Here is a 72,089-nt window from a genome sequence, read left to right as displayed (position 1 = left end):
TAAGCATCGCACAAGCGCCGTATATAAAAGCCTCAGCGTTGAATGGTCGGAGAAATCGGAGCTATGACACCTAACAAAAGCAAGCATGGCGTAAGATTTGGCAATAATTAAATTTATATGACTAGTAAAAGTAAGCTTCGAATCAAATATTACATCCAAGTCTTTAATTTCACTTATACAGGGTGGACCATATAGCGTTTGCTTTTTGAACCATCTATTTTTTTGAGAATGGTAACACAAATGACATGTCAAATGTGTTCATAATTTACTTAAAGGTTTGACATTTACGAAATGGGACGCTATACGCTTGAACAAAATTGGGAAATATTGAAAACCTATTTCCAAAGTGGTGAGTCTTCTTCTTCTACCGTGGTTACAGTAAATGGCGAGCGTTACCGTGACATGCTCAACGAGTTTTTGTTTCCAAAAATTGAAGAGGATGACACGGACGACATTTGGTCTCAACAGGACGGTGCAACTTGTCACACAGCCAAAGTTACACTCGAACTTTTGGCTAACGTTTTTGAGTTCGGACATCGATTGGCCGCCCCGGAGCTGTAATTTAAGCCCGTTGGACTATTTTTTGTGGGGAGCCGTTTAGGACAAATGCCATGCGAACCATCCAGAGACGATTGATGCTTTAAAACACGAAATCGAAGTTGGCATTCATGAAAGTGGAGCCCAAACAATCGAAAATGTGCTTAAAAATTGGGTTGATCGATTGGCCTACTGTAAAGGCAGTCGTGACAGTCATTTGAACGATATTATTTTTCATTCATAAATGACAATGTTCAATCTTCAAAATAAAAAAAAAAAAGTTTGAAAAAATATTGATTAGTTTTTTTTTATAGCCGATTCAAAAAGCAAATTTTACATGGCCCACCCTATACGTGAAAGGCGTGTTTTTGATATGTGGTAAGAGGAGTCAATAACAGTGGCACGCTTGGGAAAGGCAATTTGGAAGTACCTATTTATGTTGAGATGCTTTCCATTTCAATTCAACCGGGCTATTCGGGTCATGTTTTTCGATTTCGATGTAACTCAAATATGTTGCTCTCTGCTCAAAATAATGAGACACGTATTTTTTTGTTCGCACAAAAAAATTTTTTTCAAGAGTTATCGGCAATTTTGTTTTTCGGCTCAAAATCGATTTTTTTTTAATTATATAAGAACATTTTTTTTAAATGCCCATAACTAAGTCAAAAATGAACCGATTTTAATAATTCTGGGTTCAAAATGATCGTCATTACTTACAGAAGCGACTTAATGTAGAAACAATTGCAAAAAAGTAGTTGAAATTTTTTTATTTAGCAAAAAAGAAAAAAAATTGAGATTTTTTCGAAATTCAATATTTCAAAAAGTTTATTTTTTTTTATAACTTTTTCCAAATCAAAAGGACACCTCAAACTTCAATTGAGCTGAATGCCTAGTAGCTAAAATGAGTTATTTTTGAGTAAAAAACTTGTTTCGCACTTTTTGTTTTTTGGAAAATAAAAAATGTTCAACTACTTTTTTGCAATTGTTTCTACATTAAGTCGCTTCTGTAAGTAATGACGATCATTTTGAACCCAGAATTATTAAAATCGGTTCATTTTTGTCTAAGTTATGGGCATTTAAAAAAAAATGTTCTTATATAATTAAAAAAAATCGATTTTGAGCCGAAAAACAAAATTGCCGATAAGTCTTGAAAAAAATTTTTTTCGGGCGAACAAAAAAATACGTGTCTCATTATTTTGACCAGAGAGCAACATATTTGAGTTACAACGAAATCAAAGAACATGACCGGCTATTCGGGTTGAATTGAAATGGAAAGCATCTTGAGCGATAGACTATTATTGATACACCAGTTGCTGAAATTATCTAAATCAATTTGCATCAATTCAGAGTCGAGGGAGCTAGTAATTATCGAATAAGAGTGAATATCATTGATAAACAGAAAAAAAAGAAGCGGCCAAGAGTACTACCCTATGGAGCCCCAGAGCAAGCAACGAAACGAAGAGACATAACATTATCGACGACGACCAAATAATGGCGATTCTGCAAGTAATATGAGATCCAACTTAAGAAGGCTGAGTGGAAGCCAATGCAGACTAATTTTTTATTAGTATTATATGGGAAGCCCGATCAAAGGCCTTAGAGAAGTCGGTATAAACGGTGTCAACCTGGTGCCCTGATTGGAAAGCAGCGATATAATCATCCAAATTAGAGGCTGTTGAGCGGCTCGGAAAGAAGCCAAGCTGCTCCGGACGCACCATTTTCTTAACAGCAGAAAGCAATTTGCCCTGGATAATGCGTTCAGAGAGCTTTGCAGTGGCGGAAAGCGTTGAAATAGGCATGTAGTTAGTTATATCGTTTTTATTACCGGTCTTGAAAATGGGTGAAATGAAAGTCAATTTCCAGGCATCAATAAAAGTACCCGAAGTTAGTGATTTATTAAAAATTAACAACAGAGGGTATAGTAAAGAATCATACTGCTTGAATGACACCGCAGACAGACCATTAACATCGGTGTTTGAAGAAGATTTAAGGGGTTACACGGGTTTCGTTGGTTCAAAAAATCGATTTATTTTTTTTGGCTTATTAATTTCTACAACATCTCAGGAATATTATCCTAAATTTTCAAATCGATCCGAATAATAAATTCGGAATGTGCGCGCTCCAAGCCACTTTTATTGTTACTCAAAACTTTAAACGCGTTTTTCTCGGAATCTGGTTTTCAAAGTCGGTTGTCAAGTGTTCTCGAAAACTTCGAAATACAATTTACTCGTGCTTGAACGAAGGATTTTGTTTTTTATTTACAATTACAACTATTTAGAACAAAAACAAAATGTCAAGCAAATTTGACCGATATTTTCATTTTTTTGGAAAAATGTTTGCCAAAATTCAAATTTTTACTTTTTTTCTCTCCTTCGTTCAAGCACGAGTTTATGGTCTTAATTAAAACACTTATTTTTGTTTTTTCATTTTTGATGAGCCTGTCAGGAGTTATGCTGACAACGCGGACGCACCTTTTTTTCGAGGGGTCACCGGAAATGACGTCACAATGGAGGAGTTTCAATTTTTTTTTTTAATTTCAGAAATTATTCTTTAAATATGTATCTATAAAGGAGAAAAAAGTTTGAATTAAATAAATAATTTTTAACATAGAAAAAAAAAATATTGAAAATAGGTATTTTTTTACCCGACGAAACCCATGTAACCCCTTAAGTCGAGTAATGCCTCTAAAGACATCTTTGGTGGACAATACTAGCTTGCCAAAGTCAATACTCGTAGATGGTTGTATATCGAAGAAGACATTTTCCTCACTGTCGGAGGCCGATGCAAAATTGGACAGATATTCTATATTCCCTATTTTGTATTCTGTATTCTATATTCTATATTTTATATTCCATATTCTCTCTTCGGTGCTCTATATTCTTTATTCTATGTTCTATTTATTCCATATTTTATACATCTACCCTTCTTCCATTTTCTCTCAAAATTTACGCAAAAATTGCAACATCACTCGGCAAATAATTCCGGTTGTCCTACTTCGCTCAACCCTGCCCTCTTTTATTGCTTCGAATGGAACAGTTATTTTTAGGGTGAATAATAAAATGTCTCTATGCCTTCCAACGTTTATCGTTGCCATTGTCATTTCCGATCATTTTTATGTGGTGGAAAATAGAAAAATTGCAAATGTAAAACAGCAAAATAACACAAATACGACGAGAGTAAAATTTTTGGCATACACTAAGGCGCTAGCGTGAAAATTTGTTGTGCATTTAAAGCGATGCTGCCAAGAGGCGAACAAAAAAAGCGATAAATAGCGTAGCGGAGTAAAATTGGGGGAAAGTTTTCATTCTTCCGTAGTTGTGAAAATATTGAATAGATTTAAATTAAAATCACTATCGACCCGAAATACATTTACCTACATACATACATACAACGACACATTCTTTGCACACATTTTTTATTATCACATTTTTTAGAGAAATTTGCGAGGCATTCCATGGTTAGAATGGCATAGGTCGTACGATTTTAAATTTAAATTTTAGCATTTATTTAAATTAAAGAATAACATATAAGGTCTGTTCATGTAAAAATTATCCACTAACTTAATTTCCGAGAACTCGCTCTCAGAGAGAAAAATATCAAAAAACAGTACATGAACGCAAAACCAGTAACAATTTGCAAGTTTGGCGGAATTTTATTTAACATATATTTACTTAGATTCTCCATTTTAATCACCGTTTTTATTTAAATTTACAACTTTGACCCAATTCGCAAATTTTAATTATTGTGTATGTGTACTTTGCGATCAGCTTTTTTCTCACTTAAAAATTCGTACAAGTAAACATTTATCCAGTAAAAACTTATTAGCAACTTCTCAAAATTAAATGTCATTTTGCTCTCTCACTTTCCCCTACTTTGCCAGTTTTTTGGGTACATGAATACCGAAACGTGATAATTTATAAAAAATTGTTACAAACTATTTGCTGAACCAAGAATGATAGAAAGAAGATTGCGCCCATCAGAGAGTACGTGACGTCACGTTTGCCGAGTTATGCAGTGTTGCCAACCATTTGCTCTTCGCTATAAATTTAGTGCTTTTTCATACCGAAAATGCGAAAATTTTGAACTTTCGTGCTTGTTTCTTTTTTTTAATTTAAAGCTACCGAAACTTTAAGTTAAAAAAAACTGTATTATTATACAAAAGAAGGTTAAAAAAGGTCACTCTGAGAAGACTTTAGTGCTAATGAAAATTAGTTGGTACTTATTAAATTAGATATTTTGAAAGTGTGAATTTAATTGTTTGCTCCTTTTAAGGTTATGCAAGAATATTAAATGTCCCTCTCTCAACTCTTCTTAAAATTGAAAACCTTTCTACACATTTAAAAAGGCGTTTGAATTTACTAAATGCGAATTAAAACCATAGAGGTGTAATCATTTCTTCCGGTCCTTAATTCTTAATGGGACATAGAGCATCATGAGGGGTATTCATAGTAAAAATAAACAAAAAAATACTATAGAAACCATAATGACATTTTTGCAAAAAGAGTACCTTATATTGTTACATAACCTCAAATATATCAAAAAAGTCGTTCTCTTAACAAAAAACTCATAAATTAAATTGTACATAACTATAAACCATTTATTTAAAAAAACGCACAATTTAAACACAATTTGTCACGCATTCAAATTTATTGAAGTAATGTAACAAAAAATTAATATTTTATTTTCTTTAAATGGGCATTTTATTGAGTTTTTATATCCAAAGCTAGGCAACTCTGCAGTAGCGAGCGGGAGATTTGACTGCCGAAAGCAGAAGAACACCAACAACACCGGCAATCGCGGGCAATTCCACCAGATGTTAAAAAAAAGTAAAGCTAAATAAAACTGAGTGAATTATTTAACTAATTCTTAAAAAATGTATATTTTACAAAATTATAAACATTACATTTTAATAAGAACAGGCTAGAAAAATGTCATGAAGAAAGAACTAAAACTCCGAGACTAAATAACAAAAAAAAATGCTAAATCAAGTTACGAAAATGGTAATCTGGCCATACTGGAGCTAAAATCACGTAACTCGTTGTCAAATTCGCTGAGAGCAAAGTAACGGAACCACGATAGGCGCCATCTCATTATTCTCTCCATCGTGATAATTTATAAAAAATTGTTACAACAGCTGAACAGCCTATACATACACTGCTTTAAATAGGTAATGCTTAATAACTCACCTTTTTGTGCTTTATATTCCGTCAAATAAAACTCAAAAATTCTTTCATTAAATTCATTAGTTGCTTTCCGTTTATTACGCTATCGCCTTATGTCGCATCCACACTTCAACCAACTACTCGCTAATTGGCACGTCAACGTCTTTCTCTCAATGTTCTCAAATGCAGCTCCCTACAAAAGTACCGGGAGTTTCTGCAATTTATTTGTTTTTTATTTAATTTTACTATTTTTTCAATAAATTTTCCTCTACAAAATCAGTACGTGCATACACAATGTTTTTTAAATCTGATTAAAAGTCTTAAAATTTCAATGATAATTTCAGAATTTTTTATTTATCTTGTACAAAGCTAAAAAATTGGATTAATATGGCATTTGAACGAACAATATTTATAGGGGAAACAATTTAATAAAAACATAAGTAATTAATAGTCGAAACTTGCCATAATCTTGAGGTGCTATGGCTCTCTCGCGGACCGTATATTGCTCACAAATTACAGTCACGTTCAAGTGTAAGTGTAATTCTCTTCCCTCACAACCAGGAAAGCTAGTGCCGCGTAAGTTTGCTCTCATTTTTAAAATTCTCATTGAGCGAATGAAACGGTTAATGACTTGGTGTGCACTAACAAGTCACCTGAGGTATTAAGCAGAAATAAATAATATCGCAACAAACTGGTAAGCTACTCACATACACGCTCTCTGCCACCTCCATATCTGCGCCTCCTTGTTTTCCTTAAGCTAAGGACAGGCAGAATTACCGAAATTCCAAGCACTTGCCCTCAAGTTTGTAGATTTTTTCAACGCTTCTTATTTTGTAGAGCGCATAAAATTGATCGATATGCGTTCCACTTTGCGTGGAGTTCTCCTTATTTGCTATTTTCTTCTTATATTTTTCTACAAGTCTTATAATTTCCACAACATTTGCCGCAGCAATAAATGAAAAGGACATTCACAAATGCCTGCATTGTGGAGTGAGTAGTAAAAATGAATACATAGTTGCACACACACACACACACCAACATGCATGCACATACACATATTCACAGTTTTGTTGATTACACAAGGAAGCCATAAAAATAGTTATGGCCAAGTTGGTAAAATGGCATAATGGCTAAATATAAATAGTATAGCATAATAATAAATGGAAATGGTGTGAAAATCTAAATAACATTTGTGTGACACTTGGGTTGGCGATTCGTAGTAAATGCAAGGCTTCTATTGAAAGCCACAAGAAAATAGATGTAAATATTTACTAAAATATCATAGATATGATGGCCTGAATGCACTTAAACGAGTTTATTGACTTTTTAGATTTTCTGTTTCCTTTATTTTTTTAAGCTTCTACTTATGTACATTTTGTACGTATGCCTGTATGGGTGCTAGGGCGGGTCGAATTTTTGACTATCCTGGTCCTTGGCGCAGTTAGGTTATGTTCTGCGTTTCTGGTGAAGGATGCAATCAAACAAAAATTCTCCATAGACATCAACAGCATAGATATCGGTATGAAGAAATGCGAGCTTGGACGCTGAAAAGTGGATACTTGGCAGGTGCTTGACTACCATTCAGAAGTGCACAGGTTCAAATCTCCATGCATGAAATATCAAATGATAGAAAAAGTGTGTAGGCGCCCTTTGTTTTTTTCAACTGAGCCTAGTGTGGAATACCAAAGTAAACAACTTTAAATAAACTGAACAAATGTCACTTTGCTAGGTATACAAATATATTAAGGAAGTTAATATCAGAATTCCGGGATCTCGGTAATTTTTAAACCCCGAAGTTTCTGGGATTTTTGACAAATAATTTCGGGATTTTCGGGATTCTTACGGACTTCGTACGAATTCTTAAAAATGTCATCTAAAATATATATTACACCGCGTTACACACATTCTGTCCTATGAACCAAATATACTTTTTCGGAAAGTGGATACAAAATAAAAATACACGTGTATCGGCGATTTTCATGTATACGTCACAATTTTTTTTTTTTTTTGTATTTTGTAACTTAAAACGAGCAATTCTTGTATGGATATTTGTATAACCACATCGATTAGCTTAACGGATTTGAATGAAATTGGGCACACATATAGTGTACCACATTTCTAGACTTTTCACCTAGGTGTTGCCCCTGACAATGTTTCACAGGGTTGCCACCTGTTCGAAATTAAAAAAAAAATTGAATGAGATATGTCGATGTGGGTATCAAAAGAAAGGTATTTCACTCCGCATTACAATAGAGATATAAAACCCCGAATTTTTTTATTAATTTTAGTATATTAAAATTAAAAAATTGTTACATTATAAATTTTAATGCTTTTAAAGAAACTTGGGCCTTTTATTTTTGTGTTTGTAAGCATTTGTGTCAGTATCGCGACAAATAGACTAACAGTATTCGCCAAGCATATGCGTAATGTCTTGTCTTTAAAGCGCTTTTCAATAGCCGCAATGCCCTGATGGAACCTTTCGCCATGTTCATCGCTACAAGCTCCTAAATCACCAGGGAAATCTTTAGCGACATTAATATGCCCATTTCGCCACATGCCGAAATCATTTCTGCAACAATATTTTTATAATTGTCAGCTCATTTGTTGCCAAGAAACTGCTCAATAACGGCAACTGTGTCTTTCCATGCACGTTGTTCGATAGCATTCAATTTTGATGAAAATTCATAACTTGCAACTATTTTTTTTATCTGCGGACCACTGAAAACACCTTAAATTATACACATCATTAAAAAAATAAAGTTACTAAAAGCCTTCGTAAAAAAATACCTGCATGAATCTTTATGCCGCTCAGTTTCGGAAAAATATTGCGCAAACTTGCAATCGCCTCGCCCTCACGATACAGTTTTTTAACAAAATTTGATACGACACCGAGCTTAATGTGTAGTGATGGCAAAATGATGTGAGAAGGCTGCACTAATGCTTGATTGTCTATACTTTCTACGACTACTTTGTAGCATGTTCGCGGCTTCCACTTAAATTCAGTGTAATGCTGATCTCTTTTGCGACCTTCCCATGTACGCAAAAAGCACTGGTGGGTTGGAAATCCACGCTTAACACCCATGAGTAATCCGACCACTTTTAGATCGCAGCATATTTTCCAATTATGCTATTGGTAGTTTATCAGCTGTAATATTAATTCCATGCCTTCGTATGTTTCTTTGAGGTTGGTGGGATATGCGATCGGGACAGCTGGATGTTTGTTACCGATATGAAGCAGCACTTATTTAAGGCTGTTGACCGATGCATCGATGAAAAGTCGCCACTCCTCTGAAATATGAGGGTAACCAATTTTTTCAAACATCGAATCAATATCACAACAATAAGCCAGGTTTTTTCCCCAATCTTCGTGTAATTTAAAAAATTCGTCATATGGAATACTGCTTCGTCGATCACGAGCTGCTGTTATTTTAAAATCAGCCGCCACTATATTCCACTGCTTAACCCATCTTCGGCCGCTACAAGAATTCGACATAATTTTTCCATTTCCTTTTTAGTCAGTGCTTATAGGACCATAATCAAGAAAAATTAAAAAAAAAAAAAAAATTCTGACCATCGGTGTTTTAGATATGGGCTGGTCGAAAAATCGACCGCTGGCCAAAAACCGTCAAATATATTAAAAAAAAAATACAACATTTACGAAAAAAATTTAGCACACGAAGTCAATTTATTTCATTTTATTTCAAATACAAATATTTTTTTGTTGTTTTATTGATAGAAAAGTCAGCTTACAAATTTTTATGATAATCGTCAAAACATTTAGTATGTAAAGGAATATTGCAGTTTTTGCAAGTAAAAATAGTATGTTTCTTGCAAAATTTACACCGCCAAAATTTGTTTTCAAAGTCTTCTCATGACGGCGTGTACCCTTTCATTGATCCGAGGAAGGTTCGATGGACCTTCATCTCCATGTTCGTTTTCATACTCGTCCTCGTCCTTGTCGTAATTCAATAATTCTGTTGTGACTTTGGAACGAAAATCAATTGTGACAGTGGTTTTATCTTTTCAATTTTTGCCATCATACAATGAAGTTTCCATGCATTGACCATTGCGTTACCAAGAGCATTTGTCCATATTGGCCACCACCATTTTTTTCATCTCATACATATTCTATAATTTGCCACCGCATTATCATGGAGATCCACACCACCCATGCCATGATTATACTCTTGAATAACTTTTGGCTGCGTGATAGTGATAGTTTGTTTTTTCTTCCGACAATATCTTTTAGTGCTAATAATTGGATTGACTGTGGAGTTATTAGTTATAACATTGACTACAGCATTATCATTCCTCCGAACAATAAATTTTTCTTGCTGATGATCAAGTAGTCACTCAAATGTTCCTCGTATTTCTTTTTTTAAATTTCTCAAAGGAGAATCGCCCATTCTATTTTCGCGTATAGTACCAGTTGCAAAAAATCGACGTTCGTTCAGAAGGCACATTAGATGGTATGAAGAGAAAAAAATTATCAAAGAAAATGATGTGGCACTCAGGGTCAGATACGTTGGCAAGCAAGTCTAAGACTGTTTGTGCGCCTAGACCAATAGTTTTATCGTGAGGGGTTGCTGCTCCCCCGTACAATGAACTAGAAAATAAGTACCCACTTTCAGAGCACAAACACCATGTTTTAAACCCAAACCGGATTGGATTTCCCTTGATAAACATTTTGCAGGAGTGGCGTCCAAAGTATGGAATCATCTGTTCGTCTATAGAGAAATTATGGCTAAAGACTCCAAATTACAAAAACTTTTTGTTGAGAGCGTCAGTAATAGGACGGACCTTCGCAAAACGGTCTGATGCGTTTAAATTCGTATTGTCAGCGAGATGGAAAAACTGCTTAATTTTTTTAAACCAATTACGACTCATAACCTGCTTCACAATTGGAACTCCCATGTCCGGTCGAACAGACCAGTAGTGGTCAATGTGTGGCAAAGTATGGTGCCCCGATAGGTACAATATTCCAATAAACCTACGTATTTCGATTGGCGTGATGTTAATTGGAGCATTGTGTTGGTTTACATACTCATTTGTGAAAGTGGTAATATTTGTGATAATATTATTATCAAAAAACAATGTAAAGAGATCATAGGGGGATTTTGAGCCTACAAAATAGTGCAATTATATATACGTATACAAAAAGGATTGATTGTTTACCAATTTCAGAAAACATTTCTTCCAATTTGATTGCTTCCACATTTATTGCGGTCCTTGTGTATTGAAAATCTCTTGGTTTTCGCCATATGGGACGGGCAAAATCCGTTTTACTCAAGCGAAAAACTCTAGAACTAAAAATCTTAACGGAATGCCAACATTCCACCGCTGCATCCCTTTTAGGATAGTTCCGCCCTAGTTCGATTTGTAGGTATTTTCTAATAGTCCCGTACCATCCAATATAGGACAGGTTCGACTTTGGAGGTAAAGTACTAGTGCTGAGCTAGAATTTTGGTTCACCAGTATTGATTTTCCCTGCAGGGGTAGTACCTTTCCTATACCACAAAGATATTCACTTCCATCTCTTTCAATAAGAAAAAAATATTGCTAGATTTTGTTCTATCCTACATGACAGTTCCTGGCCAGCGGTCGATTTCTCGACCACTAAAGTTTACATTCGGGAACACCATCCGCTGGAATAACCGATTGTACATTAGCGAAAGTATTGGTACCCTTCAGTTTGAGTAAAAGTTACGCAAAAGTAGCACAGTTCACTGCCAGAGTACTGACTGACTGACAGAATACTTTGTTGTTGACCTTCCATCAGTAAACTTGCATAAATTTCTATAGCAATAGTCGCACACGACTTCCGGAGTATACCACAAGTAAGGAACATAAGCAGTCTTGAATATTTTCTGAAACGAATTAACCAATATTAATATTTTTAAAATTTTTACTTGGTGCGAATAAGTCACAAACGTAACAAAAGTTATTTCGAGTCGGGCACTGCATTTTTCGTAAGATGAAATATACAGAAAGACGTTTTCGCGCAACAGAACTTAAAACAATTGTCAAAGTATGCGTCTCCTAGTAGCGCAACTGTCAGATGATCGGAACTTCCGGAACTGTAACAAACACACAAACGGCACAGAGTGTGTTGTATGGAACAATAAATTAAAGGTTAATAAGTTATTTAAAAATTTGGCGTCCCTATGCCGAAAATTTAGAAAATTTTTTTTTTTTAGAAAATCTGAGAATTTATAAATTTTTTTTTTTAATTTTACATAATAAAAACATTTCCACGAGTCTGTCTGCAGAAATTCAGCGCAATTGGATCACGGAAAAAGGGTTAAAAATTGATCCAAAGTTTTTCACACAGGCGGACTACGAGCTCTATATTTTATACATAAAAAAAAAATTCTGACGTATGCATGAAAATCGCCGATACACGTCATTTTTATTTTTTCTCCCCTTTCCGAAAAAGTATATTTGGTTCATAGGACAGAAAAAAAGTTCGTTTTTGTAACGCAATGTTATATTAACAAAGAATAAAATAAAATTTACGCATTGTAGTAACTATATCTCAGTGGTCTCACGACAGGATATCGTTTGAAAGAATCACAAAAATTGAAAATATTTACTTAATCGTCTGCACGTCCAAAATAAAGGGTGGCTAAGTTTCAAATGCTGGTATTGATTTTGAATAAAATACAATTTTTTTAAGAAATTATTGTCATTTCTCTTTATCATGATAATATTGGCATGACTCAATTACGTATGGAACAAAATATCGGCCAAATGGCTGCCACGGCCTTGGCGGTACACCTCCAAAGACCACCAAATGCAAATAATTCCTTATCTAAAGGGTGTTTAAGTTTTAAGGACCGGTGTTGATTTTGAATTAAATACAATTTTTTTAGGAAATTATTGTCATTTCTCTTTATTATGATAATACTGGGATGACTCAATTACGTATGGAAAAAAATATCGGCCATATGGCCGCCGTGGCCTTGGCCGCACACCTCCATCCGATGGTCCAAATTTTCGATGACGCTGAGGCATAATTGAGGTTCTATGTCGTTAATGTGCCGAATTATCTCATCCTTTAGCTCTTGAATTGTTGCTGGCTTATCGACGTACACGTTTTCTTTAAAATAACCCCAAAGAAAGAAGTCCAACGGTGTCGTTGACGTTTAGGTGTGGTTCATATTCAACATCGGCCCTTGAAATTTAACCACCCTTTACTTACATATGTGAACCAATGCATTTATATAAACCCGTGCTCATGAGCACACAGGCCGCACAAATACTTAACATTAGAATTTCATAGTAAGGAGAAGGTGAAGCATAGCTGCAGGTTGTTTGAAAAATATTCATAGCCACTCCTATTGAACAGTAGAGAAATAAGCATTTAACCATTTTAAAACTTCATATTTCATTTCGATCCGCCATTCTGTTTTTTGCAAAATGACCCACCCTAACAATTATATGTTGATATTGACGGTGCATTGTATTGAAGTTATGAAAGTAGAAAGCAAAAAAGTATGCTGATAATTGCAATTATATTCGATTTCTTCTACAAACTGTTGTAATTAAAAAATAATACGCAGCACGAACTCAATTACTTCGAATTTATATGCCAAAGGAATTAGCAGGAAAAGGAATATTTCTATTTAATTTATTTTTAATTTTAATTTATTAATTAATATTAATCGCTTTGGTGGAAATATAATTAATCAGTATTGAAATTCACTAACACATTTTAACGATATTCGCATTGTTATCTCTCCTTGACCACAGTTTTAACGATTTTGCTATTCGGTAACCTATTTCATAATGAAAATCGATAAGACAAAATCAGCTGCTTTGTTTAACAATTCGATTATCGTATACTAAACAACAACAATTATGATGTGGTTAAATTAAACCATAGAATAAGAACTAGTGGTTTTAATTGAAACAATGAAATTAATAGATTTATTTATACGAAAAATTATTTAAAAATTTATCCAAAAAAATTGCAAATATGTGGAATATGAAAATTGCAAATACTGGAATATGAAACATCTGAATATATAAACCAGAGGAACTTTATTTTTCTACCTATTCCTACTTTATGAGACATTAACTTTAAAAAAATCGGCTCTGCTGAATTGATTGATTGTACCTAAATAACCTAACCTCTGTGAGACTTTTTTCATCAATGCTGCCCGTATCTGGAACTTAGTGCCAGCTTCAATTCCCAGCAACTTAAGTTAGAGCAACTATGGTTGTTGCTCTGTATTCATACTTTCTTTAACTCGCAGATTACATTGCACTGAGTTTTGCTATCTACCTACACCACCGGGAAAAAATTTAAGACTAACTAAATTCTTTATATTTTTGTTATCAGTTCACGGCTAACAATTTATGTTTTTAATATTCATATATTTAATGATAAATATTTAAAAAATATCCAAAAATAAGCACATATTTCACGACCCATAAATTAATTTGTAAGAAAAATGAAATCAATGAAACGAAAAAAGTATAAGACCAACGCGAAACGTCATGAAGGTTGTCATTAAAAGACCGCAACGTCACGTGAAATGTGTCAAAAATTGCAGAAGTGACTTGAGCGAAATCCCCGACGTAGTACCAATTAAATGGCGAAAGAACTGAAAATATCTGACTATAGCATCCGCCGCATACTGTGATCTCAAAGTCAAGCCTTACAAGATCCAAAGGGCGCATGATCCCACACCAAAGCAGCAACAAGTCCGACTTGAGAGAGCGAAGGAGTTGCTTCGCCTTGCCGAAAGCGGCAAATTTCTGAACATTGTGTTTTCTGACGAGAAAATATTTGAAATTGAGCAATTCGCAAACTCCCAAAACGATAGGATTTATTTGACCGACCGTTTATACCAGAATTGGAGTCATCAATTGGCCACCAGGAGGCAGCACCCACCACAGGTAATGGTTTGGGTACCTATAACCGTAGATGGAGGCTTTCCAATGTTTTTCATCGAGCCTGGCGTCAAGGTAAATGCGAAATTTTATCGGGAAAGTATTCTAGAGGTTGCTTTGAAGCCGCGGGTAGACAGTCGTTTTGGTGGCAGACTATAGACGTTTCAACAGGACTCGGCATCGTCTCACAAAGCTCGAGTGAAACAAGAATGGCTAAAAAACAACGTTCCGAACTTCATAACGCCCACACAATGGCTCACGAATTCAACAGACGCGATTCCTATGGATTATTCTCTTTGGGCCATTTTGGAGAGCAAAGACCGAACTAAAAGATTCACCAGTCTCGAGGCGCTGAAAAAAACCTTTGTCCGCGAGTGCGCCAAAATACCTGCAAGTCAAATTTGGGCAGCTTGCGACTCCTTTCTGGACCGTCTCAAGGCCATAGTCAAGGCAAAAAGTGGTCATATCGAGCAAAAGTAAATTGATTCTTAATTTTGCATAATTTTCACACATTTTTTACTTTGCATTGAATAAAAGTAATTTTCCAAACTAAATTTATGACCTTTTTAATTGGTAACAATTCGAGTGCCGAACCCTGAATATAATATTTAAGATAAACAAATATAATTCCTGGTGTAAGTTTATAATTTGGAGCTTAGTAATTTGTATTGAATCCTCCTTTGATTATAACTTGTTCAAGTCATTGAGGCATCGATTCGATTAAGTTTTTTATAATAATTTTATCAATTTTTGACCATTCGACAATCATCGCACTTCTCAGGCTTTTAGCGCTATCAAAATATCATGCATTAAAATGTATTTCTAAAAACCGATTTAGAAAGTATTGCACATACATTTCCGATTGCGTTGCAGGACATTTAAAATTTTTTTTTTGTTACCAAAAACTCTTTTCTTACTTTGGAAGCAAGAACGGACATAGATATCTTTTGCTAATGGCTTCCCAAACTATGACAGAAGCCCCTCCGAATTTACGTGCCATTCTCTCCTCCTTTTTTCCGTTTATCATGCCAATGCATTTGGGAACTATCTGGCCCGTCCAGATTGACTTGAATTTCATCGGAAAAAAATTACTCTTTTCCATTCATTATCCCAAAATTGCAAATGTCTATATGTCCTGTTTGTCTCGTGTGGTTAGTATGGGCTTGGGTGTTCGGAAAAAAAATTAAACAAAATAAAATATATTAAAAAAAATTAGTCTAAAAAATTTTATGTTTTCTTAAATATTTTTTATTTTTATTTTTTTAAATCAATTTTTTCTTAATATTAATGTACAATACAAATTTTTAAATATTAAAACTTAGAAAAAAATAAAATTTAGTCTAAAAGATTTTAATTTCTTCTTTAATAGTTTTTATTTTTAATTTATTTACATTATTTTTTTTTTTTTTTTTATTTTTAAAATTTAACCCTCTAGCCGTTTTTTTTAAATAACGATTTAAAATGCATACGAATTTCATTTTCCGGTGAATTTAGCAGTCTGAATAATGTTGTAATACTGCAGATCAATAAAATTCCCGAAATGAGGAAATTAGAGAGGAAAAAAGTTTGACCGTCTGTAGACGGTCAAAACGGTTTGAGACAAAACAAATCAAATATGAAATCTGGTAAGCAATGTATTTAAATAATTCAATTAAAGTTAAAATATACTACATTGCAATGGTTTAAAATACAAATCATATTAAAAGATTATTAATGAAATTTATTTCGAGTGGAATTCCTTGAAGCAATTTTTGTTAGGCGTCAAACACAAGTTTATCTCACATTTCGAGCAATATATTTGAGTATCGGACTGTTTGCAATATTTGCCTCCTGATTTATCAAACATAGCGGGAATGTGTCCAGTGTTATCAAATCTGATGTCATAGGTCTGACACACCTTTTTCCCTGGCTTGTAGTTGGCTGACAGGAGGTTGTTGATGGTCTCCCTACTTTCTTTGGAAGCGAAAAAGAAAAAAAGCCACAAGCGATTTTCTCGCGGAAGTCTGGAAGATTAATTTTATCGCTTGGATTGACGCGATGGTAGAGTATAGGTATATGCATTTGTTACGGCCATATCGAGGAAATGGTAAAATATTCGGTTCATTGGGTTGCGTGTCTTAAGTCGGATGTGGTATCGTCCCATCAGTCCATCCATCAAATCCACCCCTCCGATGTGGGTATTGTACTCTTTTATTATTTCGATTGTATTGTACTCTTTTATTGTATTGTATTCTTTTACTACTTCGATATACGATTTTTTTTACGATCAGACTACACAGTCCCCGACCTCAACTTCAAGAAAGGCTTTACGGTACGTTTTCCACCGAGAACCGATTGGAGCAAAGGAGAGGTGATTGGAAGACACCATATCGAAATTTATACCGATGGTTCTAAGATGAACTGTGGTGTGGGAGTTGGCTTCCATTCGGAGCCACTCAACCTATCTCAATCAATTCGTCTTCCTGATTATGCCACCGTATTCCAGGCAGAACTTTTAACGATCAGAGAAGCATGCAAATCCCTAGAGCTGTACAAGGAATTTGGAGCAAGAGTAGCTATCTTCTCGGACAGTCAAGCAGCTATTAAGGCCTTAGACTCCAACCACATTTCATACAAACTGGTCCTACAGTGTAGAGGGGAGCTGGAACTGCTCAGCCATTGGCTTGAAATTACTCTAATATGGGTTCCCGGTCATAGGAACATACGGGGCAATGAGATAGCGGATGAGCTAGCAAGAAAAGGTTCGACACTAGACATAGCAGAGGCGGTGGCAGTCTCCACCCCACTGAAGCAAATACCTACATGCATTACAACAAAAAACACATGGTCGTCATATAAAATCCAAAGGACGAATGACCTGCTAGGATGTTCTCGGCCAAACATTTCACGTATCACTGCAACCCTTACAGGTCATTGGAAAGTAAGGGATCATGCAGCTAGACTCAATCTACCCTTCAATTATATCTGTAGAAGCTGTCAAGCGGAAGGGGCGAAGGAAAGTCTTTTCCACTATTTATGTGAATGTCCGGGACTAGCCAGGGCACGACTCCGATCCTTCGGTAAGCCTTTCCTACAGCAAATTAAGGAGATCTCAGACATCGAGATAAAGGAATAAAGGATTTGCTGCTATACTTGGACCTCACTAAATGGATCTGACTTGAAACAAAAAAAAAAAAAAAAAAAAATACACAATACAAAAACTCATCATCACACGAGATAGTGGTAGTAAAACGGTGCTGGTCACTAATTAGGAGCACTTCAGTGGAAATGGAAATGTTCAACCACCTCAACTACAGTAACAACGCAAATAAAAACCAGTAATAAGATCAATTTGCTATTTATATCAAGTTTACATTTATGCACTTCTATTTGTTTTCAATTGTTATTTTTCTTTTATTCTGCTCCCAACTTTTCCAAAATAATATCATTTAGGCGACGCCACACTGTTCCTTCTAGTTCAGCTTCTATTTCCCCTTCATCCCCGGAAATTTGAAAAGTTTCTGTTACAGTGTCTGCTGCAGCTGCGGTCGACTGTTCTGTAGATAATCCATCGGCGCTTGCAAATTCGCAGATGAGGCCGATTACTGTTAAAGAAAAATATTTTATTAATACTTGTAGTTTGTGCTTCCGATTTGATTTTTTAAGAAATCGGTAGAAGTCGAGACTGTACCACTAATCAGCAGAAAAAAACAACGACATTTCTTTAACATTTTGCGAACACAATTTCTAATCAGCGATTTTGAACTGTCTGAACTTTCACAGTGCAGGGTTTATATATGCAGTTAACTCGTCGAAAACCAGTGAAGTAAATATTTTTATTACAAAATCGTGGGCCAGTTAAAAATAAAGGTGCCGTTGAAGTGAGCACATAAAGTCAGTTTTTTTTATATACTCGTGGATAGATATTAGTCAATTACCACAAATGTTTTTGTTATTATGATTGAAAATTATTAAGCGCTCGAAAATAAGCAAAAGTGTCACGACATAAAAATTGTGACGCAAATAAAACATGCAAACTTAAAATGTATACTTGCATACGAGGTGTGTTCAAAAAATAAGGTGATTTTTCATTTTTCTCAAAAAATATTTATTTATTCATCAATTTCTGTTTATCTCCTACAAAGTAGTGCCCCTCTGATATACAGTCTGTGTCAGAAAAAAGGACCGGTTTTTTCTTGTTACTTCAAAATATATTTCGTTCTGCGTTTTGCTGCCTAATAGTCCCACTCAAGGCCTTCGACGTCAGTGCTAACTCAGGTTAGTGTCGTTCGAAACTTTCCCGTAAACGCAACCAAACAAGAATGAGTGAGAAGTACGCGAAGCGTTTTGAGGCGGTATTTTTATGCACGCATTCGAAAGGGCCGAAATTATCTTACGCCGCGGCTGCAAAAGTGATTGAAAAAAAAAGTTTGTTGTGAAGTGGGATCAGCGATATAAAGTGTACCAAAATGTTGATTACTTTTCCGAGCGCGCCTTGAAGCGAGTGACGACAAAAAAGCAGGATTAAGTGATTGTTTAACTTTTTAAGCGAGACCCTTCTTTGTGACTACGCCAAGCTCGCCCAATACTTGCTAAAAATGGAATAGATATGAGTATCAACACAATCGAACGTCGACTGAAGGAGGCGAACATATCCTACCGTCGCACATCATCAAAAGCACTGCTCTCAGGAAAACACATTGAGAAACAGTAAATCAAGAAAATGGCGTCACAGTAATGGACTGTCCATTGAAAATGTGTGGGGAACTATGAAACGCAACATATCCTACCGTCGCACATCATCAAAAGCACTGCTCTCAGAAAAACACATTGAGAAACAGTAAATCAAGAAAATGGCGTCACAGTAATGGACTGTCCATTGAAAATGTGTGGGGAACTATGAAAACGCAACTTGCCGGAATGCCAGTCCATGATTTAATCAACTCGTGCGTCAAGTTCGCAAAATCTAGTCCTGTTTGTCGCCGAGCTACGCAGAAAAGCTAGTTCAAAGCATGCCGAGAAGATGCCAGGCAACGATAAAGACTATACGGCTTATTGAGTAATTGTGACTCGTAGCTTTGTACATACTTTCATGTAAAAAAATTTTAAATATATATCTTTTATACTTCATGAATAATCGCGGTTCCTTTTTTCTGACACAGACTGTAATACACTTGTGCCAGTGTTTTTTCCAATCCTCGAAGTAGTTCTCATATTCACTTTTTGGTATGTCCTTGAGTTCTCTCAGCGATTCGGTTTGTAACTCCTCAATCGTCGCAAAAGGCCATCCTGTCAAGGGTTTCTTCAATCTTCGGAACAGGAAAAAGTAGCAGGGGGCCAAATCTGCTGAATATGGTGGCTGAGGCATGATAACGGTTGTTTTTGTCCAAATAATCTCTCGCAAGCAAAGATGAGTGAGCAGGTGCATTATCATAATGCAAAAGCTATGAATTTTTTTTCCACAATTACGGGCATTTTTTTCGTATTCGCATAACTTCAAGGTTACACTCCTTATTTATTGGTTGAGAGTATGAATATACGTCTTCTCCTTTATGCCGATGATATTGTCCTCCTGGCGGATAACCCTAAGGTCATACAATCTATGATTAATAACCTGCAGAAATACTGCACTGAATGTAATATGGAAGTAAACCCAAATAAATCGGAGATGGTGGTCTTTAGAAGAGGTGGATGACTTTTCCACTTTTCCACAGAAAAATGGTGGTACCAAGGTGAAGAAATTAAATTGGTGGCCGAATATATACATTAGCCTTGTTATTGATAAAACGGATTTCGGGCAAAGCATTAAAAGCAGAAAATTTAACAGAATTTTATTTAATTTTAACAAAATTTTATGGATACATTGGAAACATGTTCGGTATTTGTGTGAGTAATTCGGAAGACTTTGCCGCAAAAATAATTATGCATCTTATATCAACGCTTTAGAGGGCAAACATCCGGTCTCCATTTTGTTGCCAACTATTTAACTATTTAACATAACACTGTGCGACAGTGAAATTATACTTTTATGGAGACCTCGTGCAACTTGTAGGTATAGTAAAACTAAGAAAAATGGTATAGAAGAAATTTCCAATACACCCCCAAAATCTCATTTTATGGCCATAAAACCGTTTTTCAGTAGGTTGATGTGAAGAATAACTCCTAACTTCGCCAATTTCCATCCGATTTCGAATTTGCTTTTTTAGTTCGAAAGAACAAAAACAAACCTTTTTGACAGTGTGTTGACATTTTTTCTGAAATGACAACTGACGAGACTGTAGACGGAAGTATTTGGAATTTTTTTATTTTTTCTCTATTTTTTCAACTTTGACATAATTTTTACGATATTATCCGATATTGAGGATTTTTTTTAGTGCACTACTGTTATAGTAAATTTAATTTTGCGTCGAATGAGCTATATTTGACTGTAATTGAATTAAAATTAATAGAGTTGTGTGAGTTTTAAGATTTTATCTTTTTTTTTACTAATTTGGTATGTAGGTGGGTAAGACTCCGTCAGAAAATATGAGATTTGCAAGTGGTCTTTCGATTTCTTTGAAACTTTGGGAAATATTAGTTCTAGGTAAGATACATTCGAGCCTAAAAGGATTTTGAAAAATTTTCAAAATTGAGTCATCTACGCCATGTTGAAAATCGGGACCGTGTTTTTTTCAAAAATCAATATTTCTTGAACCGTTGGATGGATTTCAATGCAATTTACAGACAATATAGAAACAAATAAGTAGTTTAAATTAGTATTATGTTAAAAAAAAAATTTCGAAATTTTGACCAAAAAAAAGTCAAAAAAATTTTTTGAATCAATTTTTAGTTGATTTGGCCAGTTTTTTAGATTTTCTGTTATACACGTAACGATTCCTTATGATTTAACCTTTATTTTGAAAAAAAAAAAATTTTTATGGTGTCTATAATAGTTCTCGAGATATTGCGATTTTAGTGGAAGCGCGCACCGTGAAGTTCGCGGTTACGCAGCGCGGGAGTAGAAAAACGCGCACAGACCTGCAGCAGTCTGCTCCAGTCACTTCATACAGGAACACATAACGCAGCGCTAACCGTGCGTGCGTACGCGAACCGTGCGTGCGCGCTTCCACTAAAATCGCAATATCTCGAGAACTATTATAGAGACCATACAATTTTTTTTTTCAAAATAAAGATTAAATCATAAGGAATCGTTACGTGTATAACAGAAAATCTAACAAACTGGCCAAATCAACTAAAAATTGATTCAAAAAATTTTTTTGACTTTTTTTTGGTCAAAATTTCGAAATTTTTTTTTTAACATAATACTAATTTAAACTACTTATTTGTTTCTATATTGTCTGTAAATTGCATTGAAATCCATCCAACGGTTCAAGAAATATTGATTTTTGAAAAAAACACGGTCCCGATTTTCAACATGGCGTAGATGACTCAATTTTGAAATTTTTTCAAAATCCTTTTAGGCTCGAATGTATCTTACCTAGAACTAATATTTCCCAAAGTTTCAAAGAAATCGAAAGACCACTTGCAAATCTCATATTTTCTGACGGAGTCTTACCCAGGTATAACTTACGCTAAATGGGAATAAGGACGTGTTTTGATGCGTTATTATAGATACTTAATATTTATTGGAGTGTATATGTATACATAAGAGTACACTGTACTTCATACAACAGAACTGGTTAGAACTTACGAAAATATCTGACATATTATAGCACATTTTTTTTTCAATAGAAATATGAAAAAGCTCCCAAGTGTACCAAAGTTCACACTGTACATTGATTAACAAAAGAAGTTTGTTATTATAATTTAACCTTATTAAAACGTCAAAGTTTTATTGTTTGTTTCATTGAAATTCAAGAGATATAAATCAAAACGTTGCCAGAAAAGTCGAATTTCTCAATATTCTCTGATGATGTGGCATCATCAGCCTTATCATAAACCAGATGATTGTTATTTTTGTAAAACGGACGTAAACGGTCATCATTATAAAACTCGAAAGCACATAAAGTATGCTGATGTTGCAACTGTTAAGAACCCCGTAGTCTTGGACGATATGATTGACTCAACTGCAGGAACTGAAGGAAGTTCAACTCATTGCTGATGATGATCAAACTGATAACAATAAACCTGATGATGAAGAGTACTTTCCGTCTGGTTCTAAGTCTTCAGAACGACACATTGTATCAAATTCAGATTTTCAGGATCTTTCTCGTGTTTTACTTCTATCGGGAAGACAATCTGAAATACTCGCTTCTCGATTTAAACAATGGAATTTAGTTGATGACGACTTCAGATGAAGGATGATGATCGAATTTCTTACAGAGAAGTATTTAAAACTGATGAAGAGAATGACAAATGTACCGTACCATACTAAACTCCAAAGGGCCGTTTCCAATGCATTTTTAAGTTTGGAACCAGTTCCGTTGTGCACTGCACCGTACCGCATCGTACCATACCGTACAGTGCTGCATTGCACAATTCTCCAATAAATATTATGTGTTTATAATGACACTTGTTATCATTTTCATGCTTCGATGCCTACATACCAAATTAGTAAAAAAAAAAATAAAATCTTAAAACTCACACAACTCTATTAATTTTAATTCAATTACAGTCAAATATAGCTCATTCGACGCAGAATTAAATTTACTATAGCAGTAGTGTACTAAAAAACATCCTCAATATCGGATAATATCGTAAAAATTATGAAAAAAAGTCGAAAAAATAGAGAAAAAATAAAAAAAATTCCAAATACTTCCGTCTACAGTCTCGTCAGTTGTCATTTCAGAAAAATTGTCAACACACTGTCAAAAAGGTTTGTTTTTGTTCTTTCGAACTAAAAAAGCAAATTCGAAATCGGATAGAAATTGGCGAAGTTAGGAGTTATTCTTCACATCAACCTACTGAAAAACGGTTTTATGGCCATAAAATGAGATTTTGGGGGTGTATTGGAAATTTCTCTTATACCATTTTTTCAGTTTTTCTATAGCCACAAGTTGTGCTAGGTCTCATAAGTTCATAAAAGTACATTTAATTTTTTTTTTTTTTGTCACACAGTGTAATTGACACGCGGAGAATGCTGATAACTTACGCAAATTGTCTGCAAAATCCACTGAATTCAAGATTAACCTGGCATCACAAAACATTCAAATCGACAAAGTTAAGGGTATTTTGGAAAACTGCGTACTAAGCACATCACAGGTTCGAGTGTTTATATGAGCAATACAAAAGCATAAAACTTTTCACAACTCAAGTCCAGCCGGTCAAAATTACACCATAACTCAAAGGAAAAATTGGTTGAACGTAAAGTGAAAACTGCTGGGCTGATGACAGAGAATCTTGGAGACGGTTTCGTCGCAGAATGAGAGGATTGGGGTTTCGTTGAGAACTTGTGTTCTGCACCTGCTCTCGTCTGGCAAATGGTTTTTATCAGGAACAGATTTTTTATGGAAAAAATACACTCGGAAGTTTGCCATTGCCTGCCGAGGGGCGACCGCTATGTGAGAAAAACCTTTTCTATTACTTCAGGTTCAGGCACGGAGATTCCAACCTTCGCACTACCGAATGGTAGTCACGTACCAACCCATTGGGCTACGGCGGCTACCGTAACTCAGCAAATTCCACGCGGCCAGCGTGTGAAGCATTAAAAATCTCAATGGTTAAGAAATATTAAGTTAGTTCCTTGAATCAACGAATGGATTTAAAGAGGAGTAATGATTTTAGGTTCACGTGGTACCAAAATGGGTCCAACACTAAACCCAAAAATGTGTGCAAGTAAATCTGTTAGTTTAGCCTAACTTGTGTGAGTCCCAGCAATACCGCATCCAGTTACAATGCTGGAGTACGCAAGCATCCTAAAAATTTCACTACCAGAGAACGAATCCTGCCGCGCCAGTAGTAGAAATAAATATAGAAATTTTGAAAAATTCGTTTCATTTCCATCAAATTATAACGATTTCTGTGTCTTTGGTCGTAAAAAACTAATTTTAATGGTTTACTTGCTCGTTATTGTTGTTCTCTTATAAGTACATAAAGTTCAAAAAATTATTTCAGGGAATTTAGTTTTTGTAACCAAAACAGCTCCCACCTAATTTAGCTACTGAGTTCGTTACTCGATGAACGCAAATAAAAAACAGTAATAAAATTATGCGCGTATCTATATTTTATATTTTAAGTTAATACTTTCATTTACATTTTTTTACCCATGTATAAAAAGCATTAGTGGAGCATAATCTAATGAATCTCCATCTAATAAATGTGCATCAGCGTCTAATGAATCTCCATCAGCGTCTAATGAATCTGCTACAGTAGTTGACGTTACTCCATCAGCGCCTAATGAATCTGCATCAGCGTCTGGAGAATCTGCATCTGCAGCAGCTGCCGAAGGTTCTTTTGCAGCAACTCCTTTTTCAGTGGTAGTGATAATGCAATCGGCACTTGGCAATTCGCTGATGAAGGCGATTACTGTAAATGGAAATTATTTATAATTATAGTCAATATATCAATCGATTGCATAAAATCGAGACTTTACAACTAATCAGCACAAACAAGCAAAGGAATTTCCTCAACATTTTGTAATGCACGACTGCTAATACAATTTAGGAATGTCTGAAGAAGCTTCCACAGTAAAGGGCTTATATAGTAAACCTGGTAGCCGACTACTAAAGTACTGAAGTTTTTTATCATAAAATCCTGCGGCACGTACTTGAATCGTGTAGAGGAATACACGCTCCCATAAAATTGGGTAGAAATAAAATGAGCACATGAAGTATAATTTTTATAAATGAACTCATATATGTACATATGTACTACTGTGGGCAAAAAGTAAGGTGAATTTGGTTGTAAAATGAAAAATCTTTATTTATTCTTGTAAATCAATTTCATCCCCTTCAAAATAATCCCCTCTCGAATTCGGGATTTCCAATCCCCGAAACATGCCAAATAGTCCATTTCCGGTATAGCCATCAGCACCTTCTTCGATTCAGCTTTTATCACCTCAATCGACTCGAAACGCGTTCCCCGGAGTGGTCTCTTGAGTTTTGGGAATATCCAGAAGTCACAGGAATCCAAATCAGGCGAATACGGTGGTTGCGGAACGATATGCGTGGAATTTTTGGCGAAATGGTCACGAAGAACGAGTGCAGTGTGAGACGGTGCATTATCGTGATGCAAGAACCAAGAGTTGTTGGCCCATAATTCTGGTCTTTTTAGACGAATTGCTTCATGTAAACGACGCATAACGCTCAAATAATATTCCTTATTAACAGTTTGGCCAGGTGGAAGGAATTCATAGTGCACCACACCACGAAAATCGAAAAAAACTGTCATCATGACCTTTATTTTTGAACGACTTTGACGTGCTCTCTTCGGTCTGGCCTCTCTTTTAGCACGATATTCGATTGATTGGTCGGTTGTTTCAGGGTCGTAAGCATAAATCCAAGTCTCATCTCCCGTAATGATGCATTTGAGCTTGTCTTGATAGTCTGAAAGCATTGTTTCACACACATCAACGCGACGACTTTTTTCCAAGAAATTGAGAGTTTTCGGTACCAAACGAGATTTGACTTTTCGTAGGCCCAAATGGTCTTTCAAAATGGTTTTCACAGATCCTTCTGATATTCCGATCATACGAGTATCAGTAAGGTCTTTAACAGTCAACCGACGATTTTTGAGCACCAACTCCTTCACTTTATTGACGTGTTGGTCATCTGTTGACGTCGATGGTCGCCCGGAGCGCTCCAAGTCATATAAACGTTCTCGACCCTCTTTGAAGTCTTTGCACCACTTATAACCATTTTTCTGCGACATGGTCGAATCACCAAATGCCTTCTGCAACATGCTAAACGTTTTCGCAGCCGAAATTTCATTCCGCAAACAAAATTTGATGGCACTTCTCTGCTCAATCAAATCAGACATTGTAAAAATCGAAAAATCCACTCTTGGTCGTTTGGTAAACACAAGCGGAAATATATTACTGATAATGACATTTACATGAAAGTTGGCTCAGATGTTATTAATAGTGCTACCAACTCATGAAAAAAATAACTAGAGCGAAATTTTAATCCCGCGAAGTTTGACAAACAAATTCACCTTACTTTTTGCCCACAGTAGTATATGCATATGTATATATTATTATAGTAAAGTATTACACGTGTTTTCGTAATTATCGCTTTTTATTGCAAGATAATTTTAAGCACCAGAATATTAAAAAAAATCTACTTCTAAGAATTTATTTCGAATTTATTGCTCTAACGTCGTTTTCTTTCGCTTATTACAAAGTAATACTTTCTTACTATTTCTTTTTATATTCAAGAAATTTTTTCTAATATTTGAAATATTATCCGTGACATATTTCAGACTCGCCACAAAGCAATTAAGCTGGAGCAAGTTTAGATATGGAGATTAAAAATCCTAGATGTAATTCTGGGAAAATTGGGACTCTTAGAGCGGGCTGCCGGTTATGATTAGTTTCCATTTCGATAAGAAACTTTCCACAGGAATACTATAATATATAGAGAGGAATGAATGGAAAGGCGTGACGGCCCTTCAGCTAATTTTACAGATGACTCCAATCTAAACGAAAGTGTAGGTAGTGGGTTTAACTCCGACGATCTCCCACTAAACTTGTGTCTCATTTTGGTGGTCAGAAGTATTACCTAGCGGGTTAATGTGTGGCAAATAGGAACACAAATACGATTTTTCAAAAATAATGCGACCTTACCGCAAATATAGTGGAATTATTGCTTTGGGAAATAAGTTCATAGCATTGTTATATTTTGTTTTCTTTTGCAACGATTTGTCTGATGTTTGACAGGGGGATAAGCATTGAGTCGATAGAAATCTTTTTGCTCTACAAAACTATGTTAATTGTATTTTTGGGTTATTTGATTTTTTATTAGTTTTGAACCTTAGAAATTGAGGTTTGCCTAGGGGACAAAAATCAACATTCTCGACATCTGCTTTTCTTTGCTTTTCATCGAGATCAAAAAGCTGCCGAATAAGCGATGTGTATGGAGAAGATGTCAAAGACGAATCTACAGCACAAAAACGGTTTGCAAAGTTCAAAAATGGCGACTTTGACGTCGATGGCACGTCCCGTAGCGGGACATCGAAAGGCCTTTTGAATTCGATGAAGAACGTCTCAAATCACTCACGGTCGCTAAACCAGTCGCGAATTGGCGGAAAAAATGAACTGCGATCTTAAAACGATTCTCAATCACCTTCATTCATGGGATTTACCGAAAAATTGAGAGCCTGGGTGCCTCACGAGCTCAACGAAAAAAAAACAAAGAAAGTCGCCTTCAAATTGCTTCTCAGCATCTCGCTCCCTACCGAGCAAGATGCGGTCATAAACTGCACTTTTTGTACCGAATCGTCACGGGAGATGAGAAATGGTGAATATACATCAATGTGAAGCAAAGAAAGGAGTGGGTGTAAACAGCAACGGCGAGTATATAGTTGATTAACTTATTGATATAATTATTGTTTTTTGTTTAAATAAATGTCGTCGGTAAAAACGTACGAACTTATTTCCCAACCCGATAGTTATGTATTACTATATTACAGTTGCCGCTATTTATATAGCGTTTTTCAATAACAGGTGTTTTTATGGCCGGAATTGCATGGTGTTGATTTGGACAACGTTTATTTTCAACAAAACGGCGCTACGTGCCACACAATTGATCTTTTACGGGAAAAGTTTCCGGATCGTGTTATCTCTCGAAGAGGTGATCACAATTGGCCATCGAGATCTTGTGATTTAACACCTTGTGACTTTTTTCTTTGGAGTCACATGAAAGAGAAGGTCTACGCCAACAACCGAGGGTCAATTCAGGACCTCAAAGATGGAATTGGTGAGGCTATCGAGGACATAGGGCAGCCACTTTGCAATTCGGTTATGGAAAATTTCATGAAAAGAATATTGTCTTGTAAGCGTGGTCGTGGTGGTCATTTGCCTGATGTTATTTTCCACCAATAAGAAGAGAAGGTCGGAGACAGTACAAGAAGGCAATCAGGGCCGTCAAAAAAGAAAGCTGGAGGGAATTTTGTTCATCAATCGAATCCACCAGGGATTCTGCTAGGCTCAGCCGTGTTCTTTCCAATTGCTTCTTGGGTTAAAAAACCTGATAGTATTTGGACTGCTACGGCAGAAGAATCGCTAGAACAATAAGTCTTTCGTCTTTCCTGTCAAAAACTTTTGAAAGACTTTTGGATATACACCTTAGAAGCTCTTTGCACGTATACCTTAAAGGCAAATCTACGGAGACAGCGCTTCACGAGAAGGCGCCTTTAACAATGTTAGTGCAGATGCCATCTAGCAGGCGTTGATAGACCTAGAGGTGGATAGTTGCATTAGTAACTGGGTCATCTCTATGGGTAATACGCGAGTAGTCTTTTATATGTCGGGATTAGGGAACAAAAACAAATTTTAATCATCGAATATCACTTTATTGTTTTACAAAATATTCTCCATGAAGATCTATACACTTTTGCATGCGTTTGAACCAATTGTCGAAGCTCTTTTGCCACTCTGAATGAGGTACCTCCAAAACATGCATTCTGAATGCCGCAACCGCTTCTTCAGGTGTCGAAAAACGTTGACCTCTCAGTTTGTTTTTACGTACGGGAATAAAAAGAAGTCATTCGGTGCCAAGTCAGGACTATACGGCGGATGACCCATTAATTCGATGTTTTGGGTGCTCAAAAATGCAGTTGTTTGAGCCGATGTGTGAGAGCTTGCATTGTCCTGGTGAAGAGTGATCCGTCTCTGGAGAATCTCCATCAGCGTCTAATGAATCTGCATCAACGTTTAACGAATCTCCATCAGCTCTTAATGAATCTGCATCAGCGTTTAATGAATCTGCTTCAGTACTTGACGTTACTCCATCAGCGCCTAATGAGTCTGCATCAGCATCTGGAGAATCTCCATCAGCGTTTAACGAATCTCCATCAGCCCTTAATGAATCTGCATCAGCGTTTAACGAATCTGCTTCAGTACTTGACGTTACTCCATCAGCGCCTAATGAATCTGCATCAGCATCTGGAGAGTCTCCATCAGCGTCTAATGAATCTCCATCAGCGTCTAAGGAATCTGCGTCAGCATCTAATGAATCTGCATCAGTGTCTGGAGAATCTGCATCTGCAGCAGCTGCCGAAGGTTCTTTTGCAGCAACTCCTTTTGGAGTGCTAGGGGCGGAATCGGCGCTTGGCAACTCGCTGATGAAGGCGATTACTGTAATTTAAATTATTTATAAGTATAGTCTATATACAATATTTAAAAAGATTTCTTAATAATTATATAAAATTGACAATGTACCACTAATCAGCGCAAACAAGCAAAGAAATTTCTTCAACATTTCAGTTTTTAACTTTCAACACGACCGGGGTTTATATATGAAACCCAGTGACCAAAAGCTCGCGACGCAATTATTTTTATGATAAAATCATGCGGCATGTTTTTAAAACGTGCATAGTTAAAAATAAAAACGTAGACACAGTTAAAAATAAGGGTACCGTTAAAATGGGTGCATCAAATGAAAGGTAATGAAATTTGCTATGTGAAGTTTTCATTAAAATAAATTATTTCCAAGAAATATACAAGGTTAGAAAAAATGTTTTAAAAAAAATGTTTTACTGCTTTCGTAAACCTAAGATATCCAGAAAAAATTTAAGAAAAAAGTCTTCCAATACTATAAATATTAAAAAATTCTCCGCATCAAAATAAAAAGACAGACATTTGCATTAGCAATACTTAAGGAAAGTTTAGTGATGAACATAGAATCGGTTTTCGGGATTATAATAGTTCATTTCCCTGGGCTCGAAACACCAAATGATTGGTTGGCTTAAATGGTGCTTCGTCTAAAATCCAACTAGCGCTTCCGCACCATTTCATTGCCACACCTGCGTAACCAACTTGTTTAACAGTTACATATTTGCAGCATGGCTATATCCAGTCTGTGCGGTTCAGGAACCTTATCAGGTTGTTGCCATCTAAGCCAGACAGTTGTTCGAGACTCTCGAACAGCGGTTTGCCCAGGGTTAACATTCTGCCCCCTAGGGTAGGGCATTCATAGAGGAAATAGAAGATTGTTTCCTTTTTCTCCGGTTGTTTGCAATTGTGACAGTATGTGTTGTGACGGAGGCTCATTTTGGTTATGACTGCCGTTAGTCTCCAGGCGTCCCGTCGTTTCATGTTTATCAATGTTGACGATTGCTTAAGGTTGTAGGTGGGCCATAACGCTCTGCTAATTTTGCATTTCGTCTGGTCTCTCCATCTACAATCCGCGATTCGGAGGTAGTTTAGGAAATTGTATTCTTGACTACACCTAATGGTGTAAATATAGATTCTACCAGACCGTTATTCATGGCAGATCCCCTTCTTGCCAGTTCATCTGCTATTTCATTACCTTCAATGCTCCGATGTCCAGGGACCCAGATTAAGGTAACTTTATGGTTTTCACTCAAAGTGGTAAGGCTATTCCTGCCATGTTCCACCAGTTTAGAGGTTGTTGTCGTCCAATCCGGTGCCTGGACTGCAGCTTGGCTTTCCCAAAGAAAAGCGATATTGCCCTTAAAAGAGGGATCTGCGATTAGTAGCCTACAAGCTTCCCCAATTGCCAGTACTTCCTCCTGAAACACACTGCAAGCATTAGGGGGACGCATAGATTTTTCAATTTTAAGTCAATGAGAATATATACCAGCTCCAACAACATAATCCATTTTACTGCCATCTGTATAGACTGTAGTGTCGAAGTTGTTTAGCGAGAATCTCCTTCCTAGATGGAAAGAGAGTGGCAAAATTTCTATTGAATGTTATCGTCGGAACGATGTAGTCAGTCCTCTTCGAAGTACGGTGTACTGGGTTTGTCGCAGTAATAGACTGGCTTGGCCATGAGTTTTTCCTTCCAGCAACCCGTTTCATTTAACCTAAATGTACTCATGGGTGCTATATTTTTGATATGTAGATCTACCGGAATAACGTGTGTCAGTGCGTTCAGAGCCTCCCTAGGACATGGTCTGATTCCATTGATTGTTATTGCACAGACTGATCTTTGTAGGAGGATGGTTCCATGCGTAGAAGTCCACGCGAGTGGGGAAAGCTACTGATCGCCATTCACTTGGGAGTGGCCAGGACGATTCTTCTGCATATGATCCAGGCAGCTCACAACGTCCGAGATGAACCAAGTACCCTCTGGGTAGTTTTCGAACACCCGTTTGGGAGCGAGCTAACCCGACAAGGCAAATCATTCCAGGATAGCTGGTTGTGCGCTGGGTTTGGGACCCGCCACTTAAAAATCCCCCCGCAATGAAAATATATACAAAGCCTCGGATGAGAATTTCCTTTACTGAGGACGACCCCTGCAAACGAAATAAGGAATACGATTTAAAGGTGTATACCTCGAATGTGTCGGATTTGTTGTGAGAGAGAGACTTCGTCGCCAAGTACTGTCGTTCTCTCCGGTGGACAAGCGTCTCGCAATAATCCGAGTCAAAGCTCGTTTTTTAACATCTCGCTAATTTGCGCCCACGCCCCGACGGAAGAGAAGGTCGATGCGACTAAAGATGCCTTCTATGAGCGCTTGGAACGTTCCTATGAGCGCTGCCCCCGCCACATCCGATAACGCACAGAGGCTGATCGACTTCGCCGGGGTCCGAAACATGATAGTCTGCAGCACCAGATTCCAACATAAAAAGATACACCAAGCTACCTGGCTGTCTCCTGATCGAAAACCACGAAACCAAATCGATCATGTTCTGATAGATTCAAGACACGCTTCTAGTGTATTAGATGTACGTACGATCGGAGGACCCAACATCGACTCGGATCATTACCTTGTTGCAGCCAAACTGCGCACACGCCTCTGTGCAGCAAAAAACTTACATCTACCTACGCAAAGAATGTTCGACATCGAAAAGCTGCAATTACAACAGACAGCCAGAGGATTCGCCATACAACTCTCATTCCTGCTCTCAGAGAGTACTGCCGGGAAAACTTTAGTATAATGTATATCGCTTTGAAAAAAACGGATAAAAGGGGGTGATAGAGGGGTGTATCCCCATCTTAAAACTGAAAACAGAACCTGCCGGAGGCTTATAGTTTTTAAGTAATTTAATGTTAAATTTCTCTAATTTAGCGAAAAATTGGTGTTGCCATACACCTGAAATGAAAACGAAGTTCGCACGCAGGGATGTTCAGTGGAAGGTTCATTGTAAAACTGCAGTATTTTTTGCTGTAATTTAAAATTGAGAAATATTTTTGAAAATAAAAACATACAACTCATTTAAACTTAAAAACAATGATATTAATAAAGTAATTAAAAGCCAAAATTACGGTTTATAACTGTATTTTATTGCTTCGATCAGTTTAACAAATGGGTCTTCGTGATTTTTATTCACAGATTTTCTCCACAAATATTCAACTATAACATCTGCAAAACAAACAGGGTGGTTATAGTTTTCTTTATTGAAATATCTCTTGACAACGTGCCATTGGGACTCAATTCTTTGCGTGTGAGTACCATCCTCCGCCACAAAGGGGTTGTCGGGGTCGCTGTGGTTTACTTTTTTGTGCTCATACCCATAATTAGCCAAGCAGTCATAGGCTCTCCAGAAGTCCGTATGTAATAGAGCCTTCTTTGACGTGCTTTCTAACGGGTGATCAATCATGAGGTGCTTTTTTCAATAGTTAAAAAAAAAAAAAATGTAAATTATGTTCAAAACCTTTATTTATCATTTGAAAGGACATTCTTTGACATTTACTTTTTGAATATGACTTCATTCAAATGTTGGCCGCAACTACGCTTAAGGTGGTCCATTCTGAAGGTCCAATTTTCAATCACTCGTTCGAGCATTTCGACTGGTATGTCGTGAATAACACGCGTAATGTTGGCTTCCAGAGCTTCAATCGTAGCTGGTTTATCAGCATAGACCTTGGACTTCACGAATCCCCAAAGAAAAAAGTCCAAAGGTGTGATATCACAAGATCTTGGTGGCCAACTCACAGGTCCTAAACGTGAAATCAGCTGCTCTCCGATATGACTTCTCAATAAAGTCATTGTTTCACGAGCTGTATGGCAAGTGGCTCCGTCTTGTTGAAACCAAATGTCGTAGAGATCATTAGATTCAATTTCAGGTAGCAAAAAGTCCGATATCATGGTACTGTAGCGAGCACCATTCACAGTTACGTTGCGGCCATCATCATTTTTGAAAAAATATGGACCGATGATTCCACCAGCCCATAAACCACACCAGACCGTTGTTTTCTCTGGGTGTAAAGGTAGCTCTTGAACCTGTTCTGGTTGCTCTTCATCCCAAATACGGCAATTTTGCTTATTGACGTAACCATTTAGCCAGAAATGCGCCTCATCGCTGAACAAAATTTTGCTCGAAAACAGCGGATCTTCTTCAATCTTTTCAAGAGCCCAATCAGCAAAACGTTGACGTGCAGGAAGGTCATTTGGCTTTAGTTCTTGTACGAGCTGTATTTTGTATGCTTTTAAATGAAGATCCTTCCGTAAAATTGACCAAGTTGTTCCATACGACAGTCCAAGTTGCTGAGAACGGTGCCGAATCGATTCATCGCGGTTTTCACGTACACTCTCTGCTACTGCCGCTATATTCTCAATGCTTCTTGCTGGACGTGGTCTATTCGGTCCATTCGGAATTATCCACCAATGAATATTCGGATTCAAATTTGTTGATGGTATGTCGAATAGTGTTTAAGGCAGGCCGATTATGTTGACCATAATGCGGTCTAAGCTCACGAAAAACATTTGTCACAGAACGCTGATTTTCATAATACAGTTGAACAATTTGTAGACGTTGTTGCGGTGTGAGTCTTTCCATGATGAAATGCCAAACGCTGTTCAACAAATCCACGATGACAGTTTGCCACAACTCGCGCGCGATCTGTAAAAAAAACGCAAATGAAAAAAACTCCTCTTAATTGATCACCCGTTAATTAAAGGTATGAGCACATCCGCGGAACATATGTTGTCTCGACATACTTCTAGGCGGAGATCCTCACTACCGTCCTCAATAATGCCAAGAACCCAGTGGCCTTCCACTCTTCTTCCTAAATTTAAACATACTGGTTAAAAAAGTGCATACTTTATTACAAATATGACTTATTACCTTTATTATACTTCCGCTTGCCAAATTTACTTTCGTCAATTTGTACGACTTTTCCAGGACCCCCAATCCTATCCACCGACTCCTGCCTGTCAATCTGGTATAAACTTATCGCCTCACGGCAGTAATTATACCAGTCGCAAATGGTGGCTGTCGAAAGACAGGATCCCTCCAAATAGTTTTCGAAGCGTACATTTTCGTGCGACCACCGGTGCGCAAATGCATACATAAGGTAAAAAATGTGTGGCAGCGATATTTTGCATTGCTCGAACCACGTTCCAGTAGCTCTGGACACTCCTGACTTCCTCTTCCACTGTCCCTTACTGCACCTAAAGGTACCCAAAGAATCGTTTCCTCTAGCTTGTAGTTTCATGTGGGTCCTGTGGGTGCGACAGAGTCTGGAACGCAACACAAGGCCATTTTCCTCCGCAAATGCCACACACTTTTCCGCTGTGTTCAGGTTTTGCATTACTTTCGAAAAGTTCCACATAGACTTTATTTCCAACGCCGTCAGACTATGTGGCAAAGAAGTATTGCCTGGCGTTGGAATCGCTTTGCTCGTTGTGGGAAGTTCACAATCTGTAAATAAATTTATTACTATGAGATATATTTACAATTGCTGGCGTATGCCGATTATATCGACTTCATCGGCCTTAACAACCGTGCTGTTAGTTCTGCCTTCTCCAAACTGAATAAGGAGGCAAAGCGAATGGGTCTGGTGCTGAACGAGGACAAAACGAAGTATCTCCTGTCTTCAAACAAACAGTTGGTGTACTCGTCTATCGGAGCCTACGTTACTGTTGACAGTTATAAATTCGAGGTTGTAAAAGACTTCGTTTATTTAGGAACCAGTATTAACACCGATAACAATGTCAGCCTTGAAATCCAACGAAGAATCTCTCTTACCAACAAGTGCTACTTTGGACTAAGTAGGCAATTGAGTAGTAAAGTCCTTTCTCGACTAACAAAACTAGCACTCTACAAGGATCTCATCATGCCCGTCCTAACGTATGGCGCAGAAGCTTGTACGATGACAACATCCGATGAAGCGACGCTTGGAGTGGTTGAGAGAAAGATTCTACGTAAGATTTTTGAACCTTTGCACGTTGCCAACGGCGAATATCGCAGACGATGGAACGATGAGCTGTATGAGCTTTACGACGACATATACATAGCGCAGCGAATAAATATCCAGTCGTCCGAATGGATGCAAACGCTCCGGCTCTAAAAGTATTCGATGCGCTACCAGCTGGTGGTAGCAGAGGAAGGGGAAGGCCTCCTTTGCGTAGGAAAGATCAGGTGGAGAAGGACTTGACTTCACTTGGTGTGTCTAACTGGCGCCGGTTAGCACAAGAAAGAAACGATTGGCGCGCTTTGTTAAACTTGGCCAAAATTGCGTAAGCGGTTATATATATATAATTGGCGCGTACACCCTTTTTAGGTGTTTGGCCGATCTCCTCCTCCTATTTGTGGTGTGGGTCTTGATGTTGTTCCACAAATGGAGGCGTAAGCGGTTATCGCGCTAATTAAGAAGAGAGAAGATCTTTGTATTCTGCCAATTAATTTGATGTTGTATTCTCTCTCGACAGCTTTCCACCAAACCATCGAGCCATACGTTAAAATTGGTCATAGAACCGCCTTATACAACCATAATGTATACTTGGGTTGAAGGCCTCATCTTATTCCTAGCATACGTTTAGAGGCATATAAAGAGGTTTCTGCTTTTTTTACCCGTTCTTCAATGTTTAATTTCCAGCTAAGTTTGGAGGCCAGAATTACCCCTAAGTACTTTAAACTGGTTGAAAGTGAGAGGGTTTGTCCGTTAATATTTGGTAGGGTAAAAATTGGTACCTTCTTCTGGTCGTGAATAGCATGAGTTCTGTTTTGCGCGCGTTTAGGTCACAGCCTTTGGTCCAAGAGTTAAGCTCACCTAGCGCCCTTTGAATGATCCCACTGATCGTATTGGGACACATACTCCACCTCCATTAAGTTTTATTAAGATTTAATAGCTCTAATGATCGTAGTTTCTAGCACAGAGATGATGTAATTGCTGATACAAGTCTACTAACGCCCGTTGGATAGAATCAGCGCTAACGTTATTAAATTCGATTTCTATGTCTAGAAAGGTATAGGATGTAAGGGCAGTGCTGTTGTTGTTGAAAACTGATTCTCTACTCGTAAAGTCAATTATAATTAAAATATAGTACACGGCATCCTCCCACAGTACCGCTCTTTGTTGCTGCTGAGTGAATTCCACATAGAAAATAAACAAAGCTTTCTGCGCCAATTACCTGATTGTGAGTCAATCAGTAAATATTTAGAATTTTTAAATAAAAACATTAAAACTGAAGTGCCACTTTATAAATTGTGCGAGCACCGAATGATAACAAAGTCTCAAAATGCAGATTTTCCTTTAGCTTGTTCTTCCTGTTGTTTACGTTTGTTTGGTTTCTGTGTCGACCACACGTCGCTCTTGAATTCTCTCATTTCTGAATGGAGTCATTATCACACTATGACAAAGACCAATCAGAAACGGCGAGACACTTAACATATTGCATAACTGTCCTTCATTGTGTATTTAGGAGAGGACACAAAATTGAGAGCGCAATGTTTTTTGGTAAAGTGAATGCAACGGCAAAGCTCGGCTGATACGTAAGCTGTTTTTGTTAATTCAAAGATTTTCACTCATATATGTGTATATGTATTTATTTTGTTCTTGGAAGTAAAATCTATGTACGGATTAAGTACATAAATCTGTACATACATACTTGCATACATTCAAATATGCGCTTCAGAAATATGTTCATATAATTTAAAATTTCTTTAACAAAGAATACGTCAAACGGTGCTCGCGAATAAGAAACAGCAATGCAATTATGCTGACATGAATATTATATATTTGAAGAAAATAGTTGCATTTACAATTTGCTTTTGAAATTTGAATTATAAGTTTTTCATAAGACTTTCCAGGAAAATAAGCAATAGTGTTGACTATTGTGTATATATATAATCCAATCCAACTCGTATAATATCAACTGGTGGAGGATTGGCATTGGCGCTTGGCAATTCGCTGATGAGGCCAATTACTGCAATAGAAAATTATTTATAATTATAGTCTATATACAATATTTAAAAGGATTTCTTAATAATTATATAAAATTGACACTGTACCACTAATCAGCGCAAACAAGTAAAGAATTTTCTTCAACATTTTAGTTTTTACTTTCAACACGACTGCTTACGCTACTGCTGCAGAAATTTTCGCAGTAAGGGGTTTATATATGAAACCCAGTGACCAAAAGCTCGCGACGCAATTATTTTTATGATAAAATCATGCGGCATGTTTTTAAAACGTGCATAGTTAAAATTAAAAACGTAGACACAGTTAAAAATAAGGGTACCGTTAAAATGAAAAGTAATGAAATTTGCTATGTGAAGTTTTCATGAAAATAAATTATTTCCAAGAAATATACAAAGTTAGAAAAAAATTGTTTGAAAAAAATGTTTAATGTTTTTGCAAAAATATGAAAAATGTCTCTTTATGTTTACTGAAATAAATTTTCGAATATATTGTTTTTACTGCTTTTGTAAACTTAAGATATCCAGAAAAAATTTAAGAAAAAAGTCTTCCAATAAATATTAAAAATTCTTCGCATCAACATAAAAAGACAGACATTTGCATTAGTAATACTTAAGGAAAGTTTTGTGATGAACATATAATCGGTTTTCGGGATTATAACAATTCGTTTGCCTGGGATCGAAACACCAAATGATTGGTTGGCCTAAGTGGTGCTTCGTCTAGAATCCAACTAGCGCTTCCGCACCATTTCATTGCCACACCTGCGTTACCAACTTGTTTAACAGTTACATATTTGCAGCATGGCTATATCCAGTCTGTGCGGTTTAGGAACCTTATGCGGTTGTTGACATCTAAGCCAGACAGTTGTTCGAGACTCTCGAACAGCGATTTGCCCAGGGTTAACATTCTGCCCCATAGGGCAGGACATTCATAGAGGAAATAGAAGATTGTTTCCTTTTTCTCCGGTTGTTTGCAATTGCGACAGTATGTGTTGTGACGGATGCTCATTTTGGTTATGACTGCCGTTAGTCTCCAGGCGTCCCGTCGTTTCATGTTTATCAATGTAGGCGATTGCTTAAGGTTGTGGGCCATAACGCTCTGCTAATTTTGCATTTCGTCTGGTCTCTCCATGTATAATCCGCGATTCGGAGGTAGTTTAGGAAATTGTATTCGTGACTACACCTAATGGTGTAAATATCGATTCTACCAGACCGTTATTCATGGCAGATCCCTTCTTGCCAGTTCATCTGCTTTTTCATTACCTTCAATGCTCCGATGTCCCGGGACCCAGATTAAGGTAACTTTATGGTTTTCACTCAAAGTGGTAAGGCTATTCCTGCCTTGTTCCACCAGTTTGGAGGTTGTTCTCGTCCAATCCGGTGCCTGGACTGCAGCTTGGCTTTCCCAAAGAATAGCGGTATTGCCCTTAAAAGAGGGATCTGCGATTAGTAGCCTACAAGCTTCCCCAATTGCCAGTACTTCCTCCTGAAAGACACTGCAAGCATTAGGGGGACGCATAGATTTTTCAATTTTAAGTCAATGAGAATATAAACCAGCTCCAACAACACAATCCATTTTACATCACATCTGTATAGACTGTAGTCTCGAAGTTGTTTAGCGAGAATCTCCTTCCTAGATGGAAAGAGAGTGGCAAAATTTCTATTGAATGTTATCGTCGGAACGATGTAGTCAGTCCTCTTCGAAGTATGGTGTACTGGGTTTGTCGCAGTAATAGACTGGCTTGGAAATGAGTTTTTCCTTCCAGCAACCCGCTTCATTTAATCTAAATGTACTCATGGGTGCTATATTTTTGATATGTAGATCTACCGGAATAACGTGTGTCAGTGCGTTCAGAGCCTCCCTAGGACATGGTCTGAATCCATTGATTGTTATTGCACAGACTGATCTTTGTAGCAAGATGGTTCCATGTGTAGAAGTCCACGGGAGTGGGGAAAGTTACTTATCGCCATTCACTTGGGAGTGGCCAGGACGATTCTTCTGCACATGGTCCAAGCAGCTCACAACGTCCGGGATTAGCCCAAGTACCCTCTGGGTAGTTTCCGAACACCCATTTGGGAGTGAGCTAACCTGACAAGGCAAGTAGTCCAGGATAGCTGGTTGTGCGTTGGGTTTGGGACCCGCCACTTAAAAATAGCCCCCAATGAAAATATATACAAAGCTTTGGATGTGAATTTCCTTTACTGATGACGACCCCTGTAAACGAAATAAGGAATACGATTTAAGGGTGTACACCTGGAATGTCCGGCCTCTTAATGGGGAAGGTGCCTCTGCCCAGCTGGTTGATGTCCTCGTGAGAGTAAAGGCTGACATTACTGCCATTCAAGAAATGCGATGGACGGGTCACGGCAAGAAAAACATAGGACCTTGCGACGTCTACTACAGCTGCCACGTAAAGAAGCGCAAATTCGGTGTCGGATTTGTTGTGAGAGAGAGACTTCGTCGCCAAATACTGTCGTTCTCTCCGGTGGACAAGCGTCTCGCAATAATCCGCATCAAAGCATCTCGCTAATTTGCGTCCACGCCCCGACGGGAGAGAAGGTCGATGCGACTAAAGATTCCTTCTATGAGCGCTTGGAACGTTCCTATGAGCGCTGCCCCCGCCACGACATAAAATCGTGCTTGGCGACTTCAATGCCAGGGTGAGCAAGGAGAGAATTTTTGGTCCCAACAGTCGGAAAATTCAACCTGTACAACGAAACATCCAATAACGGACAGAGGCTGATCGACTTCGCCGGGGCCCGTAACCAAATCGATCATGTTCTAACAGATTCAAGACACGCTTCTAGTGTATTAGATGTACGTACGATCGGAGAAACATCGACTCGGATCATTACCAAATACATAAGAAGGGCGATCCTGCAATCTGTGCCAGTTACCGCAGGATTAGTCTTCTAAATATCGCCTAAAAGGCGTATTGTGTGAAAGGCTGAAGCCCACCGTCAACCAACTGATTGGACCCTATCAGTGTGGCTTTAGACCTGGAAAGTCTACCATTAGCCAAATATTCACAATAGGCCAAATCTTGGAAAAACCCCATGAAAGGAGAATCGACAAACACCATCTTTTCCTCGATTTCAAAGCTGCATTCGACAGTACGAACAGGAGTTATCTGTATGCCGCGATGTCTGAATTTGGTATCCCCACAAAACTAGTACGGCTTTGAAAGATGATATCGACATCATCGGCCTTAACAACCGCGATGATAGTTCTGCCTTCTTCAAACTGGATAAAGAGGCAAAGCGAATGGGTCTGATGGTGAAGGAAGACAAAACGAAGTACCTCCTGTCTTCAAACAAACAGTCGGTGCACTAGCCTATCGGTACCAACGTCACTGTTGACAGTTATAAATTCGAGGTTGTAAAAGACTTCGTTTATTGAGGAACCAGTATTAACACCGATAACAATGTCAGCCTTGAAATCCAACGTAGAATCTCTCTTGCCAACAAGTGCTACTTTGGACTAGGTAGGCACTTTAACCTAATTGTACTCAAGTTAGAATATAGTAAATGTTATAATTTTTCCACAAATTAATTTGAATTACCAAGCAGTAAAATTATTACTTTAAAATATTTTAAATAAAGGTTATTAAGAACTTTGAAAGTTCGTTTTATAAATAAATTGCAATTTCCACCAAATACTCTATATTTTTTTTTTGGAATTTCGCATACTCGTATATATCAATTCTTCAGATCAATTTCGGCATGTGTAGGTTTCAGCTCTTCAGAAATATAATACAACTTTTGTTGATTTTTGAGTGTTCAGACTTCATTTTCCACTACTGTACTTACACATCCATTCCCATAAATTGTAATGGAATGAAATGCAAATTACTACACACAATTTTTTAAATTATTTATTTAACTATTGCAATATAATTCTAGGCACAAGATAATAAAATAAATGGAGTTTTAAGCAAACGTGTTTTTTTTTTATTTATTCTTCTAAAGTCGTTTGGTTGCATTTATTACAAAGTCGTGTAAATCATGCCCTCTTAATGCTTTTTTTCATATTCACGATGTTTTTTCCATATTTCAGAGATTACACGTGGCAAACTGCAGACTAGTTGCAAAGCAATTCAGCTAATGGATACTCAAAAAACCTTGATGCAGTTTGCAAAAACTTGCGACTGTTAGAGCAGATTACACCACTATTTTCTATTTCGACAACAAATTTACCACAAGAATACCAGAGAGGAATGAATGGAAAGGCGTCACGTCTCCTCCAGCTAATGTCATAGATGGCTCCAGTCTAAGTGAACGTGCAGGTAGTGGGTTTCAGCCCGATGATCTCTCACAAAACCTTTGCCTCATCTTAGTCGTCAGCAGTGCTAACTAACGGGTTAATATATGTCCAGATCTGTTGCAAATCGGAACATAAATTATATTTTTCAAAACAATTCAGCTTTACTACCAATACAACGGATTTATCAAGAACACGAATTACAAATTGAAGTCCAAAATAAACAAAACTGAGCCAAAGTAGAAACGACAGGAGCTTTGTTCTGATAACTTCAAGTTTAATTAATCAAAATTAATTAATCAATTGGGTGCTGGATGCAGTTACAATGTTGTAAAGGAAGTTCTCGTCTTTTCTCGCCTCTCAGACCTAAAGTCTTTCCAATGTTGAATTCTGAGGAATTTTTGGTTCTTAGTTAACTTGTGCGGAATGAAACGTGCACAGACTTTTCGTAAGCCCAAATGATGAGTTAAAATGCGATAAATCGATGTTTTCGAGACATTCAACTCCGATTCCATAAATTTCAACGGTGATTTCGGTTCTTCTTCTTAATTGGCGCGATAACCGCTTACGCGATTTTGGCCGAGTTTAACAAAGCGCGCCAGTCGTTTCTTTCTCGTGCTAACCGGCGCCAATTGGACACACCAAGGCCTTCCTCTTCCTCTGCTACCACCAGCTGGTACCGCATCGAATACTTTCAGAGCCGGAGCGTTTGTATACATTCGGACGACATGACCCAGCCAACGTAGCCGCTGGATCTTTATTCGCTGCGCTATGTCTATGTCGTCGTAAAGCTCATACAGCTCATCGTTGCATCGTCTGCGATATTCGCCATTGGCAACGTGAAAAGGTCCAAAAATCTTACGTAGAATCTTTCTCTCGAACACTCCAAACGTCGCTTCATCGGATGTTGTCATCGCCCACGCTTCTGCGCCATAGGACGGGCATGATGAGAGTCTTGTAGAGTGTTAGTTTTGTTCGTCGAGAGAGGACTTTACTGCTCAGTTGCCTACTTAGTCCAAAGTAGCACTTGTTGCCAAGAGAGATTCTACGTTGGATTTCAAGGCTGACATTGTTATCGGTGTTAATGCTGGTTCCTAAATAAACGAAGTCCTTTACAACCTCGGAATCATAGCTGTCAACAGTGACGTGGGTGCCGATACGCGAGTGCGCCGACTGTTTGTTTGATGACAGGAGGTACTTCGTTTTGTCCTCCTTCACCACCAGACCCATTCGCTTTGTCTCTTTATCCAGTTTGGAAAAGGCAGAACTAACAGCGCGGTTGTTAAGGCCGATGCTGTCAATATCATCGGCATGCGCCAGCAATTATACGCTCTTATAAAAAATTGCGCCTGAGCGATTAAGTTCTGCGGCTCGTACGATGCTCTCCAACATCAGCTTAAAGAAGTTACACGACAGCGAGTCACCCTGTCTGAAACCTCGTTTGATATCAAACGGCTCGGAGAGGTCCTTCCCCATTCTGACGGCGCTGCTGGTGTTGAGCAACGTCATCTTGCATAGCCATATTAGCAGGTGATTTCGGTTCGTTTTTGATAGGTTAGGTTAGGTTATAATGGTTGCCCAGAGAGTAGGGCCCACTTGGACGAAATAGTTTGGTTCGTCCTTTGTGATACCATTTAAGGACAGAGAAGGGGGAGGAAGGGAAGGGATGGGGGAGTGGTGAGTGATTGTGGACTACGAACGGTGACTAGTCCGCGGTTGTGTTAACCTCATTATGCTGATGATGTAGTTCATCAGATTCGTTTTTGATAAATTTACGAACAATTTCGATGGAGTGTTCGGTGATTACTGATTTTGAACGATCTGTTCGATGTTATTTATGTCTTCACAACCATCTCTGAAACGTGTAAACCACTCATGAACTCTGGCACGAGATAGACAATCATCGCCATAAGCTTTTTCCATAAATTCAAATGTTTCGGTACACGTTTTACCGATTTTAAAACCAAATTTGATATTAGCTCTTTCTTAGAAACTCATTTTTGTACCGATGACACAAACATACCGACACTTTAGACGCAATAACTTCGCTTCCACTGTCGGAAGGATCCTCGATATTTAAGAATACATACTATCAGTGAATCTTCCTTGTGGGCTTCTGATCTATTTATCTATATTTTTTTACTTTTTATCATATTATGTTATTTTGCAAGACTCAGTATTTTTGGATTAGATTCGATTAGATTAGATTTGTGAGGGGTTGGCCAAGTCCAAGCCCTCAGTCAGGAAGACCATTGTACTACACCCGGTTAGATTACACTAGAAAGAAGAGAGAGACAGGGTAGATACAAACACAGAACAGTTACAATATGGATGCAAAAATTGGTTCTTGGTCACTCTTCCGCAAACCTTTTGGGTTCATTCATGAATCTTAAGAGATCCGGAAGAGGAAGAGTATGATTTTATCCATACTCAGTACATCGTAGCCTAACAGCCTAAGACTGAATCTAGAAAACGGCGGACAGCTACAGAGAAAATTTTTTGCGATGCCCTCATTTTCACGACATAATAGGCATATTGGGTAGCCGATGATTCCCATGGTAGCCATATGCTTGCCACAGGCGTTGTGCCCTGCGATTACAGCCACCAGCGTTTCCTAAGTTTTAGGAGAAAGATCGCTAATTTCCTGTTTTGTTCTTTCACGAAATACTTGGCTACTCCACAGGAGTCCAAATCAAACCAACGCCTTCTATGGCCAGACCTCTTGAAGTCGTCGAATCGATGCAGAATCGACACCTAGAAAGAACCAGTCTTGACACTAGTTTTGAGACCAGCACACCAAGACGCACCAAATTACACAATTAAAAATCAAATTCTTAACTCTAACGAAAACAAAGATTTGCAATAAATTTAATATGGATACATAAAATCTCGCTGACCAATCCGGGATAGCATCCATCCATCGTCCATGTTTGCAGTCGGTAGTATTTTAGCGTTGCACCTCACAGATTTCTGCCCGCCTCAGTGAGTAACTGTGGGTTTACTGGGCTGTTGGAGACTATGATACAACGGAGCTTATTTCCTCCTCCCGCTTGGGATTCCATTAACGACCAAACAAGTATATGCAGTGTACTCTCTTTAAAGCGGACACTTAAGCGACTGATACATTTGTCCACTTATAGGGGGAGTCCGCTTATGAGAAAAGTGTAAAAAAGTTAATATTAGAGGGTTGCTCGCCCAAGAGCAAAAAATTAAAAAAAATTCTTTAGGATTTGTATTATGTACTGAAAAAAGTGTTCGCTTATGGGAAGTGTCCGCTTAAGAAAGGTGTCCGTTAGCAGAGAGTACACTGTATGCATATAATTGACACTTATACCTCTTTTGGATGTTTGGCCAAGCTAATCCTCGTATTTGCGTCTTGATATTCTCCACAAATGAACGGACCTACAGTATTACGCCGCCTACGAATGGCAGATGTTTTTTGTTTTACAGGGTGGCTGATGAAAGCCGCTACCAAAAAAAAATTGAATAACTTTTTTTCTTTTTAAGTTATCTGTTCCATTTTTGTTTTAATTTGCAGATTGATCTTTAAAATTTATTAAAATGGATAACTGGGACACGCAAACAAGAATTTGGATAGTCCGCCGCTATCACGCACTGGAGTCCGTAGTTTTGGTACAGAGAGAGTACAGGCGGATGTTTGGCGGCGATCCCCCGAGCAGATGGACCATAATGAGACTGGTGAATAATTTTGCTGAGCAAGGAACAGTCGCAAGAAGGCCTTATCATCGAAACCCACCAGTTCGGACGGAGGAAACGATCGGTGCTGTAGCTGCAGCTATACAAATCAATCCAAGGGTTTCAACAAGAAGCTTATCTGCTCAACTTGGTGTCAGCCGACAGTCTTTGCAAACAATAATGCACAAAGATTTAGACTTATTTCCCTACAAAATTCAAATGGTTAACAAATTGAATGCAGCAGACTTGCCGATTCGCTTGGAATTTTGCCAGAAGATCCTGCAAATGGTGGAAGAAGACCAAAACATGTTAAACTGCCTTTTCATGTCTGATGAGGCTCATTTCGATTTAAACGGCAATGTGAACAAACAAAATTGTCGAATATGGAGTACTTCTAACCCACAGATACTCCACGAGACGGAATTGCATCCTCTTCGCGTGACAGTGTGGTGTGCGGTTTCTTCACGCTGTATTGTCGGGCCTTATTTTTTTGAAGAAAATGGTCACACCGTTACGGTTACTGGAGACCGTTATTTGAAAATGCTGAAAGAATTTTTCTATCCAGAACTACGCCGAAAGAGAATTCCTTTCAACTCTGTGTGGTTTCAACAAGATGGGGCAACGTCTCACATAGCCCAGACTGTTATGACAGAGTTGCGACGAAAATTTCCCAATAAACTGATTTCAAGAAACTCCGAATTTCGTTGGCCCCCCAGGTCGCCTGACCTTACTGCACCTGACTTTTTCTTGTGGGGCTTATGTAAACAAGAAGTTTATAAAACAAAGCCAACAAATTTGGATGAACTAAAACAATCCATTCGGGCAACAATTGCGGCTATTCCTGTCGCAACTCTCAAAGCAGCAATGAACAACTTTTTACTAAGATGCCGCACTTGTGTCAAGGAGCATGGGGGGCATTTAAATTCAATTATTTTTAAAACTAGTTAAGCTACATTTAATATATTTAATGACCTTCAACTTGAAAAAAAAATAAATGAAAATAATAAAAAAAAGTTATTTGAGTTTCTTAATGTAGCAAAATTCATCAGCCACCTTGTATAAGGAGCTTATTTCATGGCAGAAATACACTAGGAGGTTTGCCATTGCATGCAGCGAGAAATATCCTCCATCATTTGATTTTTCATCTCCGAGATTTGAACCCGAGCACTTCCGAATGGTAGTCCCATACCAACCCATTTGGCTACAAGGGGCACAGCCACATCTAGAGCATAAAATATCGGGTCGTAGTCGGAGATTAACTTGTTTCGTTAAATTTAAGGTATGTTCAGTGCTTTTGGTTATACTGTGTACGTTATCTGTGTTCGTACCAGTATTCTTGATTCTACTAAAATACTGATTTTCATACCATAGTGCTGCATATTGTGTGATTGAAGAAAATTCTTCCATTAGTTTCAGCTGAAACAACATTTTCTTTATTTAGATGTTGGGGGCGTCTCATAGCCACAGGTGTTGTCAGGCGACGCCTCGACCAATCGAGATTGGCTCGTAATTCCAATCGCTGACTAAGGTTTCCAAAGTCACCGAAGCTTAATCAGATGGGGCGTCGCTTTTGTAAAATGAAGACGGACCGCTTAGTTGAGTTTCATTCCAAACTTAGCCGATTGGAGGTTGAAGATTCACATACATACCTATATAAGTATTATGTAATGGCGCACATCCCCATCATCTTTCAAGCATATTTCCCTGAGGTACTCTACTCACTACAAATATGAGAAAAATATCTATAACCAATAGGTTAGATACAGTCCACATTCTTATCAGCAGACACTGAACTTCGCACAGATCTCTCTATCCATAAATTGGAGTTTGAGGGTCGTGCCAGGGCAATCTTTTCAAGTAGGCAGGATTGGAACGAAAGGGAAATCTGCACCGAGGGTGTTACCTCTGTCTTCACTAATGCCTAAAAAATTGAATCGGGAGTTGAAACAGGAGTTTTCTCTAAATCAGCCAATTTATCTACCCCTTAAAATTGCCAAATACTGCTAGTGCTTTTCAGGCAGAAGACTTTGCGAGTCTACAAGCATGCAGAATGATTGTTGTTAAAGAGAAATTGCACAACTTATTTCTCAGGAAAGCACAGATTAGATGGAACTTCATTTTTTCGTGTGATATTTCGAAACTCCTATAGCCTCAGTACAATAGACGCAGGATGCATATAGTCATGGGACTCCAGGCCATTAAATTTCCAAAATTGTAGCAGGAAGCATCTCGGTCCATAAACATCTTGGCTTAAGACGCAGCTTAATTATCCAATAAGTGCCCTGAGCTGTGCGGCAGGAAGCCAAAGAAGTATCCGAGAAAGACAAAAAAAAAAAAAACAAAAAAAAAAAAAGAAACCCTCGAACGATCGTTGGTTCCAGCGAAGCGTATCTGATTTAACGATTTAGACTAAGAGGAGAATTTTCACTTCTCGCGATTTTTGAGCGAATATGGATGTTTTAAATCGTACTTCTACAAATTCAAGCATCACAGGAAAACACTTTGATACTACATTCCAAATGTTTATCATCGCGTTTCTTGAGTGCTAACGCTTTATCATGAAGAGGAGCCCAGAGGCTCTCATGCAGAACTCGAAAACGAAGAGTAATGGAAGGCTGCGGAAGCCAATTTATGAAACACTGATGATTGCGCAGTCTGTAATGGCCGGTAAGAATGCCAGAATGCCATTGTCAGTTTGTCCTTAGGGAGGCTTAAGAGATGTTTAAATCTCTTCTGATTATACCCTCCCGCTGAGAACTTTGCTTACTGTACCCCACACAGTTTGGTGCCAACTTGAATTCCATAGCTTTAGCTCTTCGTCTCTGAGTTCCTTCTTATTGATATGTCATCTCATACCCACGAAAGTCTCAAGTCCTGTTGGTTTCCCGATTGCAGCACCTCTACATTTTTTTAGAAAATTTACAATTTGTTCAACCCAGATAATATCTTCCTAAGTTAAAACAGTAATAAAATTAGTCTGGTAAGAATATTATATATTATATTTGAAGTAAGTACGATGTATAAAAAGCATTAGTGGAGCATAATCTAATGAATCTCCATCTAATAAATCTGCATCAGCGTCTAATGAATCTGCATCTGCAGCACCTGCAGGCTCTGTTGTAGTATCTGTGGGGGGAGTAATAGAGTTGCAATCGGCGCTTGGCAATTCGCTGATGAAGGCGATTACTGTAATTAGAAATTATTCATAATTATAGTCGATATATTTCTTATTGATTGTATAAAGTCGAGATTGTACCACTAATCAGCACAAACAAGCAAAGGAATTTCCTCAACATTTTGTAATACACGACTGCTAATACAATTTAGGAATGTCTGAAGAAACTTCCACAGTAAAGGGCTTACATATATAGTAAACCTGGTAGCCCAAAACTACTGAAGTACTGAAGTTTTTTATCATAAAATCCTGCGGCACGAATTTGAGACGAGTATAGGAACACTCGCTCGCATATAAATGAAATCGTGGTATCGTTAAATTACTAGACGCGGGTTTGTAATTATCGCTTTTTATTGCAACATGAAAGTAAACAGTAGAAAAATAAAAAAAAAACATCTACTTCTAAGAAAATGATTTTAGAGTTTATTGTTCCAAAGTCGTTTGCTTTGACTTATTACAAAGTCAAGTAAGTCATGCGCTCTTAATATATATTTTTTTACATTTTATCAAACGTACCCGTGACAAACCTCAGATTCAGAACTACAAATCAATTGAGCTGAAGAAACCTTACATTTGGACACTCAAAAATCTTAAGTAACATTCCGGAAAACTTACCACTGTTAGAGTAGGCATTCATTTTAGACAACAAATATCAGAGCAGAATGAATGGAAAAGGGCCTCTACAGTTTGACAGGATGGCTCCAGTGTACAGGGTCCGGCAGTCGAAGTGCAACCATCTTCAGACCGCTCGCGCAGCTGATGCACGGACATCAGCTCTCTGTTAATTGGCTAAATGACAGTCCAGAGTATTGTTTACAAGCGCGCGGAAGCATTTTGCCGAGAGTAAACGCGAAAAAAGAAAATCACTAATGGATTTCAAACATAATTTATATGTAGTTGATTGCATTATATTTGCCTATAAAATTCCAGCCAGCGATTGTTCGTGAGCTCGAGCCCCTTAAAGTAAATACAAGTTTTTGTTTATCGCACCATTACTCATTACCATGATACTGGTAGTATCACGAAACGTCATGGCGGTGGCCTTCAAAAGGCTGCAACGTCACGTGAAATGTGTCAAAAATTGCAGAAGTGACTTGAGCGAAATCCCCGACGTAGTACCAATTAAATGGCGAAAGAACTGAAAATATCTGACTATAGCATCCGCCGCATACTGTGATCTTAAAGTCAAGCCTTACAAGATCCAAAGGGAGCATGATCCCATACCAAAGCAGCAACAAGTCCGACTTGAGAGAGCGAAGGAGTTGCTTGGCTTTGCCGAAAGCGGTCAATTTCCAAACATTGTGTTTTCTGACGAGAAAATATTTCAAATTGAGCAATTCGAAAACTCCCAAAACGATAGTTTGTTTGACCGACCGTTCATACGAGAATTTGAGTCATCGAGGCATCACCAGTACCAGGAGGCATCACTCGCCATAGGTAATGGTTTAGGCCGCTGTAACCGCAGATGGGCGTTCTCCAATCGTTTTCATCGAGCCTGGCGTCAAGATAAATGCGAAATATTATCGGGAAAGTATTCTGGAGGTTGCTTTGAAGTCGTGGGCATTCAAACATTTCGGTGGCAGCCCATGGACGTTTCAACAGGACTCGGCACCCTCTCCCAAAGTTCGAGTGAACCAAGAATGGCTAAAAAACAATGTTCCGAACTTCATAACGTCCACACAATGGCTCTTAAATTCAGCAGACGCGAATCCGATGGATTATACTCTTTGGGCCATTTTGAAGAGCAGGGTCCGAGCTAAAAGATTCACCAGAGTCGAGACGCTGAAAAAAAGCCATTGTCCGCGAGTAGGCCAAAATACCTGCAAGTCACATTCGGGTAGCTCGCGTTTCGTTTCTGGACCGTCTCAAAACCATAGTCAAGTGGTCATGTGGAGCAAAAGTAAATTGATTCCTAATTTTGTATTATTTTCACACATTTTTTACTTTGAATTGAATAAAAGTAATTTTCCATACTAAATTTATGACCTTAGGTCCTGTAAAACAAAAGGGCAGGTAATAAATTACAGCTCAACAAACTCTCACTAAACCTCGGCTGTTGTCTATTTGACCACTGTAGCGTTTTTGAAGCTGAATTTGCAGTAGGAAAGGAGTTTGCTTTTTGACTCGTAACTTCTGCCGTTACTGAACGACCGACCATCTGAAAGCCAAGCGCTATACAGTAAAAGTATAATCAAACAATTCCACTATAGTGTGTCATAATGAAGCCTGACCGAGTTTACTTTATTTATTTATTATAATATTTATATCAAATCGTAATAAAGCATTTACAACTAGCGTACTTTGGTAGAATTCTACTGGGTTTGTCGCAGTAATAGACTGACATGGTCATGAGATTTTCCTTCCAGCGACCCGCTTCATTTAACCTAAATGTACTCATGGTTGCTATCTTTTTGATATGTAGATCTACCGGAATAACGTATGTCAGTGCGTTCAGAGACTCCCTAGGACATGGTCTGATTCCATTCATTGTTATTGCACAGACTGATCTTTGTAGGAGGATGGTTCCATGGATAGAAGTCCACACGAGTGGGGAAAGTTACTGATCGCCATTCACTTGGGAGTGGCCAGGACGATTCTTCTGCATATGGTCCAAGCAGCTCACAACGTCCGGGATTAGCCCAAGTACCCTCTGGGTAGCTTCCAAACACCCGTTTGGGAGCGAGCTAACCTGACAAGGCAAAGCATTTCAGGATAGCTGGTTGTGCACTGGGCTTGGGACCATTAAACATTTCTTTAACAAAGAATACGTCAGACGGTGCGCGCGAATAAGAAACAGTAATGCAATTATGCTGACATGAATATTATATATTTAAAGAAAATAGTTGCATTTACAATTTGTTTTTGAAATTTGAATTATAAGTTTTTCATAAGACTTTCCAGGAAAATAAGCAATAGTGTTGACTCTTATGTAAGTTAGCGCATTGCACACTTGCAAAGCTAAAACAGAGGTTTGATGATTCCCTTGAATCACTCCCACGTTACTGGCTGTTTGTATATTAATTAGATCGCACAGCTTACTCCCACGCCTGCTTGGCTTTTGGATTTTGTAAATAAACCTCACAGCGGTCAAGCTGATCGTCAATTAACGTAGGTGACTTTGGGCAGCTTGAGGAATGCAGTTGAGAATACATTCGTACCAACATACAAACAAAGCTGCCGGCGCATCTGTACCAATACAAACTCATCGTTGAATAGCTACACCGCAAGTAGGGATTTAGGATAGATTGTAAGAACATAATTTTTAGTTGAGATGTAATATTAATAAAGAACAGACGAAAATAGAAAAGTTGTATATATATTATAATATATAATCCTCACCAACTCGTTTAATATCAAGTGGTAGAGGATTGGCATTGGCGCTTGGCAATTCGCTGATGAGGCCAATTACTGCAATAGAAAATTATTTATAATTATAGTCTATATAAAATATTTAAAACGATTTCTTAATAATTATATAAAATCGACACTGTACCACTAATCAGCGCAAACAAGTAAAGAAATTTCTTCAACATTTGAGCTTTTAACTTTCAACACGACTGCTAATGCTATTGCTGCAGAAATTTTCGCAGTAAGGGGTTTATATATGAAACTTTTATCAGAAAGTCTTTAAAAAATATGTAAAATATTTAATCTGTTTTCCCAATTATTTAACTTTAAATATAAAGAAAAAAGGCTTGCATAGCAGAAAACAAAGCTTTGAATCTCTAATACCTCGGCAAGCACCCATTCCATTCGCAACAAATTTCATTAAATTCAAACTAATGAAGTTTTTACTGGGTACATTTGGAGCCTTTTGTCGCTAAAGCAAATCCAAAAATAAAGCAAAAAAGTGAACTTGCAAATTAATGCATTTCAATTGTTATTTTTGTAATGTATTTTGAATATTCATACGTACTGGACAAAAACAAAGGGCATCATTTTTGCACGATTTTCAACGTGTCAAAATGTTAATTATAAAACAGAAATTTCGTTTGCTTTGGGGTATAAAAGGTTGAGTTACTTCTGTAAAATACATCAATACCGAAGTATGTCGCTTTTCCGTAAATTTATTAGTGCTCTATTGCTGGTTGCAAGTACGCTCGACTCAATTTCGATTTTTTTTTTTATTTTATAATTTTAACCAAATCAATTCCTTTTCAGTTTTATTCAGCGTCTGCGAATGTAGGCCGCAAGGATTGCCTCTGACACCAGAAGGGGCACTTGGATTGGCAACCGGTGTTTTAAGTGGTCTTCCTGGGGCGGTGAACTAGCAGCAGGTTATTTATTTAAATAAATTTATCTACTTCATATAACCTGGAAATATATTGAAGGAACTTACATAACAATAAAATTGGGGGAAGTAAAAAGATCTGAGTTTTTCCGTGACTGTAGCGTCTTTAGTGAGCCATGTGTTTCTCAGGATGTGCGTATCGCAACGGGTCTTACTAACTACACCGTAATTTAAGGATCACTCTGGGTTCAATCCTGAGCTGTCCGTGCCTGACAGTCCACCACAAGATGGAAAGCAAACTAGAATTATCCAAGAAATTCAAGGTGGTCATTAGTCACCGCTCAGCATGGAGAAGCAATGAAATATTCCTAAAACAGGGGGCACAAGTGTTTACTGATGGGTCCAAAATGGAAGACGGTAGTGCCGAAGCCGGAATTGTCGGACCACATTTCAAAAAAGAAATTGCAAAGGTAATAACCACTTCCCTTTTCTAAGCAGAGGTCCACGGTTTAGAGCTGTGTGCCAGAGAATGTCTACGGAGAGGCATGCGCGGTGCCAATAATAACTTTCGCTCTGACAGTCAATCAGCTCTAAAATGCTAGATAGCTACTCATTCCAATCAAGGTTGGTCTGGGAATGTTTTAAAAGCCTCAACACACTAGCATCAAGAAACTCTGTTACCTTGATGTGGGTTCCGGGACATAAGGGGCACAAAGGGAATGAAATTGCGGACACTTTATCGAAAAAGGGGGCAGGTACTCCCGTCATAGGTGCTGAATATTTCTGCGGGGTAAATAACAGCTTCAAAAGTGCCTTTTACATGAGCGGGAACAACGAGTCCTAATCGACTACTGGAGAGCCCAATCGGGGATGCGGCAGTCGAAAAGACTCATAGATCCAGGACCGATAAAGGCAGAAGCAATCCTTAACCTAATTAGAAAGGGCATACAACTTCACACTGAACTACTAACAGGATACTGTAAATTTAATTATCACATGAAAAAGATAGGTGCGATAGAAAACAATTCCCGTAGACGCTGCAAAGGGGCAGAAGAAACTGCAGAACATATTCTATACGATTGTCCAGCAGTGGCACGACGCAGACTAGAAATTAAGCCTACAGCAGTTTTAGGATTTACGAACAGCCTAAAACTGTTTGAAAAGCCTACGTGGCTGCCCAATAGATCTCTTCAAGTCGCAGTGCACAAACAGTCAATCAATAATAAAAAAGGGTCACAATACACTTCAAAAAAGTTCGCGACACCATCGAGTGTTTATTCACGACATTCTAAAATAGTGGTAAAGGAGAAAAGTTGAAGCAAGCGCCCAAAAAAATGTGTGCCATCCATGGGCCGAAAACAGTATCGAATGCAATAGCAAAGCGGTGGTTTCCATGATTCCATACTTGTGATATAGACTTTGAAATTGAGACATGATCTGGTCGATCAGTCGTCGAAAGTGTCGATAAAAACAAAAACACAGAAATCAAGAAAATCGTTGAGCCGGATCTTTACGTCAGCATTTATTAAATTGCTCGAAATCTGAAGTTCCGTCAAAAAACAGCAGTTTGAATATAACATAAGTCGTACTGAATTTGAGCAGTGGTCTGGGTTCAGTTAGATTTGCGAACGACTTACTGCGATACAGTTTTAACTACTGTAAGCCCTAAAAGAAAGTCTAATCACATTATCCGGGAGATCAATTTACATCACCACGTCAAAACATTCGATGCAGTTATTAAATAATAGCGTCAAACTGTCTTCAACCCCCAAGTCAGGCAGTCCGCTGCTACTTCCATCTAAACGTGATAATTTTCTCTATTGTAGTATCCTAAGGATGTACGAGTACAACGTAGAGTTTGCTTTGATATTTAAATTCCTTCTTTTCGAGGATAGCGCAACATCCTTATGGAGCTCCTCGTCCTACACGATTGCCACCACTCATTACATCGTATGGCGGAAACGCGGCTATGGAAAAGGAAAGCAGCTATGCCTCCGCCTTTCGTCTGTGATTAACCTCCTCATCGCCTAGCGAGCACTTAAAGAAGTCATAGGAAAAGCACTTTACTGTGTCTCCTACATTACAGTTTCTTACAGGATCTGATTCGTCTTGGAATCTATGTCTTAAATCAGCGGTATGCTGTTAATATTTCTATCTGGGATATAGCGATAAGTCCAGCGTTATCGCGTTGGTGCATCTATTTCTGCCAATTAGAAAATACTGTTTCCTCGTACTACGCAGCGCTGGATTCCTTTTTTCAGCGATCGTTTCCCAGTGTACCTGTGGGATACCTTCCGACTATTCCTAACCACTATGTTTGAAAATCTTCAGAATCTACCACCACTTCTCGAATTCTCTTTATCTACTCTACCTTTAGGATCCTCATTAACTTATTCAGCTAACGTCACGACCAAACCCATTCCTAACTTCTGCTCAAATATGAACGAGACGGTATCAATAAAACGGTCCGCGGATGACATATGGCAAAAATAAATTTTTGGTTTTTTGACAGGACTGTTATAAGCTTACATGGCAAATTTCAGAGTGATATGACACATAGTTTGTTTTCTGTGCTATTGTAAACAAGTCAAGCTCGAGTGTGTTCTTCGAATTCTCTTTTATGACTTCAATTGTCTCAAAATGTTTTCCACGGAGCGGCAACTTGAGCTTGGGAAACAGGAAAAAGTCACATGGAGCCATATCAGGCGAATACGGTGCTTGCGGAACGATATTAACATTATTTTTGTTCAAATAATCGCGAACAAGACGTGATGTATGAGCTGGTGCATTATCGTGATGCAAGAACCATGACTTGTTGTCCCACAATTCCTTCCGTTTAAGACGAATGTTCTCGCGCAAACGCTTTAAACCGTCTAAATAATATTTAGCGTTAACCGATTTTGCGATTTGTGCGATTTTCAAGCACAATTTCCTTTCATTTTCCGATGTTTTCGTCGTTTACTGATGTTGCTGGACGACGTTTATGAGGCAAGTTTTCAACCGATGTACGGCCCTCTTTGAACGATTTGTACCATTGGAAAACACGTGCACGCGATAGAGCAGAGTCCCCATAGGTTGTCTGCAACATTTTTAAGGCGTCTGAAGCCGAAATTTTGTTGGAATAACAAAATTTCAAACAAATTCTTTGTTCAACTTGAATTTCCATCGTTAAATTCGAAGAACACACTCGAGCTTGACTTGTTTACAGTAGCACAGAAAACAAACTATGTGACATATCACGCTGAAATTTGCCATGTAAGCTTATAACAGTCCTACCAAAAAACAAAAAATTTATTTTTGCTATATGTCATCCGCGGACCGTTTTATTGATACCGTCTCGTACATATTGGAGCAGAAGGTATAATACATATAAAAGTAATGACTTACCGCCTATTAGCAAATACAAACAAATATTTTTTCGCAACATTGGACTATCACAACCGGGTAACTCTTTCAAACTGTGTAGAGAACCTTTGTCGGTCCCAGTTTATATAGGAGCAACTTCACAAAACTTTGCACGTACAAGGAATTTTAAATATTTCTAAGTAGTAATTGAAAGAAAATTATAACAAAATAACAGAAACGTGGATTGAAGGTATTTGCGGCTACAGTGATGCGTGACGGCACAGGCAAATTTAATTTTTCTTTTTCTAAAATACAATGTTTTCGAAGCAGACGAATGACCATTTTCTTGACGACCTCTAACCTTAAAGTTCACTTTGTCATGCCAATAGAGCCTGTTAAACAATGTGCCCGATGTTTTTGAAGGTAATTTGCTGCCCCCTTAAAATTATTTAGTTACGTTTAAGGTGACAAAAATGAATTGAAAAAAAAATTGTGGATTTTTACGCCAGGCTTACTATAGTCTACGACCTGCTTTTAGCACGGAATTTAGAAAGCGAAAAGTGCTAATGGATAATTGAAAGCTAGCTTTACGCTGTTCGACCTAGTAATTCCAAAAGAAGGGCACACACGCTCAGCCCACACCAGTTTCACCCTGGGATTATTGAGGAAACTGGATTTAGATCAAGTATTGAATCGTCAATCTTTACTGAGACACAGTGATATTCCTATGAATAATGAAGCAGACAAGTTATCTATACAGGCCACTCTAAGACTCCTGCTCTCCCAGGTTGAATAGAAAGCTAAAAGAATCATTGGTGGACTAAGATAAACAGCTGCAGAGTATTGGAATTTGGGTTTGATCGTATCTTACTGAACTACTAACATAGAGCTTCCTGGGGTCTCCTTAACTGTATGTTCACAGATGTAAGTCAGGCGAAGTGTGCTTTCATACGGGCGTGTACTATGTCTCCAATTACGTGGCATAACAGCAACCACAGTGAGTATTTGATAAAATTGGCAGGCGTTATCCAAAACACTTGATTCGAGATGGTTAATTTGTTTCTTCGTACGATCTCGGTCAGAAATCAATAATGAAATGAATCACTATGGGGTGAGCTTTGAGGGGAATATAGAGACCCATCCCACCAAACGACACGTGAGGGTAGAAAACATTGCTGTTTTTTGGGATGCAGATGAAGGTTAACAAAGGTAAAATATGTCAGTTGAGCTCATTTAATGCTCATTTTTAATATAATAATTTTATTGCGTAAATGAAATTTTATGTCTGTTGGATAGAAAAAAAGAAGAAAGCAGACGGAGTTATATCAGCTGAATACAGCGGTTATTCATATTTGTTGAGTTCCTGACCAAAAATTCGTTCACAATGCTAAACTTGTGAGACAATGCTCTACTCTGGTGCTTTTTTTCTGCTCTGTCAAACATTCGTGATTCACCTTCTGATATTTTTGTAAAACTTTGACAATCTCTTTGAACGGACTCTTTAAATGATAGTTTGACGGCTCTTATTTGACAGACAGTACCCTGCAGATATTTGCAATGACATTCTAGCCACCTTTTTTGGATTCACTTTGAAAGAACAGATTTTGAATCGAAGAACTGGTCGCAGAAAGATTGGGCTAAGTGTTACACCGCCTACATAACACACGCCGACAGCATCTCAGACCCAGAAACCGGACTATATACTTTCGAAGGATTTTGATGCGATGAATCGAAATCTGGCCTCAAAATTGCTCTACCAGCTCTGGTTTTCGATATATCCTAACCTAAAAGTGCAAAAAACACCGTTTTTGCCCATATTTGAGGTTATATAGCCTTGCAGATGTTTTCTTTCACCAAAAAAATAGGCTGTCATCTTTAAGTACAAGTCTTCTTCTTTCAAATGGCGTTTTGTTTGCTCAAATATCATTTTTTTTCGCTGAGATACCGCATTTTGAAATTTTCATGTTTCTAAATTTTCCTACACCTGAAAATCGATTGAGATAACATATTTTTCCCCTAGAAACCACCCCTACCATACCGCAAGCAGGCTAACCCACTTAACCCTGGAGACAGTGAGTTTAGTCACATATCTTTCCAGAAAAAACATGCGTCTAAACTCGCTGTTTCTTGTGTTAGGTGGGTTAGCTTGCTTGCGGTGTAATAGGGGTGGTTTCTAAGTGTTAGGGGGTTTATGGGGGTTGGTGGGTTAGAAGTTAAGTAAATTAGCCCACTTGTAGTACGAGATATCAAGAAAAATAAGACTTATTTCAAGAAAAATATGCGACTAAACTCTCTGTTCCCAAGGTTAGGTGGGTTAGCCTGCTTGTGGTGTGGTAGGGGTGGCTTCTAGGGATTAGGGGATACGGGAGTTGATGGGCTAACAGTTAAGTTGGTTAGCCCACTTGTGTTGTGAGATATCTAGATAAATAAGACTTATTTAAAAAAAATATGCGAGTAAACGCTGTCCCCAGGGTTAAGTGGGTTAGCCTGCTTGCGGTATGATAGAGCAATTCTGAGGCCAGATTTGGATTCAGCGCATCATAAACCTTCGGAAATATATAGTCTGGTTTCTGGGTCTGAATGTTGGTTAAATTTTGTCGGCCTGTGTAATTAAACCAACTTCCGAATTTTTTTGGAGAGGGGCTTAAATTCTCCAAAAATTCGATATCAGAAGTGAAAATTCACAGCATCAGAAACAAGTTTTATTAATATTAAGAAACCTGTGAAAACAAAATCTTATAATTAAAAATTCCCAATCGTAAAATCTATAAAATTTCATTACCCAGATTTTATAAAATATATGTAGAAGGCCCTAACTCATATTTTTGTTGCTTCAATGGAGAAGAAAAAAACTGATTGCAAATTTAACCACAACAAAATGACTTTCACAATGCGTTCCCTTGGCAGTTGGTTATACGTCCAAGGCCTGTCACTCCAGCTGCTTTTCCCGTAACGTCTGAGGAATATACAGGGTTAGCCATATTAAACTGACCCATGTGATTATTAAAAAAATATGGAAAGAGAAACATTTTTTTGTGTTTCATTGTGAAAAACATTTAATTTAGTTCAAGGAGATTCGTTTACATCACTTTTTGAATATGATATCGCGCAAGTGGTCGCCCTTAGCTCGTATAGCGTAATGTGCCCGTTTTTCGGCGTTTTCCATAGTTTTGGCCAGCGTCTCGGCCGATATGGCGGCTATTTCCCGTCGGATATTGGCCTTAAGTGCGCCTAGTGTCTTTGGCTTGTTGACGTAAACCTTAGATTTCAAATTACAGTAAAAAGTTATAGGGTTACTCAATGGGTCAGTTTAATATGGCCAACCCTGTATATGCTGCTACAGCAACAACAAGAATATAATACCTTTTTTTCTCATTTTTTCCAATACTCATAGTTAGTTCCGAAAGTGATGCAACATTTTCAGTGATGTTGTATTTAAAGATTACACATTAAAACCCGTTAAAAACCAGATTTGTTAAAAATATGAGTCAGGGCCTTTCTACGAGTATATTAAGGTAACGGTATGTATGTTTGTCTGTAAGTAAAATATCTGCTTAATTAATTGTTAACGTGCCACTAGAAAATATGCTGTTAAGTCACGTCGCAATTTTTGCTTTCCGTCTTTTTCGCTTTCCTGAATGAATTCATGGATTTGGCGTTCGTGTTTTACAATTAAGTGAATTTTTTCGTGTGGATATTATTTTTTGTAAAATTAATTAAATGTAAGTAACTCGAAAAAACTGTTAAGAACAGGCTACTCGAAAAAACATTTTTTTGTACTTTTATTTTTATAACTTATACAAGTACGATGGGGTTTAAGTACTGCAAGTTTTATTATAATATAATGACACTCCTATTTCAGCTAAAACGCTTCAATGATTTCTACGCAAGAATATGTTTTAGTTACAACAAAAGCTAAGGGCAAAAACAGTCATTACCGGATTTACAGAGTTAAAATAAGTATACAAACCATTTTGTTTTGCATTATCGTCAAATGAATATTTAAAAAAACACTCGTTGTTTAGTGCAAAAATAATAATTCAGTTTTTATTAGAGAAATAAACGCGATTGGAACAGCATTGCCTGCTTGAAAGTAAAAGCTTTAAAAACTGTTTTATGAGTTTGTAGCGACAGAAAGTCTGAATAAACAAAATAAAGTTGCCATGTAAATAAAATACGCAAACTCTTTCACGAAATATTTTAATAAGTTTCTGCTTTATACTTTTCAATTCCCATTAACATATTTTATGCGTGAAACACTTTAAACCAATATCGAGCCGAGTCCGTCGAGGGCTGTTTGAGGAATGTTAAAAATCGGGATGAGAACTCCGCTAAACAAACCGTCCGTTCTTATAGCGTTTGCCCCTGAGCCTTGCAGCCAACTCTAACTCCTTTCGTCTACGAATAGCAGCTTGATATGCATCAGTCGTAAAGAAATCTGGATCATATTTATAGTCAGAGTCCAGAGAGGCTTGCACAAAAACGTTCGTTGGCTTAATATGGTTTATAGAAAAATTGCAAAACACGTTAGGGTCATCCGCCCAAAAACTTCATCACGATCGATCAACTTACAGTGTTTAGAAAGAGCTAAACCCTGTATTGTAAATTTACGTTGCAAATGTCTGGTATTATTTTAAAGGAAAATTCCAAATCTCAATTCGATAGTTAAAAAATATCAGAAATGTCTAAAATTAAAACAATGAACAACAAATTTTTAGGAGAAAAAAGTTTAACATTTTTTAATCTTTTAGCGGAAAGTATTTAAAAAATATGTAATATATCTAATTTGTTTTCTCGATTCATTAACTCTCAATTAAAAGCTTGCATAGGAACAAATAAATTTTAAACCCCTATTTCTCAGAAACCACACAGTATTTCCATTCTTACATGTAGGGTAGTCGAAAAAGTCTTTTCGTATTTCTAATCAAACTTCAACCCATTTTTTTTATATTTATAATGCACTTTATTAAACCAAATATGTACCATATTGGTCGACCACCTTTTGCCATTTTTCTTCTACAGACATTATTCCATCAGTGTAAAACTCTTGTGGTTTCTCGGCGATAAACTGCGACAAGTAATTTTCACGGGCTTCTCTTGAAGCCAATTTTACTCCATTAAGGGAGTTCTGCATTGACCGAAACAAACGGTAGTTCGATGATGCAAGGTCAGGGCTATATGATGGATGCATCAAAATTTCCCAGCCAAGTTCTCCCAGTTTTTGCCGAGTCATCAAAGATGTATGTGGCCTAGCGTTGTCCTGATGGAAGACGACGCCCTTTCTGCTGATCAGTTCTGGCCGTTTTTTTTCGATTGGTTGCTTCAATCTCATCAGTTGTTGACAGTAAAGTGTAGAATCAATCGTTCGAGCAGGCTGGAGCAGCTCATAGTGGATGATTCCTTTCCAATCCCACCAAACACACAGTATAACCTTTCGAGGCGTCAATCCTGGCTTTGCGACCATTTGTTGAGCTTCACCACCCTTGCACCATGCTCTTTTTCGCACATTATTGTCGTATTTGATCCACTCTTCATCTCCTGTTACCATTCGCTTCAGAAATGGTTCGATTTTATTTCGTTTCAGCAAAGAATCGCAGATTTTAATTCGGTCCATTAAATTTTCCACATACAATCCATGTGGTACCCAAACATCGAGCTTATTTTTGTAACCAGCCTTTTTTAAATGGTTCAAAACCGTTAGATAATGAATGTTTAGTGCCTTGGCGATGTCATGGCAGCTTATGTGATGGTCCTGGTCAATCTATTCCATAATTGCATCGACTTTTTCAACGATAGATCGACCGGAGCGAGGTGCATCTTTCACATCGAAATTTCCAGAACGGAAGCGCGCGAACCATTGTTGTGCTACACGAACTGATACAGCATCGTCTCCGTAAACTTCACAAATTTCATTGGTGGCTTGTGTGGCATTCTTCCCTTTTTTATACAAAAATTTCAAAATATAGCGCATCTCTTCATTAGTTTCACTCATTTTTGAACAGCTATAACTTTTTTTCAACTTCTCCGAATTTCATATTTTTTTTGGTTAAATGAAGCTTAACATTTTAAGCTAACACCATATGATATGACACAATGTGATTGGTAGACCTGGAGGTGGATGACTCCAACGACATCTATTGACGAAATACGAAAAGACTTTTTCGACTACCCAATATTTCTATTGGCGCGTTACTGCTGGGCAAAAACAAAAAACATAATTTTTGAAGGATTTTCAAAGAGTCTTTCCTTTACATTAAAAAATTTTACAAAACAGTGTGAAAACAGTTTTTTTGTCCACATTTACACAGCAAAATCTTGCAGTTTATATTCACTATTGAAATGAGATATTAACTTCTTAACCGTTTCAGTTTTGAGCTCACAAACAAAGCCAAGATCCATTCTATATTTTATGGAATAATTCAATGAGATGTCAATTCATTGACTTCAGGCTGATACTCGTATTCGTCGCATTTTGTGTCAATTTAAAAACAAAATTTAGACAAAAAGCCGGCCACCTTTAATAGAGGTTAAGAAGTTAATATCTCATTTCAATAGTGAATATAAATTGAAAAATTTTCCATATAAATATAGACAAGAAACTGCTTACAATATTTTTCGGCATTTCTAAGAAATTAATTGTGCGAATTTTTAAATTTTATTTATTTAGTTTTTTGTATAAAGGTAAATTAAAGTAAAGTCGTTGTTAAGTACATAAGTGTTTGCCATAAGCAACTATTTTGACATATGCCCTTGTTGAAATTATATGAAATAAATAATTGACAAAAGGAAAAGTCAACATGACTTTTATTTATTTAAAACAAAGAAAAAAATAACCAACTTGACTGTCAATAAAACTGTGTTTACTGTTAAATTGCCAGAAATGTTGTAGCTGTTTAAACAGACTGAATGATTATTCTGACAGTCGAAATCATAACTGTCAACAGTGACGGCATCCACATACACGAGTGCGTCGACTGTTTGTTTGATAACATCAAGTACTTCGTTTTGTCCTCGTTCAGCACCAGACCCATTCGCTTTGCCTCTTTATCCAGTTTGGAGAAGGCAGAACTAGCAGCGCGGTTGTTAAGGCCGATGATGTCAATATCATCGGCATACGCCAGCCATTGTACGCTCTTATAAAAAATTGTGCCCGAGCGATTAAGTTCTGCGGCTCGTACGATGCTCTCCAACATCTGGTTAAAGAAGTCACACAACAGCGAGTCACCCTGTCAGTCATGTTACATCAACTTAGCTTCAAATATATAGCGCAGAGAGTTTAGCAGTCTCTATTGGCATGGTGAAGTTGGCAGCCGGGTCTGAATTTGAATTTGAATTTAACTTATTTTTATTGGAGCTAACGACTTGAGCTTTGAAGTTGATTCCCAACATATCGATATAATTATATCGATAGAAATATGGACATAATCTTTTCAAAAGGATCCTATAACAGCACGAAAAAAAGATGTGGAAGTTGCACTTTCCGTTGGTCACCTCGGGTCTGGCTGAACTCCTTTACAAATACATGGAAATATGATGCATTTTGACTATACTACCTGCTTTTTTAACACACTTTTATTAGCTCGGGTTGTATGTATGTATGTATGTATGTATGTATGTAACGGAATCTTTGAGCTTAATTTTCACTGGCTTCTAAAAATCTGATCGACTTGGAATTTAGCACACCTATCAAGGACCGATGACAATGCAATAATTTGATAAAAGTTTTCCATTATTCTTATTAGGATTGCCAGGATTAATATTTTCTTTTTTTACCTGTGGGCAAAAAGTAAGGTGAATTTGGTTGTAAAATGAAAAATATTTATTTCTAATGAAATCCGTCTTTTATGCGTATTTAACCCCAACATCTACCGTTTCTACTAAATGTGTCTTATAATACGTTCACATATAAGTAGATGATCTACTTTTTCGCGCTTAACTCAAAATCTGTAATTAAAAAGCGCGATTTCCCATACAAAATTTGTCTTCCAAAATCTGAGATTATAAAATAATCCTAGATAATAACGATATTTTTTGGCATACAACCCTGTGTTTACTGTGTTATCGATAATTATTATTACGAATGTAAGGAGAAACATCAAAATAAAAACTAAATGAAATGGATGCGGGGAAAGAAAACAGGTCTGTAAACATAATTCTAATAAAATTTTTGTCAAATATTATTAAATAGGGATTCATTTTACAGAAAAAAGCGTGTGTCCATGAACGGTTTGTCCTCTTATTACTTATTATAAAATGTAATACAGCAGCTAGTCCTTGACGATTTGCGCAAAATGCTTCAGGTCATTATCTTGCTGGAAGATCCAGCTCGAGCCTAGGCCTCATTTGTCCACCGATGGCATCAGATTTTGTTCCAAAATGTGCTTGTATTAGACGCGATCCATATTTCCTTCAATTAAAACGAGGTTTCCAGCTCCTGTGGCTGCAACTGCTCCCCAAACCATGACACTGCCACCACCATGCTTTACAGTCGGAATCAGATTCCTAGGATCCATGGCAGTGTTTGGTTTTCTCCAAACTTTGGCTTTGCCGTCGTATCCAAATATGTTGTATTTGGACTCATCAGTGAATAAAACTAGTTTCCCAAATTCTATTATCTTATAAGGTGCTTTTTTGCAAACTCCATACGAAGCTTTCAGTATTTCTCGCTTATAAGGGGCTTCTTGCGAGGAGTTCTTCAGTTGTTACTTTCATTATTAAGGGTCCTACTTATTGTACGTGGGTGGGCAACAATTTGATACCTCTCGGCTACCTCCTGGGCCAAATCAGTAGCATGTATTTTCGGATTCTGATTCACTGCTTTGCGAATAAAGAATACATCTCTCCGGTTGAGCTTCTTGGGCCGGCCACTACGCGGCTTAATCTCCAGAGAATTGGTTGCTTCAAAGTTTTTACAAAAAGTTTGTACCGTAGACTTGCTTAAATGCAATAAATCAGCTATTTAACCAAAGGATGTCTTATTACTTCTGTACTCAACAACTAATTTTCTCAAATCAGTAGAGATTTCTTTGCGGAGCGACATTATTCCGATCGTACACTTTTTCAAAAGACAAAATGTCATAAATTTTAAGAAGAATGCAAAGTAGAACCACAAAATAAAATAAACGGTACTTTACAGTTAAGTATTCGCAGAAAAGAAGAGCAAAATAAGTGTCCTAATATAACGTATGTACACTTTTGTCAGTGCATGTTTTTGGTTTTTCGTGAATAACTTTTAAAGTAACTACTGAGAATTTTTTTTTTTTACATTTGTTAGACTTACAATAATTAGACTTAAAACAAAATTGCATCATTACATTCCTTTTGAATGCTTTAGATCGGGAGAAATTAAGAACAAAAAATAGTTAAAAAAAAAAATAAAAACACGCTTTTATTGCTAATCGAACTAAAAAATAGAAAATAAAAAATAGTTTAAAAAAACTAAAAAACACGCTTTTATTGCTAATCGAACTAAAAAGTAGAAAATAAATTTTACTGACAAAGGGACCTGTAATGAAGTAATAGCAAATCGAACGATCAGTCATAGTCAACTACCTCAGAACAAAATTATAACAAAAATTAAGATACAAATAGAGTAATTCAAATTAGAGTTAAAAGCGTGGGATGCATTTTGCTTCACTTTCATAACCCTCTGTACATAGGTAGTTGCCAATAGAATGATTGTAATATTTACTATATCAAGCATCCCACGCTTTTAACTCTAATTTGAATTACAGTGCACTCGCGATAACTCGAACTAATTAAAACAGGCGCTGTTCGATTTATCGAATTTGTTCGACTTATCAATTGAGTGTGCTATGTTAAAAAAACAGTCATCGATATCGATTTTTCGATCGATTGTTGAAAATGGAAGCCAGTAGAAAATTTCTGTAGTATAGTTTCGTTATACGAATTACATTTTGGTCCATTGGCTGGATCAATGGTGTCGCATTCGGCGGCATAAATATAGTTAAAATTAAACCATCCTCGGACTTTAATTCGATTTCGTTGGGATGTGATTGGGCATTATCAATTAGAAGAAGAGCCTTCTCCGGTAGTCCCCCATCTTTCAAATATTTTCTTACCTAAATATTAAAGTCATTTAACTTGGTTAAAAAAATTGTTTTAATGAATCTGGATTTTACCTGCGGCACGAACGAATTATGAAACCAGTCTTTGAAAATCGCCGAAGTCATCCAGGCTGATTTGGAATTTTTGTACTCCACCGGACAGTTAAAATTTTTGAAAGCACGAGGATTTCTTGCTTTGTCAATAACGAGAAGTTTAAGCTTATGGTTGCCGGTAGCGTTAGTGCAAGCCATAAATTGCCTTATCTTTCTTTTTTATAAGACTTATGGTGGACTTGGCTACCCCATATTCCTTCGCTAGAGAAGTAACACTACGTCCACGTTTAATTTTGTTAAGGACTTCAGCCCTCTCTTTTAATGTTAAACACTTCAACCTTTTACGATCCATTACTCACGTGCACTGATACACTACAAATGACAAATTTAAAGCAATTTGGTCAATGCAAGATGTTGTTCCCAGAAAACTAACGGGATATTAACGCCGAAATATTCATATGGACAATACAATAGTATACATATAATTTATATACATATACTATTACATATGTATCTATGTACAAAATGTACATGTTTGAAAAGAATGTGTGTACAAATAAATTTGTTTTTTTGTTCGAGTTATAGCGCTTTTTTATTGTTCGAGTTACAAAGAAGTCAATAGGGGAAAAAATGTGTTCGAGTTAGCACGTCGTTCGACTTAGCGGCTATTCGAGTTACCGCGAGTGCACTGTACTCTACTTGTATCTTAATTTTTGTTATAATTTCAGAACAGATAGTTGACTATGACTGATCGTTCGATTTGCTATTACTTCATTATAGGTCCCTTTGTCAGTAAAATTTATTTTCTACTTTTTAGTTCGATTAGCAATAAAAGCGTGTTTTTTAGTTTTTTTAAACTATTTTTTATTCTACATTTTTATGGTATATATCCTATATTTAGACTATCCTTAACAGTCATTTAGCCTACCCGCATATATATAAACCGGCGTTTGTGTCGTTTCTTTCTCCTTTTTTGTGCACTGGATGTACCTACATATATTCTGCGTGGTCTATTTCCCAGTCAGTCGGCAAGAAAAGGTTGAATACTTAACACCAAATAAAAAGTATTGTAATTTGCGCGCGAAATAAAGCTTCAAAATGGGTGATGAAGAATGGAGTTCATTTACAGCACAAAATCACGTGGAGAGTTGATGACTACAAACGACATTCTTCGGCGGTGGAGACTTTGAAGACTGATACTCGTCGTGGAAGTACAGATGAAGATAACGATGTTGAAGTGGATCCATCCAGATGATCGTGATGGTAATTATTTGCCTGAGGAAGATGCATCCGATACTGAGCAGGCAGAAGTAATCAAGCCAAATGAAATACTCGACAGCGATGAGGATATTGAGGACGAGTTACTGAATGAGTTGACAGCTGCACCAGAACCAAATGCTGACGATCAGTTTTTCCACGGCAGAGATGGAACAAAGTGGAAGAAAGATGAGCCATCTGCCGCTATTCGTAATGGACAAAACAATATTATGCGACTTTGCTCCTGCAGAAGGCATTAAAGCGTCCGTTCCTATTGAGGTATTCAATAAATTTTTACTTTTCATTAATTATCACTTTGGAAACTAATCGATATGCAAGAAGGCGAAGAGCGTGAATCTGATCACGGGAAAAATGTAACGGTACAATTATCCAACCAATTGGCGAACAGCGGCCGTACAATAATAGTCGATAACTTTTTTGTCGCATTGAATGGAGCTAAGCGCCTCGCTGCTAAAGGACTTGCACAAGTGGGCACCATACGTTCCAACAAACGGTGCATTCCATCAAAAGCGAAAAAGAACAGTTCTCGCCCGGCGCTTTTGTCTTTGTTTGGTTTTCATAAAAACCATGCTACAGTCAGCAGTTATTTACCAAAACAGAATAAAGTGGTTAAGTTACATTCCACCGTTCATTGTACCAAAGAGTGTGAAGGCGAACAAAAAAACCATCGCTCATTATTTATTATAATGCACACAAAGCTGGCGTCGATTGCATGGACCAAATCGTCACATGTTTCACATCACGTCAATGGTTTCACATCAAAACGGCCAACTAGTCGATGGACCTTTGCCTTCGTTTGCAAAATGTTGGAAGTCATGGCATTGACAACATTTTGTATAAGCAAGAAAGTTGATGGGCTCCGAAAAAGTCTTGCGAGACGAAATTTTTTGACGACTTTATCGAAGTCATTGGCTCTTGCAAACATCGAAAATTGTATCAATAATCCAGCCGTTATTTCTCAATTCACTACTCATTTGGCTATGGAATCATTTTTCAGCAAACCAATTAATATCCTTTTAAAAAAAAAAATGCCTTTCTATAAAAAAAAAATTCACTTCAACTTGGTATAAAAATCTCAAATAGAAGAGAATTTAATACTCAAGGGAACAAGCTATGATTCATTTCAAAAGGTTCATTAGTTTTTTTTTCATTCATGTACGCCAATTCAAAGAAATCATAAAAAAGAAAAGTCGAGAAAAGAAGATAAAGTTTGTACTTTAGCTCTGCGGTCACAGCGTAACTACCTAACGCTCGCCTACCTTTGGCTTTGTATCTACGGAAATATTGAGAATTAGGCTCTGTAACTTTGTGTGAATATTCTGAAATATATCAGAAATCGCTTAAAACTAAAAAAAAAATTGATTTTTTTGACCTTATAAACCAGGCTCCCCCCTTAATGCTGTTAAAGTGTGGAACTCATTACCCGACACTGTGAAGGCTGAACTTAACAGATTTAACTTCAGGCCACAAGTCTATAATTACTTTAAAAGTGTTTGATTGCATTAAATTAGGGCATTAAGTTTCTCTCTACATTCTCTAATTACTACTTTTGTTTTTTCTTTTCTAAATCCTTCTTTTCTTTTCCTATTGCTTCTTTTCTTCTTATTATTATAGTTAAGTTAAATATATTGGATTGATTTGTAAATGAACTGGTGTAAAATTTAGATTAAGAAACTTGTATGTTAAAAATATTCCAGTTGTTTATAATATTGTTGAAGTACTATTAAAAGACCTTAGTCTTAGTATGTACTATTTGTAATTAATTGAAATAAATTGTAATTCTTAATTGGTTACACTTCGAGTGCCGAACCCTGTATTAACCTTGCTACTATGTTAGAAAAAAATACACATGTTATGTTCGGGTCTTATTTTGACTCCACATTTTTTTATTGAGAACATTCAAATTTGTACAGTTCAAAAATATTTTTAAGGCTTGTGATCAATGCAATATGTCGTCGTTAGAGTGGTTGTTTGTCGGTGTGACGGACAAACAGGTTTTTTGCAAGTTATGCACTCAGTAACGGTCTTTTTTTCCTTTTTCGACGGGCAAAATTTGCACCTTTTCCGTTCACTAGCGCATTTTCGTTTTGGGGAAGGCGAATTCGTAGATGGTGATGCACTGTCTTCTTCTCGAATTCTTCGTACCAATGATGCAGAGGCTTCTGCGCGAAGAAGCCGACTACGCCTCTTGATATGTTCTTGAGCTAAAACTTCTCCGAGTTGCTCTAAAAATAGGCGCCTTTAGTGCAATTTATTTTTTTTGCCATTCAGGATATATTTCGGTCCATATTATAAAAGCGTTTAGAGCAGAAATATCTAATAAATTAGAAAACAGAGCAACTGGCCACCGATTGGTTTTCCTTTTGCACGAATATGTACGAACCATTTGGTCCAATGTGTCGACTCCACCTTTTATCGAGTTGTAGTATTCAATTATTTGCGGAATTTTTTTTGGATGATCTTCCAAAATGTTCCTACAGGGTGGCTGATGAAAGCCGCTACCAAAAAAAAATTGAATAACTTTTTTTCTTTTTAAGTTATCTGTTCCATTTTTGTTTTAATTTGCAGATTGATCTTTAAAGTTTATTAAAATGGATAACTGGGACACGCAAACAAGAATTTGGATAGTCCGCCGCTATCACGCACTGGAGTCCGTAGTTTTGGTACAGAGAGAGTACAGGCGGATGTTTGGCGGCGATCCCCCGAGCAGATGGACCATAATGAGACTGGTGAATAATTTTGCTGAGCAAGGAACAGTCGCAAGAAGGCCTTATCATCGAAACCCACCAGTTCGGACGGAGGAAACGATCGCTTCTGTAGCTGCAGCTATACAAAGCAATCCAAGGGTTTCAATGTAGCAAAATTCATCAGCCACCCTGTATTATGGTGAAGGGTGCTAAGCAAATAAATCATTCTGTATTTTTTAGGCACATACAAAACTACAGTTTCTTTTCCATGAAAAAAAAAAATTTACTTGAGCGTAATGGAAGCTTACGCAATTCTTGTGATGTTGCATGAACCGGCAGAAAACGTTTGTTGTTCCTTTCTGTGCCAACAATAATAATGTTCTGCTTTGGCAGTTCTAATGCAAGGTTATGACTCGTAAAAACATTATCGGTAGTCACATTTCGTCCACGGTATGAAGACACTAAGTCTAGAACAACCCGTTCGCCTTGATTCCTTTCAGCATTGTCTCCTACTTTGCCCAAGTATATTTGGAACTGTAAGCAAAATGCGGTGTCAGAATCCGCTGCTATCCACGCTTTCATGCCATATTTCCCAGGTTTACTTGGAATGTATACTTTGAAAGGACATCTACCTCGGAACGGAATAAGCTGTTCGTCAATCGTTATGTTAGCACTTGGAACGTAAAGCAGCTGCAAGTTTTGAGTCCATTGCTCATAAAATGTGCGAATAGGAGTAAGTTTATCTCCTCTTTGTTCTGATCTTCTTCTTTGCCTATCGTCAAATGCTAGTACACGAGAAATATTGCTAAATCGCTCCAAAGACATGATTGCTCTCAAAAACGGACGTCCATGAAACTCGTCCCACAGGGAGTTAAGACTTTCACCGTATGACCGGTAGACTCCTAAAAGAATAATATGTCCGTTATACAATTATAAAAGAAAAAATATATAGTAAATAAATACCAATAAGTATAAGAAGTCCCAGGTAAGCATCGAACTCAGTAGCATCTATAGCTTGAAAATTTTCGAAAACAGCACTTCCTTGCAAATTGCTGTAGTGAATTATATCCCTTTTCATAGCTTCTGTAAGGCATACATCAAAAGTATCACGAATTTTTGAAATACGATGAATAACATAAGAATTCACTCCAGGTTTTCCGTGAAGAATATTTTCACTTGCTGCACGACTTAGACATTGCAAAGAAGGTATTGTTCACTTTATCATCCGATCTTTATCAAAAACTTCTGTGCTATTAGTTACGGTCAATGAAATGAAGGCTTCTGTGCCACTGGAAATGGATTGTTCTGAAGATAAACATTCGTTTTCCTCAAGTACAAAATTAGCATCACAATCATCACATGCACCAATGTTATGCTCAGTCATTTGTCCACGCTGACATTATGGCCAAGTAAATACAACAACGAATTTTACCGTATAAATACTAGTACGAATTTAAAAAAAAATGTAGATTATATATGTATACTTACAGTATGTCTAGATTCCATGTTTT

General features: G+C 37.4%; 3 protein-coding genes and 2 long non-coding RNA genes across 6 annotated transcripts; 1 reads left to right on the top strand and 4 right to left on the bottom strand.

Moving 5' to 3' along the window:
- Positions 1 to 24,715: 24,715 nt before the first annotated feature.
- On the bottom strand, positions 24,716 to 49,084 carry LOC129239388 (uncharacterized). Of its 2 annotated transcripts, none has more exons than XM_054874854.1 (2): positions 48,998 to 49,084; positions 24,716 to 25,040 (listed from the first exon to the last, which is right to left on the bottom strand). In XM_054874854.1, the coding sequence occupies exons 1-2, from the start codon at positions 49,035 to 49,037 to the stop codon at positions 24,775 to 24,777; spliced, it is 306 nt and encodes a 101-aa protein (XP_054730829.1). In that variant the 5' UTR covers positions 49,038 to 49,084; the 3' UTR covers positions 24,716 to 24,774. The 2 variants fall into 2 exon arrangements, with proteins under 2 accessions (XP_054730829.1, XP_054730828.1); XM_054874853.1 differs by lacking the exon at positions 48,998 to 49,084 and adding an exon at positions 25,108 to 25,217.
- On the bottom strand, positions 32,894 to 35,196 carry LOC129239389 (uncharacterized). The gene is made up of 3 exons (XM_054874855.1): positions 34,710 to 35,196; positions 34,530 to 34,650; positions 32,894 to 33,180 (listed from the first exon to the last, which is right to left on the bottom strand). The coding sequence occupies exons 1-3, from the start codon at positions 35,194 to 35,196 to the stop codon at positions 32,904 to 32,906; spliced, it is 885 nt and encodes a 294-aa protein (XP_054730830.1). The 3' UTR covers positions 32,894 to 32,903.
- On the bottom strand, positions 37,581 to 37,988 carry LOC129239390 (uncharacterized). The gene is made up of 2 exons (XR_008581837.1): positions 37,878 to 37,988; positions 37,581 to 37,792 (listed from the first exon to the last, which is right to left on the bottom strand). It is a non-coding gene; the product is annotated as an uncharacterized LOC129239390 (long non-coding RNA).
- A 3,847-nt stretch (positions 49,085 to 52,931) lies between the features above and the next one.
- LOC129238665 (uncharacterized) lies at positions 52,932 to 53,285 on the top strand. The gene is made up of 2 exons (XR_008581800.1): positions 52,932 to 53,010; positions 53,078 to 53,285. It is a non-coding gene; the product is annotated as an uncharacterized LOC129238665 (long non-coding RNA).
- A 17,473-nt stretch (positions 53,286 to 70,758) lies between these two features.
- On the bottom strand, positions 70,759 to 71,675 carry LOC129238356 (piggyBac transposable element-derived protein 4-like). The gene is made up of 3 exons (XM_054873384.1): positions 71,542 to 71,675; positions 70,866 to 71,480; positions 70,759 to 70,787 (listed from the first exon to the last, which is right to left on the bottom strand). Exons 1-3 carry the CDS (start codon positions 71,654 to 71,656, stop codon positions 70,759 to 70,761), a joined length of 759 nt encoding a protein of 252 aa, XP_054729359.1. The 5' UTR covers positions 71,657 to 71,675.
- Between the last annotated feature and the right edge of the window lie 414 nt (positions 71,676 to 72,089).

The sequence above is a fragment of the Anastrepha obliqua genome, chromosome 2 (genome assembly GCF_027943255.1).
Source record: "Anastrepha obliqua isolate idAnaObli1 chromosome 2, idAnaObli1_1.0, whole genome shotgun sequence".
NCBI lineage: Eukaryota > Metazoa > Arthropoda > Insecta > Diptera > Tephritidae > Anastrepha > Anastrepha obliqua.
This window is presented reverse-complemented; position numbering and strand designations above follow the sequence as displayed.

Excerpts from the sequence above, each read along its gene's own strand:
- LOC129239389 (XM_054874855.1), bottom strand. The coding sequence starts at position 35,196 with ATGTGGAACTTTTCGAAAGTAATGCAAAACCTGAACACAGCGGAAAAG. Across the intron at positions 34,651-34,709 it reads CAAGCGGAAGTATAATAAAG|GAAGAAGAGTGGAAGGCCAC; the intron begins GTAATAAGTCAT and ends GTTTAAATTTAG. Across the intron at positions 33,181-34,529 it reads CTCATACCTTTAATTAACGG|AGCCTATGACTGCTTGGCTA; the intron begins GTGATCAATTAA and ends GGACTTCTGGAG.
- LOC129239388 (XM_054874854.1), bottom strand. The coding sequence starts at position 49,037 with ATGTTGAGGAAATTCCTTTGCTTGTTTGTGCTGATTAGTG. Across the intron at positions 25,041-48,997 it reads CTTGTTTGTGCTGATTAGTG|TAATCGCCTTCATCAGCGAA; the intron begins GTACAATCTCGA and ends TTCCATTTACAG.
- LOC129238356 (XM_054873384.1), bottom strand. The coding sequence starts at position 71,656 with ATGAAAAGGGATATAATTCACTACAGCAATTTGCAAGGAAGTGCTGTT. Across the intron at positions 71,481-71,541 it reads GGGACTTCTTATACTTATTG|GAGTCTACCGGTCATACGGT; the intron begins GTATTTATTTAC and ends TTATTCTTTTAG. Across the intron at positions 70,788-70,865 it reads TAAGCTTCCATTACGCTCAA|CACCCTTCACCATAATACAG; the intron begins GTAAATTTTTTT and ends TTATTTGCTTAG.